The sequence below is a fragment of the Panulirus ornatus genome, chromosome 70 (assembly GCF_036320965.1).
Source record: "Panulirus ornatus isolate Po-2019 chromosome 70, ASM3632096v1, whole genome shotgun sequence".
Classification (NCBI taxonomy): Eukaryota; Metazoa; Arthropoda; class Malacostraca; order Decapoda; family Palinuridae; genus Panulirus; species Panulirus ornatus.
The window spans coordinates 12511874-12583962 of NC_092293.1; the positions used below are offsets into that span (position 1 = coordinate 12511874).

At 42.3% G+C, this 72089-nt stretch overlaps 1 long non-coding RNA gene and 1 other non-coding gene across 2 annotated transcripts; one reads left to right on the forward strand and one right to left on the reverse strand.

The window, feature by feature from the left end:
* Nucleotides 1-12773: 12773 nt before the first annotated feature.
* LOC139747731 (uncharacterized) lies at nucleotides 12774-14052 on the reverse strand. The gene is made up of 2 exons (XR_011712453.1): nucleotides 13872-14052; nucleotides 12774-13627 (listed from the first exon to the last, which is right to left on the reverse strand). It is a non-coding gene; the product is annotated as an uncharacterized lncRNA (long non-coding RNA).
* A 27611-nt stretch (nucleotides 14053-41663) lies between these two features.
* On the forward strand, nucleotides 41664-41736 carry TRNAK-CUU (transfer RNA lysine (anticodon CUU)). The gene has a single exon. It is a non-coding gene; the product is annotated as a tRNA-Lys (tRNA).
* The last annotated feature ends 30353 nt before the right edge of the window (nucleotides 41737-72089 follow it).

Sequence of the window (72089 nt, forward strand, 5' to 3'; positions counted from 1 at the left end):
GCTTTACTGTCAGTGTAGCTATAGTGTCATGGAGATTATATATTCATAGTGGTAGTATCGTCATTATGAACATATTGTCATTTTGGCTATCTTCTTATTTTCGTTACAGTACTATCGTGTATATATCGCCACCTTGGCTATATTAGCAATGTGATATTTTTTATAGGTGCTGTATTGTCATTTTTTTAATCATGCATATTTTGTCGTAAGTGATATATTATCATGATAAATATAATATTCCGGTGACTATATATTGACCTTGTGACTATATTGTTATTATGACTATAATCTCATGTTGGATATCTTGCCAAGATAACTACATTGTATTATCTACTCATAAATCTCTAAGTTCTGATAACCAAAAAATTTTAAGAGTAGATAGGGTAGAAACTGATGGAAGCCATTTCTAACATTCTTGCATGACCTGACTTCTCGCCGTCCCAAAACATATCCATCCCAGCTTGGATATTGTACTGCTGTGATCGTCAACTAATTTGAAAAGGAAGACATTGAATGGAGAAATTACTGAGGTAATCTCCAAAGATGATTACTGGTCTGAGAAACAAATTCAGAAAGCAGATTAAACGACTTAATCCATTCAGCTTTACGGAAAAGAAGTTTAAGAGATCCTATACACGTATATGAAGTTATTGTAATGGCATCCCTTTAAGCTTGATATTTTTACTTCCTGTAACTAGTTCCAACAATTAAAGCAATATTCAGCATTGTGATTTAAGTGACTGAATTTAGGATGCATTTGGATCTGTCAAAAATTGTATCTAGCAAATACTTCAACTTTCAACTGACCCATTCTATATTTTATTCATTTCATCTCAGTTTCATCATCTTCCTGTTACTGTTTAATATCAACAGTAGCCCGTCTACGTAGTTGGGGCTCTGAAGCAAAGGAAACTTTTTCTAGCCTAGGTTAGGTTAGCATCTGAACCAAACCTAAATCACCTTATCTTAGAAATATGTTCAGACAGTACCTTCTGAAAATATTTCTTAAGGTAAGGTCGTGGGGGTTAGTTTAGGTGCTAACTAAACCTTGGCTAGAAAAAGTTTGCTTTAAAGCCACAGCTACTTGAAAGGCCTACTTTAAGTGGTGATATTGGAATTCATTTGCTCCAGTGTGCTCCTCTGTCCGTTTGTTTTATGTCCATCTAAAGATTCATACGTTCAATTTTTGATGTAGATTGATTTCCCATCTTAGTTTCGTCTACGGAATTCTACATCTTCAGTTCAGCACACCATTGTGGTAATGAAGGGAAAGTCACCACATTCATAAGCCGAGTGCACGTAGCTTATCCCACCTCGTTAGAGAGAAAACTTACCTGTATTTGAATTAATGAACGGGCAAAGAGAAGACAAAATTCTAATACACATTTATTATACAACTATATAATTTATATCATATATATTATCACATTTCCTGCACTTTCCATCACAAATTTGCTGAGGTCATAGCCTTGAAGTTACCATTACCTTACAACCTTAAGGATGGTGGTCTACAACACCTCTAGATTGATGGAGAAAACGAAAAGTTTCGTTTTACTATTAAGACCACAGAAATACGGTAATTCCACTTCACTACCACTAACTACTAGTTATTTTACGTGTTGATTTTCACGGACAAGATTTTCATCCTCTGAGCGAAGCCATAGAATAATCGTCCTTATCTACTCTGAGCATTGGATAGCCTCCTGATGATCAAGATTGCTGTTTTGGTTGTCCGTTTCCCTTGTTACTGCTGCGCCTCACTGCACACCTTACATGAGTGCCTTCCACAGTATTAGGGACAGCTGCTGGGCCTCACTGTAGCTACTTCTGGGACGGTTGCCAATCTTCCTCGTATTCCCTCATGACCACAGCGCCAAACCGACTCCCGCCATCAGGCCGAAACGCACAAACATTTCTGACAAAATTGAGACAACCGCTTTCGCGTCAGTTTTGACACCAAGTGGATTTAAACGACAATTACGCTCAAGATGCTTGGTTTTTCGTTCATGGATTGAACAGAAGCAACCAACGATGGTTGCTACTGCCCAATCCATGAAGTCCCCCCCACCACGGAAAGGTAACCAAGCTTCGGGGGGGATGGGTGTTTACCCTGACGCCAACGGAGAAACTCAATACAATATTTTTATTATAACTTTCCTTAATCTTGAAAAAGGAATCAATGAGAGGGATGAATAGCCCCAGTCATATGAAGATTGGCTGACCGAGTCCTTGCGCAAGGTGATTTCTTTGAGGGTTGCTTTATGGAAGGCACGGTAGCGTCGGAAGAGTTTCATTTTTTCTTTGAAGACGAAGGAAATTATCCCCGTGAATTTATGTATTTTTTTGGGGGGGGGATAATGTTCCCATATTTTTTTCTTTCTTTGTTTTCAACGTCCCTACGTAGATATTATGTGTCATCCACTACTGGGAGAAAGCCAGACTTCCGCCAGATTAACGTTATCCTTGGCGAGGCGAAACTAAAGTTGTCTTGGTGTTGGTTCCTTAGTGATAACCCAAACACAAACACAAACACACCTCCAGTGTCCACTCTAGGGCCGTTTTCTCCTGCAGCACCAGCAGGAAGAAAGAACTCCGGTTCCTCACCAACTGAATCTTTTGGCACGGGGAACGTGTGTCATCTCGACACGCCTTTTAACGCCCGTACGTGGTGCGGAGTGCAGTCGGTCTGTAACGTAGGACATGTCATGTGTTATTGGTCCCAGTCGGTCTAGAACGCTGGGCCTGACATGTGTTGGGGGACCAAGTCGGTCTTGAATGGTGGGCCTGACTTGTGTTGGGGGACCAAGTCGGTCTTGAATGGTGGGCCTGACAGGTCTTGAGACCTGCCATGTCTCCCTGAAGGTGGGCCTGACAAGTGGGGTGGGCTGCATTTCCTCATGGATGGTGGGTCTGGTAGGGAGTGTGGGCTGCAATGCCACTTGAGTGGGCGAGGTCACTTGGTCAGCATCAGTGGGACGGTGAGGTTTCACTTTTGCACAGCGTCCGTTGACGGAGAGTGGTGTCACGTCGGCAAGAAGTGCCTTCTTGTAGGAGGCATAGCAGGAGTACTGGATGACGGCAATCCCGCGGTGGTTCTCGTAGGTCGTGTAGGACTGCATGTCGAAGCGAACGATGTCGCCGAGCTGCTTGAAGAATTCCCAGACGTTCGTCCTTGAGATTTTGTATGGAACGTTGACGACCCTGATGGTATACCTCTGCAGGACGGTTTTGAGAACCCCTTGCAACTGCTCGTTGGTGGGCACGATGACATGTATGTCGTCATCATCGCAGCCCAACTCATCTATATGTGGGAGTCGGGTCTCGTGTGGTGGACGGTCCAGCAAATCCTCCTCATCGTGGAAAGGCAGGTAGGCCTGGTCAAGGAGGGCGACCCAGAGCACCTGCTGCTGCTCGACCACCTCCACAACTGAGCTTTTTGCAAAAACTTCCATGTTGAAGATACTATGATTACGTTGTGCACTTTACGAAGTAACCTCGGTTATCCTTGTATGTCCACAAATATAGTGTCTAAATTGATATGGAAAAATATAGTAAGGTACCTCCATGCTCTGATATCCTACATAGAAATAAAAGCATAGTCGACTTCGGCTATTTTGAATGCAGAGACCATCTAAAATATTGTAGATGGGTTAATGGTTGTTACATGGTGACCAGGGGTACAGGTGGATGGGACAGACTGGATATAGTGAAGATCGATAGGTGGGACAGACAGGGTATAGTGAACATCCATAGATGGGACAGACTGGGTACAGTGAAGATTGATAGATGGGACAGACAGGGTATAGTGAATATCCATAGATGGGAGAGACAGGGTGTAGTGAAGATGCATACATGGGACTGACAGGGTACAGTGAAGATTCGTAGATGGGACAGACAGGGTATAGTGAAGATCCATAGATGGGACAGACAGGGTATAGTGAAGATTGATAGATGGGACAGGCTGGGTATAGTGAAGATCCATAGATGGGACAGATGGTATAGTGAAGATGTGCAGATGGGACACACATTATAATGGATTGATGGGACAGACAGGGTATAGTGAAGATCCATAGATAGGACAGGCTGGGTGCTGGGTATAGCGAAGATCCATAGATGGGACAGAGGTTATAGTGAAGATGTGTAGACAGGACACACATTACAATGAATTGATTGATGGGACAGACAGGGTATAGTGAAGATTGATAGATGGGACAGGCTGGGTATAGTGAAGATCCATAGTTGGGAGAGAGGGCATAGTGAAGATGTGTAGATGGGACACACATTATAATGAATTGATTGATGGGACAGACAGGGTATAGTGAAGATCGATAGACAGGACAGACAGGGTATAGAGAAGATCCATAGATGGGACAGGCTGGGTATAATGAAGATCGATAGATAGGACAGACAAGGTATCGTGAAGATCGATAGATGGGACAGACAGGGTATAGTGAAGATCGATAGATGATGGCAGACAGGGTATAGTGAAGATCGATAGATGGGGACAGACAGTGTATAATGAAAATAAATAGATGGGACAGATTGGTTATAGTGATCGATAGATGGGACAGACTGGGTATATTGGCGATCGATAGATGGAAATGTTGGCACAAACAAACAATGGCCAGGTGGTCCTGAGTAGCAGATCTCTGGTACTTGCAGGCCAGAACTTAATGATGGTGAGAGATAATGGTGTCTCCCTCTGTAGTGAACATGATGGTGAGAGATAATGATGTCTCCCTCTGTAGTGAATATGATATTGAGAGATAATGGTGTCTCCCTCTGTAATGAACATGATGGTGAGAGATAATGGTGTCTCCCTCTGTAGTAAACATGATGGTGAGAGATAATGGTGTCTCCCTCAATAGTGAACATGACGGTGAGAGATAATGGTGTCTCTCTCTGCAGTGAACATGATGGTGAGAGATAATGGTGCCTCTCTCTGTAGTGAACATGACGGTGAGAGATAATGGTGTCTATGATTCGGTACTTAGAACTCACATGAGATTAATCAGATATATGATTATGAGCAGAAAAAGATGTTATCTATGTGTGATATGTAAGAGGAGGAAAACTACTCCCACACATCACATTTTACACACATTTCCACAGGACAAAGAAAGGTAAGGGGTATTGTTGTGATGGAATTGGTAAGACATTCATAAATATAAACGTAGGATGGGATAAATCTAAGACAAGTAGATAACAAACAACCACATTTTTCTACAAACTCAACAAAGACAAAGGCGAATCTTTTAGATATCAAGAAGTACATACCATATTTCCCCAATACCTACAGTTTTGTAATTAAAGAAAAAAATATTCTTGAGCTTACTTATTGACGAGTCACTTATGCTAGTTAACTTTGTTTTCAAGCTCATTATTGTTAGAGTATTTCCCATCATCTCTTATCTGCATAATCACTTCATCAGGATCATTAGGCTTACGTGGACCAATTACAGGATATGTATGTAAATATGTTGCTTTAATGTTAAAGAATGAAATATGTCCTGGTTGATATGGCATGATTGTTGATGAAACCGTCCAGTTGATTTGGTCCCTAACATTGTGTTTAATGTTACCTATATATGTTATTGCTCATAGTTGTCTCAAGTCGTCCGTGCAATACTTCATCCTTGGGAAAAACAGGAAAAGACAAGTTTTAGATTATTTTCTTGTTTTTTTAAACTGAAAATTCACTGTAAAGTTTTCGTCAACAAACAGCTAGACAGCGCAAGGGTAATTAGTACCACCAGCTGTTGACAACGCGCACAATTAAAGCAGTCATTGCTCACGCGAGATTACTCCTGCTTTCCTGTCTTTCTTATATAGTCTTTGTATCGCTACACACACACACACACACACACACACACACACACACACACATATACACACACACCATCATTGATGTCATTATCTTTCCACTACAAGCTACATTACACTCTCCACAAGAGGTAATTCTGCCCAGTGTACACCCTCTACCGTATCCTGCCATCTTCACTATATTAATGTTTCATCTTCACAACACTAGTGCTTCAACTTCACTCTGTTAATCTATCATCTAGGATATTAAATCAATGAGGAAACGCTAGTCTACTATATTTTTGTGTGGCTTCACTATATTTTTGCAAGTGCTGGTCTATGAAAGTTTACTTCGTCAAGTAAATCACTCATCTCACCAGATCGCAGAAATGACTCACGTCCGCGCTGCCCATCGGTACCCTGGCAAGGAATCCTTCCTTGAATTTTTCGAGGCTCACATCCAGCAAACCGGGGCTGTTAAAGATTGTATAAGCCGAACTGAGCTATATTTGCGATACTGTGAATTCTGCGAAGGGTTCGGGTACGAGAAAGCTGCCGTCCTGAACGTCGGCAGAACACTGGGACGGTGGGGCATCAAGGCAGATCGCAGACTTGGAGGACGCAACGGCCGCCACCAGGAGTACGCCTACACCAGAATTGCCTGGTTGTCCGGCAGTGAGGGCCTGGCCCAGGGAGGAAAGCGGTGCCTTCCAGAATGCCAAAGGCCTTCCAGGAAGAGATCACGTCTGGATATCGAACCCGTGCACGAGAGAGTAGTGGTGAAGATCCAGACTCGGCATCAAGATGATGATGACCTGTGCAAAGGCGGACCCAGCGAGGAAACTGGTGTAGTTGACACAGGAGCAGCCGCCATCCCCATCAATGTTTCTTTGGCTCCCACCAAACAACGGGGCAAAGTGATGCCTACCACTGAATTGGTGACCTTGATCCCCTACTTCTATGGGGATGAATCAGGCTTGGTGGATCCCGACGTACTCGTACTGGTCGTCGATGAAGACCCTGATGTGTCCGTCACTGCGACTGGAGGATCAGCAGCACCTGCAGCAGCAGCCGACCCTAAAGCTGAAGCTGCCGTGTTGAAGATTAAAGTCCACACCACCAACATTCATCCCTGAAATTCCTTGAACCTTAAGTTCCCGTCCCTGAGATTGGAGAAGCTGCTCCTCCTCCAGCAGTCGACCCTGTTATACCCGGTCCTCAGAAGACACTTCCTATGGCAAAAGTTCTCATTCAGTTGCAAATTATTGACAAACTATTGCACGGATGAAGCGGTTATCATAAAGGATCAAATCGTTAGGAAAAGTTCCTAACATTTATGAGTCCCATCCATAGGGATGAAAAAAAAATAAGAAAAATACATCCATTCTGTTGGGTGCCATAAACATGGCACAAATGGACCCTAAGTCGAACTGCTGACCTCCTAGTGGTAGGGTCCGGGCAACTTTGAGGGAACATTAACCTTCAAAGGCTAACAGCAGTCGCACAAAAACAATAAAGATTAATCATTATTAGTCATTTACAATAATCATAGACGATGGTTATAGCCTCGCCCATTTATCATCTCATTTGCTGTGTACGAAATCATAGGCGACTCTGATTGCACCTACATCTATCAGTTTACCTATTTATTCAACCATCTATCTATCTGTCTATCGTCCGTGTTTGAAGATTTTCTGTATCATGTAAATCTCAGCCATTGAAATGTCCTGAGATCAATGTCGAAGAAGTGAACAAAAGAATTCTAGTTTGGACTGAAATACTTAGCCCCGTTTTTGCACATTTTCTCACCATTTATCCACCATTCATTCCTCGTAAGGATCTACAAGCTATCTTCAGAGCTGCATTACAAATATATGAAACATGTCACCAACTCACTGTTTTGTTCATATTTCTTGCTATATTACATCTGTCAGTTTCTAAATGCAATCATCGGATGATTATGGCTGTGTCTACACACTCCCGCCATCTGGCCAACCTTGTACATATGATCATTTAAACTCTGACATTTTAACAAATTGTTTCAAAACGACTCCATGAAACGCGAACTTAAAATTCATCCATTTAACTCCCTCATTCATTAACGAACATTTAAACATGATCATTTGAACGTAAATCTTCCAGCTGCATTATGTCAACAAAGTCCTTTTACATACGTCATTAGGTTAGGTTGGGTTAGGTTAGGTTAGGTTAGGTTAATTAACCTCGTCAATTAAACACTTTAATACTACCATGCAACAGTGAACTTTTACACACCGTCATATTGCAGCTGTTGTATGAAATGCTTCACATAACTAAAGAATTTAAAGTGAATTATTTTAACGATATTCTTGGAATTCTGCACTTTAATATGAACCTTTAAATTCTGACTGTAGAGGTACACATGACCTTTAAATTCCACCAGAGCAATGGGAGTTTGTACAATTAATTTAACTCTGCCACTGAACGCGAACTTTTAAATTTAGCTGGGCGGCCTCTTATTCCCTGGCTGCCATTCATACTTTGTCCTTTTAAACTGTGTGTTTATATCGCTCTCATTCACCCTTAATTTCGATCGTCTCTGATATTTCAGTCGTAAAATTTGTTCATGTTGCCATATTGCATTAGTTAAGGTTTATGGTTAAGCCTAAAGATTCTAGTGTTTACAGTGACGGAGCCACCTGTATGTTGTACCAGACAACCAGTAATGTATGGTGACTGACGTCTACAGTGACGAGGCCACCTGTATGTTGTACCAGACAACCAGTAATGTATGGTGACTGACGTCTACAGTGACGGAGACACCTGTATGTTGTACCAGACAACCAGTAATGTATGGTGACTGACATCTACAGTGACGGAGCCACCTGTATGTTGTACCAGACAACCAGTAATGTATGGTGACTGACGTCTACAGTGACGGAGGCCACCTGTATGTTGTACCAGACAACCAGTAATGTATGGTGACTGACGTCTACAGTGACGGAGCCACCTGTATGTTGTACCAGACAACCAGTAATGTATGGTGACTGACGTCTACAGTGACGGAGCCACCTGTATGTTGTACCAGACAACCAGTAATGTATGGTGACTGACGTCTACAGTGACGGAGCCACCTGTATGTTGTACCAGACAACCAGTAATGTATGGTGACTGACGTCTACAGTGACGGAGCCACCTGTATATCGGAACCGTTATGAATCATGATGGTATGGGAACCGTTATGATCATGATGGTATGGGAACCGTTGTGAATCATGATGGTATGGAACCGTTGTGAATCATGATGGTATGGGAACCGTTATGAATCATGATGGTATGGGAACCGTTATGAATCATGATGGTATGGGAACCGTTATGAATCATGATGGTATGGGAACCGTTATGAATCATGATGGTATGGGAACCGTTATGAATCATGATGGTATGGGAACCGTTATGAATCATGATGGTATGGAACCGTTATGAATCATGATGGTATGGGAACCGTTATGAATCATGATGGTATGGGAACCGTTATGAATCATGATGGTATGGGAACCGTTATGAATCATGATGGTATGGGAACCGTTATGAATCATGATGGTATGGGAACCGTTATGAATCATGATGGTATGGGAACCGTTATGAATCATGATGGTATGGGAACCGTTATGAATCATGATGGTATGGGAACCGTTATGAATCATGATGGTATGGGAACCGTTATGAATCATGATGGTATGGGAACCGTTATGAATCATGATGGTATGGGAACCGTTATGAATCATGATGGTATGGGAACCGTTATGAATCATGATGGTATGGGAACCGTTATGAATCATGATGGTATGGGAACCGTTGTGAATCATGATGGTATGGGAACCGTTATGAATCATGATGGTATGGGAACCGTTATGAATCATGATGGTATGGGAACCGTTATGAATCATGATGGTATGGGAACCGTTATGAATCATGATGGTATGGGAACCGTTATGAATCATGATGGTATGGGAACCGTTATGAATCATGATGGTATGGGAACCGTTATGAATCATGATGGTATGGGAACCGTTATGAATCATGATGGTATGGGAACCGTTATGAATCATGATGGTATGGGAACCGTTGTGAATCATGATGGTATGGGAACCGTTATGAATCATGATGGTATGGGAACCGTTATGAATCATGATGGTATGGGAACCGTTATGAATCATGATGGTATCGGAACCGTTGTGAATCATGATGGTATGGGAACCGTTATGAATCATGATGGTATGGGAACCGTTATGAATCATGATGGTATGGGAACCGTTATGAATCATGATGGTATGGGAACCGTTATGAATCATGATGGTATGGGAACCGTTATGAATCATGATGGTATGGGAACCGTTATGAATCATGATGGTATGGGAACCGTTATGAATCATGATGGTATGGGAACCGTTATGAATCATGATGGTATGGGAACCGTTATGAATCATGATGGTATGGGAACCGTTATGAATCATGATGGTATGGGAACCGTTATGAATCATGATGGTATGGGAACCGTTATGAATCATGATGGTATCGGAACCGTTATGAATCATGATGGTATGGGAACCGTTATGAATCATGATGGTATGGGAACCGTTATGAATCATGATGGTATGGGAACCGTTATGAATCATGATGGTATGGGAACCGTTATGAATCATGATGGTATGGGAACCGTTATGAATCATGATGGTATGGGAACCGTTATGAATCATGATGGTATGGGAACCGTTATGAATCATGATGGTATGGGAACCGTTATGAATCATGATGGTATGGGAACCGTTATGAATCATGATGGTATGGGAACCGTTATGAATCATGATGGTATGGGAACCGTTATGAATCATGATGGTATGGGAACCGTTATGAATCATGATGGTATGGGAACCGTTATGAATCATGATGGTATGGGAACCGTTATGAATCATGATGGTATGGGAACCGTTATGAATCATGATGGTATGGGAACCGTTATGAATCATGATGGTATGGGAACCGTTATGAATCATGATGGTATGGGAACCGTTATGAATCATGATGGTATGGGAACCGTTATGAATCATGATGGTATGGGAACCGTTATGAATCATGATGGTATGGGAACCGTTATGAATCATGATGGTATGGGAACCGTTATGAATCATGATGGTATGGGAACCGTTATGAATCATGATGGTATGGGAACCGTTATGAATCATGATGGTATGGGAACCGTTATGAATCATGATGGTATGGGAACCGTTATGAATCATGATGGTATGGGAACCGTTATGAATCATGATGGTATGGGAACCGTTATGAATCATGATGGTATGGGAACCGTTATGAATCATGATGGTATGGGAACCGTTATGAATCATGATGGTATGGGAACCGTTATGAATCATGATGGTATGGGAACCGTTATGAATCATGATGGTATGGGAACCGTTATGAATCATGATGGTATGGGAACCGTTATGAATCATGATGGTATGGGAACCGTTATGAATCATGATGGTATGGGAACCGTTATGAATCATGATGGTATGGGAACCGTTATGAATCATGATGGTATGGGAACCGTTATGAATCATGATGGTATGGGAACCGTTATGAATCATGATGGTATGGGAACCGTTATGAATCATGATGGTATGGGAACCGTTATGAATCATGATGGTATGGGAACCGTTATGAATCATGATGGTATGGGAACCGTTATGAATCATGATGGTATGGGAACCGTTATGAATCATGATGGTATGGGAACCGTTATGAATCATGATGGTATGGGAACCGTTATGAATCATGATGGTATGGGAACCGTTATGAATCATGATGGTATGGGAACCGTTATGAATCATGATGGTATGGGAACCGTTATGAATCATGATGGTATGGGAACCGTTATGAATCATGATGGTATGGGAACCGTTGTGAATCATGATGGTATGGGAACCGTTATGAATCATGATGGTATGGGAACCGTTGTGAATCTCGTACCTATGATTCATAGTGAGTGAACCCAGGTGCCTTGGTGTGGTAACATAGCTGTTCTGGTGAGGGTGGAGGTGACGGCTACGGACTTACCAGTGAATTATCATCCATGGCATTATTTTGGACGGGTTTAATGACGTTCAGTCACAACTGCCACACTTGTTTAGTGTTAATTCTCATTTATTTCACGATTTTGGGTTGTTTCCAGCCTATCTATTTTCCAGATTATATTGTTATAATGGCCACTACCTGGACACAGAGTGTCACAAAATGAAATAATTGCTTAGGGTTAAATTAAGAACAGAGAAACTTGGCAACTTGAGCTTGAACAGTTATGTGCTACCCTGCCGCCCGCAGTCATGTTGGCAACGCTGGTCAGTCGTGATGGCTTAGTCCCGGCGACTCCACTTCCCCCCTGGCCGTCTGGGGGCGCTCCAATCTGGACTTTTTTTCGCTCTGGATATTTCTTTTTGTCTCCTACTTGTTATCTTAAATAATCAACATAATGTAGATGTTCACCGCAATATAATGATACTGTGTACGCAGAGATATAAAACTGATACAGTATCGATTTAAATTTTAACGATAAAATTGGCGGTCAAAATAGCAACAACCAATGAGGTGTGCGTGTCAGGTAGGAGGGAAGTGGAGTGGGCCGGTTATGGTAGTAGTGTTGCCAAGATGACTGCGGTATAGCTATAGGTAATGATAGACTTTACGTTTGTCTTACACAACAACACAGAGCCGGGCCCCCGGGGAACTGAGTGAGTCTTTACCTTTCCAAGGTTTCTGGGAATCGAGACTAAACACTGGAGACTGAGTTTATATCCCTCATACATCAGTATTATAAGGATCCGTTATACTGCTTCCAGCAATTAGAGAGAGAGAGAGAGAGAGAGAGAGAGAGAGAGAGAGAGAGAGAGAGAGACTGATGGGGTTGTGTGATGTAGAATAACCATACAGGACGAACAGGAACATTAGTTTATTGCAGTAACATGACAAATTAACCTTAATTACATTTAATGTGACCTTCATCCCCCAGCCACGGCCATCAACAACTTGGTGAATCCTTGTGGCAACACAATGGACGAAGTTTGTGCAGACACTGGGGGCGGCGACGAAGGCTGTACCATACCTCGCGTGCAGTGTCCATGATGTCTTGTTGGTTCCTGGCCTCACTCACCCTCCATTCCCGGCTCATAATTGCCCACAGCTTCTCTGTAGGGATCATGTCACACCCTTCGTGGGCCAGTCCAAGACTTGGATTTCCATGTGGGCACTAGACCACCACACATTGCTCTACTGGTGTGTATTGAGCACTTATCCTGCACCAGCTGGATGACATTTGACTGTGGGACGCTCATGGTGCGAACAGGAGGATGAAGAACATCTAATATTTCACTGTATTGCTGGCTGTTACAGTGACCTTACCAGCTGGCCAGGCCCAGGTTTCCACCTCCATCCCCAACATGACCCTTGCACTCTGCCTCAGTGTTGAAGCTGGCAGATATGTTCAGAACTGTAACGGGTATTGTGAGGGCGCCTCCAGCACAGTCTTGAACCTGCCTCAACAGAGGAGAACATTTTTCATATGTCAACATGATAACGTCTTCCCAGTCACCTTCTCCCACTCCTAAATGTTGTAGGGCAGATCCCAGGCGCGCGTGCTTGCCTGTGTGCTTGGTTCAGTTGCTCTTCCTCAGCAGGAGTGTGGCAGTGTAGGTGTTGTTCCTGGAGACGGCGTCTGGTGGTGCCTGCATGACACTGCTGCGTCTGTGGCTGACGTGGACAGCTGACCTCATGGCTCTGTCCCGCACGACCTACCTACCCCAGCCGTTCATCCTGCTCACACGTCCTGCACAACCTGTCCCAGCCGTTCATCCTGCTCACACGTCCTGCACAACCTGTCCCATCCGTTCATCCTGCTCACACGTCCTGCACGACCTGCCCCATCCGTTCATCCTGCTCACACGTCCTGCACAACCTGCCCCATCCGTTCATCCTCCTCACACGTCCTGCACAACCTGCCCCATCCGTTCATCCTGCTCACACGTCCTGCACGACCTGCTCCAGCCGTTCATCGTCCTCACGCGTCCTGCACCGGGGTCGTCCACTTGGTGGTCTGGTGCGAGCCGACCTCTCCTACTGCCATCTTATCCACCTCGCTGCTCTCTGAGGAGGCCGTGTGGGGCAGCAGCAGTTCTGGCCACTGGTGTCCCAAGCAATGACTATATACACCATGATAGGAAAGCCACTGCTCCAACCAATACAAAAATGGATGACCAAAATACGTGTTGGCAACTTTGTGGGTCTCTCTCCCACGTCCTCTATAGTCATGACGCATAACCTTCATGGGTCACTAATATAAATCTTTATTAAATACAAACGGCAGTATATAGTTTCACTCATCCTGATGTTATGTAGTTGTCATGTTTATCTCACCTTCAGATTTTCTCCTAGTACACATATGGTCAATAACAGGAGTAAAGGTTCTTACACTTCCCTTCATTCAACTGACGTAGCAGAAATTTAACCTATTTGCTTTTCTTCCATTTTGCTTTATCATTTATCTGTTAATAATAGTATATACATTTTTATCATCCTGATGTTATGTAAGATATTTTGATCACAACTGTCTGTTCTCCGTGTATCATCTTGTATGTGGTTGCTCAGTAACATGATCATAATCATTTTTCGCTCATCCGCAATCTATGTATTGGATATTTCTTTCTATTTTCTCACAATTTCTCTTCTCTTTCAAATATTTCTTAATTATCTAATAGATCAACAACAGGTACACATTTATCTAATATAGTGCAAATAAGAGCATGTTAAACACACAGACCTTTCCAATCACCAGTATATAAATAGGATTTGCAGTCGCCATCTGCATGAATGATGCATAACAAAGATTAGCTTTGATGTATGATATAGCATTGCACATAAGCAGTGCAGACATATACACCTACACTGTAAGTTTCACAATCCTGCACCTACTGAACACCTTACAAAACAGGAAGATCTTGTTTCTGTTGGGAGGATGTCATCTGTCCAGTCACATAATTTCTTGATACAAAATGATAACTGCAGCAGACGTTGTAGCTTGTGTGTAACTTGTCTACACTCACATTCATAATATGAGGCACACAGTCTGCCACATGATACACCTGCACAAACAATGATCACAATAGGGAATTCTTCCAAATTAAGAGAAGTTTACAAATACTTGGCATGGCGCCCCTGCTCATGAACCATTGTCAACTCTATTATTGTTACGATTCATTAGGAATGAGTGAGAATGAGGGGGGGGGATAATCCTCATAAGTCAAAATCGTTATCATTGACAAGAAAACAAATGTAAACACTACACAGTAAATACGCATATAAAGCGTGTGAAAAATAGTGTATCGTGTAAGGGAAGAACGTCACAAAATAGTGTATCGTGTAAGGGAAGAACGTCACAAAATATACCACACTTATACATGCACAATTTACTTGTTTTTCATTATTTTTTCAAAGAAATAGTGAGCGTATATTTTTGTAAATGTTAAACAGTTATTTGTGAAATCAAGGCCATTGCTACGATGCAAAGGTAAGCAAGAAACAGTTGTTTACTTACGGGAAAAATGATCTGGTGACGGTTGATGGCAACGCTAAGTATAGGGCCCGGCAGTGGAAGCAGCGCATCCTCCGAAAACATTATGATGGCTTTACTTAGCAGATGTATGGTCATAATCATAGTCTATTTTTCTTAGTATTATACTTTCCTCGTTATTTTCACAATTAGATATTTTTTGTTTTATAACTGAATATCAGACGTGATCAATCATGTAGTTTTGTCCATTGTATTGCCAGAGCGGAGTTCGGACACATGGCAGTGCGAGATATCAGTTGTGGTTTATTGTTAACGACACACCTGAATAAACCGAGTCTAGTGTCTTGTAGATCAGGCAGGTACTGCCGCTCGTTACACATCACAATATCATCATCATCATCATCATCATATAAGGCTGCACCTCACTATTATTGACCTGATATATCTGTATGTTAACCTTACTTGTCAACAACAACATTAAACAACTCCTGCAGTTATGAAGAATGAGTGACATTTCCTATTTCTTGTGAGACATAAATCAAGTTTCATAAATCCCGTAGATTCAAGATGGATCGTCTTATTATAATAGGAAAATATTCCTTCATCTAATGCGACAAGAAAATGATATATGTTTCATTTAAGAGTTTAATGTCATCTTCAACGTAAGTCCATCCATGATGGACTGTAGAATTTCCATCGTTTGAGTGAGCCTATGTTGATAATACCTGCAGAAAACTAGGAGTGAGTTGTGCTTGTAATGTCCAGGTCAATCCAATGGTCCATTATGGCAAGGTCAACACAATGTGGTCAAGTGACTCATTACTGGATTCACATCTAAGCTTCACCAGCTAAGCTTATCCCAAGCCTTTCTCTCGTGTCCAGCCTAACTCTCATCCCATGACCCACCCACTCTCTCTCTCTCTCTCTCTCTCTCTCTCTCTCTCTCTCTCTCTCTCTCTCTCTCTCTCTCTCTCTCTCTCTCTCTCTCGTGCATCCAACTTAACCCTCAACCCAGGCTTCTTTCTCAAGACCAGCCTCTCTCTCATCTTAACAATATCGCTCTCATTCCAAGATTTTCTCACGTCCAGCCTCGCTCTCATCACCTGCCTCTTTCATTCTTGTAAACTTTCACTTTCAGCCCAAGTCTTCCTCCGGTGCCCAGCCTCTCTCTCTCTCTCTCTCACCATCTCTTTCTCATCCTCTCCCACATCCCACGTCTCTCTCCCGTGTCCACACTAATTCTCATCTCAAGCCTCTCTCTCCTGTCCTGCCTGACTCTCGTCCCAAGCCTCTCTCTCCTGTCCTGCCTGACTCTCGTCCCAAGCCTCTCTCTCCTGTCCTGCCTGACTCTCGTCCCAAGCCTCTCTCTCCTGTCCTGCCTGACTCTCGTCCCAAGCCTCTCTCTCTCGAGTCCACCTTGACTTTCATGACAATTATCTTTCTCCGTCACAGTGTCTCACCCTAAGCCTCTATTTCCTTCACAGCTTTTCTCACATCTTAAGCCTTTCTCTCGTGTCCAGCCTCTCTCACACAGTCTCCTCTCTCTCTCTCTCTCTCTCTCTCTCTCTCTCTCTCTCTCTCTCTCTCTCTCTCTCTCTCTCTCTCTCTCTCTCTCTCTCTATCTCTATCTCCAGTATGGAATAATTCAGTTAATCAGTTATCATAACGAAGTGTTATATCATGCTACCTTCTCAACCACTGATCTCTCCCTGGCCAGGTAACATACCAACATTGATTAACCCATGTCACCTGCTTTGTGAGAGTAAGTCAGTTTTATAATATCATTCATCAACATTAGGAATGATATAGTCATGGTAAGTCGGGAGGCTGGAGCTTAAGTTTATCCTTACTATTGTCTTTATAACAGAAAGTGAAGGGATGCATGTCCTTGGTGATGGCATGCATGACATATTCATGTTCATTCTACCTTGTGTCCAGCTTCTCTTATCATAAGATTACGTCTCATTCACAGCGTCATTCTCATCCCATGCTTCTCTCATTCATAACATTTTTTACATCCCAAGCCTCTAACGCCTGTCCTGCCATTCTCATATAAAGTCTCTTTTACATCCTCACTTTCCTGACAAACATATCTCATGTTCAGACTCCCTCATCTCAAGCCTCTCTCACTTCTAAAGCCTCTCTCTTGTACCACTTCTTTCATCCAAAGTCACTCCATCTTTCACAACCCAACCCTCATCCCAGGTCAGTCTCTCTGGTACAACCCTACACTCATCCCAAGCCTCTCTCTCTGGTACAACCCAACCCTCATCCCAGGTCTCTCTCTCTGGTACAACCCTACACTCATCCCAAGCCTCTCTCTCTGGTACAACCCAACCCTCATCCCAGGTCTCTCTCTCTGGTACAACCCAACCCTCATCCCAGGTCTCTCTCTCTGGTACAACCCAACCCTCATCCCAGGTCTCTCTCTCTGGTACAACCCAACCCTCATCCCAGGTCTCTCTCTCTGGTACAACCCAACCCTCATCCCAGGTCTCTCTCTCTGGTACAACCCAACCCTCATCCCAGGTCTCTCTCTCTGGTACAACCCAACCCTCATCCCAGGTCTCTCTCTCTGGTACAACCCAACCCTCATCCCAGGTCTCTCTCTCTGGTACAACCCAACCCTCATCCCAGGTCTCTCTCTCTGGTACAACCCAACCCTCATCCCAGGTCTCTCTCTCTGGTACAACCCAACCCTCATCCCAGGTCAGTCTCTCTGGTACAACCCTACACTCATCCCAAGCCTCTCTCTCTGGTACAACCCAACCCTCATCCCAGGTCTCTCTCTCTGGTACAACCCTACACTCATCCCAAGCCTCTCTCTCTGGTACAACCCAACCCTCATCCCAGGTCTCTCTCTCTGGTACAACCCAACCCTCATCCCAAGCCTCTCTCTCTGGTACAACCAGACCCTCATCCCAGGTCTCTCTCTCTGGTACAACCAGACCCTCATCCCAGGTCTCTCTCTCTGGTACAACCAGACCCTCATCCCAGGTCTCTCTCTCTGGTACAACCCAACCCTCATCCCAGGTCTCTCTCTCTGGTACAACCAGACCCTCATCCCAAGCCTCTCTCTCTGGTACAACAAGATCCTCATCCCAGGTCTCTCTCTCTGGTACAATCCAACACTCATCCTAAGCCTCTCTCTCTGGTACAACCCAACCCTCATCCCAGGTCTCTCTCTCTGGTACAACCCAACCCTCATCCCAGGTCTCTCTCTCTGGTACAACCCAACCCTCATCCCAGGTCTCTCTCTCTGGTACAACCCAACCCTCATCCCAGGTCTCTCTCTCTGGTACAACCCAACCCTCATCCCAGGTCTCTCTCTCTGGTACAACCCAACCCTCATCCCAGGTCTCTCTCTCTGGTACAACCCAACCCTCATCCCAGGTCTCTCTCTCTGGTACAACCCAACCCTCATCCCAGGTCTCTCTCTCTGGTACAACCCAACCCTCATCCCAGGTCTCTCTCTCTGGTATAACCCAACCCTCATCCCAAGCCTCTCTCTCTGGTACAACCAGATCCTCATCCCAAGCCTCTCTCTCTGGTACAACCAGATCCTCATCCCAGGCCTCTCTCTCTGGTACAACCAGATCCTCATCCCAGGCCTCTCTCTCTGGTACAACCCAACCCTCATCCCAAGCCTCTCTCTCTGGTACAACCCAAACCTCATCCTAAGCCTCTCTCTCCTTCAAAGCCTCACTCTCCGGCCAAACATCTTGTGTTCAGCCTCTCTCATCCCGAGACTTTCTCTCCTACAAAGCCTCACTCTCATCCCAGGCCTCCCTCTCCCTCCCTCTACACCAGCGGTATTTCAACATTTTCAGTGTTGCAGGTCCACATGAATTTGGGGAAGAATTAGAGAAATTATGGAACTCTTTATAATGTGTCTCATTTTCACAATGTTGCTTGAAATCTTACAATTGCAGGTGCCGGGCTACCACAATAACCGCCACCTGATTGCCACTCTCCTGGAGGAGGAGGAAGAAGCCGATGTTGTGATAGTAAACATCACATGATGTATCACTAATGGTCATAAGATCAAACATTATGGCTACACATCCCGACAATCACCAGACTGTGTGTGGCACAGCACGAAGGACGGAGTCGCCCGCCAGTCTTGTACGAAGCACAATACAATATCTCACTACTTCCTGCCGCTTTCAGTACTTTCTATCAGTCAAGATACTCACACTACGTACGTACGTACACTGTTCTAGTATCCTTTGTACATCTTCACTACTGGCATTTTGGACCTTATCAGAATGAGTCACATCAAATGGTTATCAAGGACACAGAACACATTACACTTGGCCACTGTCTTTGTCTTTCATACTCTATTTTTCATATTTGTTTGCCATTTCCCGCAAGAACAAGGTAGCGTCAGGAATAAGTGAATGAATCCTAGAGGGAAACTTAGCTGGTCTCCTTTCTCTATTACTTCATTTGAAAAGTAATACAGAAGGGGAAGATTTCCAACCCCCCCAGTTCCCAACCCTCAGTCGCCTTCCACGATATGCAGAAGATACGTATGCACACAAATAGACAGACAGACAGACAGACAGACAGACACACACACACACACACACACACACACACACACACACACACACACACACACACACGGAGTAGCGCCGAGAATGGATAATGGCAAGCAAGGTAAGATGTACATGTGTATATATATTCCTATGAGTCCACATAGAAAATGAAACACAGACAGACAGACAGACAGACAGACAGACACACACACACACACACACACACACACACACACACACACACACACACACACACGGAGTAGCGCCGAGAATGGATAATGGCAAGCAAGGTAAGATGTACATGTGAATATATATTCCTATGAGTCCACATGGAAAATGAAACACGATAAGTTTCCCAGTGCACTTTTGTGTAATAATCACATCATCAGGGGAGACACAAGAGAGAAATATAACAGTCAGTTGATATACATCGAAGAGACGTAGCTAGGACGCCATATGGTAAACATGTGATTGTCCAAGACAGACAACGAGTGTATCATAAACTTATCATTTTGCAAATTCTATCAACAATAAAGTTATCTAATTTGTATAGACCATCACTAATATTAAGATTATAATTCTTTGCGTATTTAATAAAAGAAGATTCAATGATAATTATCGTGGTAATAGAGTCAGAGTTAATAACTGAGATGGCATTACTCCAGTCAATACAATGATCATAGTTTTTAACATGATTAAACAAGGCATTTGATTCTTGTCCCGTTCTTATACTATATTCATGTTGCTTAAGTCTAACAGAGAGATCCTTACCAGTCTGCCCAACATAAAATTCATCACAATTTCCACATGGCACTTTATAGATGCAACCAAGAGAATTTTCTGGTGAATTCCTGATTAAGATATTCTGTATAGTATTATTGTTGCTAAAGGGAACATTTAAGGCAACATCTAAGATGCGGTCCATCATCTAGGGCCGAAAGCAACTCAACATTCGCCCCCAGCTAGATAGTGGCACGTACCAGGAATCACTTAATTAACTAAAGTAATACAACAACAACAACAACAACAACAAAGACAACAATAAAACAAATCAATGCATCCAAAAATCTTTAACAGAACAAAATTGTGCACATTTGTATAAAATAACAAGAAAAACATTGCTACGTAATAGAATTGTACACATTGGTATAGAATAACAAGAAGAAAAACATTATCAAATAGCAAAAAAAGTCCATAAATGTTACAGCAAAACAACATAGTCATAAAATCAATAACAAAAATACTTATCTAAATAAAGACAGGAAACAGTAGATACAGAACATGTTTTGTTATATAACAAAGAATTCTCAAAACAATGCACATCAAACACAAGAAGAAATTCTTAACGAAGACAAAATAAAACAATTTAGAAAGATGCACATTAACAACCCAGTCTGCAATTCAGTGAAATTCTCTATTTCTTTTTCAACAGAGGAATGTGGTACATTACACAGAGGTAGCCAGTACGATGGTGTTGGGAATGGCTTGGTAAACACCACTACTGCCTGCCTGTGGTCACTCCCTTCTGCATTACCACATGAAAATGGCCCAGGGTCATCCTCAACACTGCTCATCTGATTTAGTTCAAATACAAGCTATAAATCACTATACTACAACTACAGCAACGAAACTAAACTCACTACAAAGTTATTAACTATAGAATACAAACGAAATAACATTACAAACACGAAAAGTATTGAAAACACACACACAGCGGAGCAAAGTCATCTTGCAATTAACTTTTAAATCAAAATGTCGGTGTTGATGTAGTGACGTCACAACGAGGCCGCCAGTAAAACCAGGCGATTAGAAAACTTGTTCTTGTGTGACACACAACTTTGCCACGATACCTCCGCTCTACCTCAACCAATTAGAAAACTCGTTCTTGTGTGACACACAACTTTGCCACGATACCTCCGCTCTACCTCAACCAATTTCCAGGAAATTTTTTGAAGAAGCATATATTTTGTATTACATATGATTGTTGAATCATCAAAATGTGATGCATATACCCTTTAACTCTCTCTCTCTCTCTCTCTCTCTCTCTCTCTCTCTCTCTCTCTCTCTCTCTCTCTCTCTCTCTCTCTCTCTCTCTCTCTCACAGAGAGAGAGAAAAAAAGAGAGAGAGAGAGAGAGAGAGAGAGAGAGAGAGAGAGAGAGAGAGAGAGAGAGAGAGAGAGAGAGAGAGAGAGAGAGAGAGAGAGAGAGAGAGAGAGAGAGACTGCACAACCATATTGCCTCCATATGTACTGAGACTCACAACAGCGATACGCCTTACTTGTATATGGTTCATTCAGACCAGACGAGCTCAGCCCACCTGGACAGACGTGAGATGAGACGCGGAATATGACGGTAACGTTACCATGTCACGACAGCCACCGACCCACCGGTGGTGCACCACGGATCAGGCGATGCAGAGACGGGCAGCATGATGACGACCCTGGCTGCACCTGGACACTGGGGACGTCCAACATGATGACGACCCTGGCTGCACCTGGACACTGTGGACGTCCAACATGATGACGACCCTGGCTGCACCTGGACACTGTGGACGACGATGACGAAGGGAGACTCTTCAAGCAAACCTCATCATAAGTTTACAAGGACGATCTCTTTGTGTTTTGTGTCATCTACTAAGGAATATTTGTCAAGCGTTTGGTGTGTCCACAACTGTTTTATACCTTCGGAGTTGTATTTCTTCCTCTTGTGTATCACTAACATTGACTCTCGGGTCGCATGAGTTTCACTACAACGAAATTCGCAGACGTTACTAAAGGTGAGACGTAAGACCACGTCAGGTTGTCAACAGATGCGACAAATTGAATTAACTATCGTAAAATGGTACATTGGATTGTGTTTCCTGCTTGTTTAATTCTTGCTTTGTTTGCATTAACATTTGTCTATTGATTTATAGATTATGGCTGGAGGTAACCATTGTCAACTCTTCATAATTAATGATGGTCTGTGGTAGGTTTACTCCCTACACCCATCATCCTTCTTGGTCCCAAATCTATTTCAGGCCACCCAGACCACTGGTGCCTTGTGGATGTACCAATGTGACCCTATGTTCGTACAATTGTTCTTAAGCCCGTTTCTTAGGCAGTGTTACCTCTGTGTTTTGTGAAAATTGTCTCCTTACCAGCGAGTATTTTCAGAAAATGGTTTAATAGTCTATCTTGCAACTGCATCAGCTACTACAGATAATTAGAAAGTGTAAACATTCAGCGGTTCATGAATGCCAAGCGGTTGTTCAAGCCAGGCAAAATGTGTGGATGACCTTGACGTAGTAAGCAATGTGTTGATGAAGTTATGGCCAGTGGTGTGGCGAGGTAGGGTCTGGGCAGGCAGGACACGATTGAGTGATGTTTCGTATCGTCAAGCCTCATTCCTTCCCTTGTCTATGTTTTACTTTTGATGACATTCATAGAGAATGCAGCTAAGGAGTTACGTTTTCTATACACAACATAGATGCTATTCGTTTTTACAAAATCGTAGTTTACTTGCAAACGGTAAAATCACTCATATGTAGCTTTGCCAGGTTTCCTCCTAAATTTGTTCTCCATATTAGATTCATCATACGTCAACGTAACAACTTAAAACAGAGATGGTCACGAAGTACAAAGATTAAAAATGATGAAAGGCTTTGATAATCTCGATCTAACAAATTCCCTAAGGCTAGATCTTCTGATCTAAGTCGTATTAATGGATGCAGTCTGGTGGGAAAACATTCTACCTTCACTGAGGCCAAGTGTTATTTGCTCAACCTAATTGTTAACATACAGACTGATGATTCCCCTGCAACTTCCATGGTATACACACTGACCAACTTGGCAAGTGGTACACCGAGTACAACGCCACACCTCCTGACTCCTTCCCAACCCACATGATGAAGGTCATGGACAACTTGTATGACCGCTAAATAACATTACCTGGACCCAAGATGACATTAAAAATTATTGATAAATTCTATCTTGCTTGAGAGAACAAAATCTTTAATACTAAAGAATGATGGAAAGAAAGAGCAAGATAATATCTTGGTGGATAAAGTGTGTTGATCACCGCAGACAAAATTGAGGATACAACATAGAATAGAGAATTTGTCTCTGATGATGCTCTTGCCTCCTCTGACGTCCACATGTTATCCACATAAACACAGTACTTTACTACAGTACATACAGTAATATCAGTCGTAACAACACTATGTATGTAGTCGTGATTACCGTAACATGTGAGTGGCAAGATTGGATGACGTAACGTAACAATATCAGACTTCATCATTCTCAATAGTTTAGGTGGATCATGTAATATTTGGCGTTGCTTCATGTTTTATCAGATGATCAAATGATGGCTGGTCTAATGACCTTCACAAGTCAATGGTCATTAAATCCAACACAGCAAACAACCACTCAGGATGACCAGGAGGGAGCCACCTGGTGCAGACCAAGTGTACCAGCCTGGTGGAGAGGATCAACTGCTCCACCTCAGGATAAGAGCTGCTCAAGTTCTGTAGTGAGGGACACTCCAAGTGGCATGTGAAACTACCAGTCTTAGTTATAAACTACCGCCCGGCGGGCCGGTGGGTGGCTGTGGCCAACATGAACCCAGGGGCTACACACCGCCCACTGACCTGACCACCGGCCAGTGGGTGGCATTGGCCAACGTGAACCCAGGGGCTACACACACACACACACACACACCGCCCACTGACTTGACCACCGGCCGGTGGGTGGCTGTGGCCAACATGAACCCAGGGGCTACACACCGCCCACTGACCTGACCACCGGCCAGTGGGTGGCATTGGCCAACGTGAACCCAGGGGCTACACACACACACACACACACACCGCCCACTGACTTGACCACCGGCCGGTGGGTGGCTGTGGCCAACATGAACCCAGGGGCTACACACACACACACACACACACACACACACCGCCCACTGACCTGACCACCACCAATGTGACCTGACCACGTGTGGCATGTAGCTCGTCCTTGGACAACATTAATCAAATACCTAGACAGAATTCTTATGTTAGATAAAAGACATTTCTTGATAGTAAACATAAGAAATGATGACGAAAGATAAGGGACGCTATTAGAGTTAAATATTTTGTTAAAATATGAAATACTCTTCCTCAAACTAGCTCCCTGTACTATATTTTCTTTTACATACCCAGAAGAAAATATATTCTGTGGTTGATCACAATAAATGTTTATGTTTAACAGGTTTTCTATTTCTGATAGTATTTCACTGATTCAGGTTTAAAAACCTTGGGTCTGAACAACCATTATTATGCAACACAATACATATTTATCATAAATAAATCATTTATCACAACAACCATTATGTTTGTACCAGATTCTTTACGTCCTCAATCACGTTTGTTAATAAATAAAGAATTTTTCCGCCACATTTCAATACATAACATATATCTACACGTGTGTAAATATATGTATATGTTTTTATAAATTTTTCTTTGGCTTTTATAATCTAGGTGTAAGATATCCGTCTGAAGAAAATACTAGATAATATTCTAGGTTATGTGTGTGTGTGTGTGTGTGTGTGTGTGTGTGTGTGTGTGTGTGTGTGTGTGAGCGCACACACAGGATTGAAAACATATTTTACATTTACAAGGTTAAAAGACGGGGCAACACGAGTGTACAAATCCTTTCTCAAAAGACTCACGTGATAATGATTAAAGTAGTACACACACACACACACACACACACACACACACATACACACACACACACACACACACACACATACACACACACACACACACACACACACACACACACAGAGCGTCGCCTTTAATTTTTTATGTAGATTGATTTCCTATCTTAGTTTCGTCTACGGAATTCTACATCTTCAGTTCAGCACACCATTGTGGTAATGAAGGGAAAGTCACCACATTTACAAGCCGAGTGCACGTAGCTTATCCCACCTCGTTAGAGAGAAAACTTACCTGTATTTGAATTAATGAACGGGAACAGAGAAGACAAAATTTTATTACACATTTAGTATACAACTATATAATTTATATTATATAAATTACCACATTTCCTGCACTTTCCATCACAAATTTGCCGAGGTCATAACCTTGTAGTTACCATTACCTTACAACCTTAAGGATGGTGGTCTACAACACCTCTAGATTGATGGAGAAAACGAAAAGTTTCGTTTTACTATTAAGACCACAGAAATGCGGTAATTCCACATCACTACCACTAACTACTAGTTATTTTACTTGTTGATTTTCACGGCTAAGATTTTCATCCTCTGAGCGAAGCCATACAATAATCGTCCTTATCTACTCTGAGCATTGGATAGCCTCCTGATGATCAAGATTGCTGTTTTGGTTGTCCGTTTCCCTTGTTACTGCTGCGCCTCACTGCACACCTTACATGAGTGCCTTCCACAGTATTAGGGACAGCTGCTGGGCCTCACTGTAGCTACTTCTGGGACGGTTGCCAATCTTCCTCGTATTCCCTCATGACCACAGCGCCAAACCGACTCCCGCCATCAGGCCGAAACGCACAAACATTTCTGACAAAATTGAGACAACCGCTTTCGCGTCAGTTTTGACACCAAGTGAATTTATACGACAATTACGCTCAAGATGCTTGGTTTTTCGTTCATGGATTGAACAGAAGCAACCAACGATGGTTGCTACTGCCCAATCCATGAAGTCCCCCCCACCACGGAAAGGTAACCAAGCTTCGGGGGGGATGGGTGTTTACCCTGACGCCAACGGAGAAACTCAGTATTAGTGCAGAGATCTTTTCCTAGGTAAAGAAAGTGTAGCCGGACTCCGCCCTCATGAGGTTACTGCACGACAGCAAAGATCACCCTTTGGTAGGCTGTGCTATAGGCAGCACAGCTCCGTCAAAGATCTCACTCCATAAGTGAACTTATATAGATTCCTTTTTGAACATTTTGTCTTGTCTATAAGGAACTCATCAGTTCTTCTCCAGTGAAAGCAAAAAATCATCGAGAAATTCATTTGCTTCCTCAATATCAGGATCTTGTGGCTCTGTGTGGGGGACGGGGCTGGTGGGCTGTGTGTCTGGCTGTGTCTGGAGAGCGGGGCTGGTGGTCTCTGTGACTGGCTGTGTCTGGAGAACGGGGCTGGTGGTCTCTGTGACTGGCTGTGTCTGGGAAGCGGGGCTGGTGGTCTCTGTGACTGGCTGTGTCTGGGGAGCGGGGCTGGTGGTCTCTGTGACTTGCTGTGTCTGGGAAGCGGGGCTGGTGGTCTCTGTGGCTGGCTGTGTCTGGAGATCAGGGGAAGTCTTGGGTATAAATTTCAATATACTGTGAGCGATATCGTCTCTCAACCGATTCCTCTCGATCTTCTCTTGCACGGCCTTCATGATACGTTTGGGCGGCTTTCTCCATTTTCTTTGCATTTCAGTTGGTGATCCTGCGCCATCGAGCCACATGATACCAGGCGTGGGCTATGGATAGAGTTGTGCGCTGGAGGATGGATGTGCTGGAAATGAGATGTTTGAGGACAATGTGTGGTGTGAGGTGGTTTGATCGAGTGAGTAACGTAAGGGTAAGAGAGATGTGTGGAAATAAAAAGAGCGTGGTTGAGAGAGCAGAAGAGGGTGTTTTGAAGTGGTTTGGGCACATGGAGAGGATGAGTGAGGAAAGATTGACCAAGAGGATATATGTGTCGGAGGTGGAGGGAGCAAGGAGAAGAGGGAGACCAAATTGGAGGTGGAAAGATGGAGTGAAAAAGATTTTGTGTGATCGGGGCCTGAACATGCAGGAGGGTGAAAGGAGGGCAAGGAATAGAGTGAATACGAGCGATGTGGTATACCGGGGTTGACATGCTGTCAGTGGATTGAAGCAGGGCATGTGAAGCGTCTGGGGTAAACCATGGAAAGCTGTGTAGGTATGTATATTTGCGTGTGTGGACGTATGTATATACATGTGTATGGGGGGGGGGTTGGGCCATTTCTTTCGTCTGTTTCCTTGCGCTACCTCCCAAACGCGGGAGACAGCGACAAAGTATAAAAAAAAAAAAAATATATATATATATATATATATATATATATATATATATATATATATATATATATATATATATATATATCTTATATTTATATATAAACACAATAATGGACATACATAGGAAATATTCCATCTAATTTTTTTGTTTAAATTTTTTTCGTTTAGGTGTTATTTATCGGACTTTCTAAGCCTTTTTATTTCTGGTTGCTTACCCTAGCTTTTAAATTAATCATTTGATTTGATTGTTTAGCTGTTTATTTTGGCTTATTTAGATGTTGTTTTCAATATCACTAGCGTTTATCATGGTCAACGACATCTTCACTACATCATCACAATCATTTTGAGTATCAATGGTTTTTCTGTGGTTTAAGGTTATTTTCTTTACAACTTCACGGTCATATTGTTTTCATCATCGATGACGTTTATCTTGGTCAAAGACTATCTTCACTACATCGTTATAGTTATCTCATTTTCAATATCATTGGCCTCTATCTGGTTAAAAGCCATCTTCACTACTTCTTCATAATCATAATATTTTCCATATCACTAGAGTATTTTTTGGTCAAAGGCCATCCTCACTACATCCTTGTAGAAAGTCACTTTCACAGCACTGAACTCTATCTTAATGAAAATCTATCTTCACTACATCCTCAGAGTCATCTCGTTTTCAATATCAGTGGCGTTTATCTTGGTCTAGGCCATCTTCACTACATCCTCATAAATATCTTACTTTGGACATATCTTGCCTTTCAGATGGACTCCTGATATACCAACTTATATTCATATATATATTTATATATATATGTATATATATATATATATATATATATATATATATATATATATATATATATATATATATATATATATATATATATATATATGAATATATATATATATATATATCTGAATGTAAGTTGGTATATCAGGAAACCATCTGAAAGGTAAACCTTATATAAACTACATTGCACCTTACATGTAATTAGAATCATCAAACTTTACTATATTAGCTTTACTATATTTAGATATAAACAAGGTCTAACCGAGGTTACTTGGTTGAGCAAGACGTGAGAATATCATCAAATGGGCCTCCAGCCCTGGGTTGAAATTGTCGTTCTGACATATTTCGAGTTCAGTGCTGATACAGGACCATCGATTATAGGACTATCTTGTTAGTCTGTGTAGCTTCGCCTGACCCAATCCACGTCTTCAATGGCTTTCTGTTACTACAAACGGGATTACAAAGGAAAGGCTTCCTTTGTTAGTTTCATGAATACCTTCGTTCAAATGAAGGGAAAGACTATTACTATGAAGCGGTACCTTATCAGCAGGAAAGAGCTGCAGCAACGGTATGAAAGTTACTGCAAGATACATAACGAGCCCGTGGCTCGTATATATATATATATAATATATATATATATATAATCCCTGGGGATAGGGGAGAAAGAATACTTCCCACGTATTCCCTGCGTGTTGTAGAAGGCGACCAAAAGGGAAGGGGGTGGGGGAGACTGGAAATCCTCCTCTCTCGTTTTTTTCTTTTTTTCTTTTTAATTTTCCAAGAGAGGGAACAGAGAAGGGGGCCAGGTGAGGATATTCCCGCAAAGGCTTAGTCCTCTGTTCTTAACGCTACCTCGCTAACGCGGGAAATGGTGAATAGTATGAAAGAAAAAAAGATATATATAAAGCATGAATAAGTATGAAGTCTGTTGGGGATGAGAGAGCTTGGGAAGTGAGTCAGTTGTTGTTCGCTGATGATACAGCGCTGGTGGCTGATTCATGTGAGAAACTGCAGAAGCTGGTGACTGAGTTTGGTAAAGTGTGTGAAAGAAGAAAGTTAAGAGTAAATGTGAATAAGAGCAAGGTTATTAGGTACAGTAGGGTTGAGGTTCAAGTCAATTGGGAGGTGAGTTTGAATGGAGAAAAACTGGAGGAAGTGAAGTGTTTTAGATATCTGGGAGTGGATCTGGCAGCGGATGGAACCATGGAAGCGGAAGTGGATCATAGGGTGGGGGAGGGGGCGAAAATTCTGGGAGCCTTGAAGAATGTGTGGAAGTCGAGAACATTATCCCGGAAAGCAAAAATGGGTATGTTTGAAGGAATAGTGGTTCCAACAATGTTGTATGGTTGCGAGGCGTGGGCTATGGATAGAGTTGTGCGCAGGAGGATGGATGTGCTGGAAATGAGATGTTTGAGGACAATGTGTGGTGTGAGGTGGTTTGATGGAGTAAGTAACGTAAGGGTAAGAGAGATGTGTGGAAATAAAAAGAGCGTGGTTGAGAGAGCAGAAGAGGGTGTTTTGAAATGGTTTGGGCACATGGAGAGGATGAGTGAGGAAAGATTGACCAAGAGGATATATGTGTCGGAGGTGGAGGGAACAAGGAGAAGAGGGAGACCAAATTGGAGGTGGAAAGATGGAGTGAAAAAGATTTTGTGTGATCGGGGCCTGAACATGCAGGAGGGTGAAAGGAGGGCAAGGAATAGAGTGAATTGGAGCGATGTGGTATACCGGTGTTGACGTGCTGTCAGTGGATTTAATCAAGGCATGTGAAGCGTCTGGGGTAAACCATGGAAAGCTCTGTAGGTATGTATATTTGCGTGTGTGGACGTATGTATATACATGTGTATGGGGGTGGGTTGGGCCATTTCTTTCGTCTGTTTCCTTGCGCTACCTCGCAAACGCGGGAGACAGCGACAAAGAAAAAAAAAAATGAATAAATGTGGCGGGGTGGCGACGAGAATGAATAAAAGCAGTAAGTATGAAGTATGTACATGTGTATATATGTATATGTATGTGTATGTATGAATATGTATAGGTTGAAATGCATAGGTATGTATATGGGCGTTTCTGCACGTGTATGTGTATGTGGGAGGGTTGGCCCATTCTTTCGTGTGATTCCTTTCGCTGCCTCGCTAACGCGGGATACAGCGAGAAATTATAAGTAAATAAAGTATACAAGTAATGGGAGTGTGTGTTTGTGGTAGTAGTGGGTGGGTGTGTTAAGCGTGGAAAGGAAAGCCTGTTGAAGTACTTTTTTGTAGACGAGGTTTGAAAACGGGGTTTAACGGGCCTCGGTGCCTCTATATATGGTGGAATACGTGCTTGCCATTGGTTGACAATGATCTACCAATGAGAGGGCTGCATTTCATATAGTTTGTTAAGTTGTAAGGGTGAAATTCCTATGTATTGTTTGGGTAAAGTATCAGTAATTTGGTAATGTCGTCTTCGGTGGCGCTGGCGCGTTTTATGCACTAGCAGACACAAACTCCCTCCCTATTGGCTGAAGGAAAGCCATAAGCTCCGCCCACCCTGCCTCACTTGATCCGGATGAAGGTTGAAAGGCAATTTTTCACAATTACCTCTATGTATATAGGGAAAAAAGTGAAATATAATGGTGTCATAAGATAGAGCTTGCTGTGTTGTCTATGTTCCATGAGATACATCAAAGAAAAATGCACATTTCACAAAAAGCACACGATGATAGGCACAGAAGGTACAACTGCTACTTTTACGTCCACCTCGCCCAGTATATATAAGAATTTTCCTACGTATACATCTAGAGAGTCTCCAGACAGTAGACACGAGGGAGTCGCCATTCTCATACGCAACACACTCGATCATGAATACCTCGCCACTTCATGGCAGTTCGAACATTTTCTAGCAATTAAGATAAACACAATACATGGCTTCAATATCTTCTGCACTACATACTCTCGACCCAACACTACCATTCCACTCCATGATCTCTACACAGTATTCAATTACACACATATGCCAGTCTACCTTCTAGCTGACCTCAACGCCCAACACAGAACCTTCCACCACAACAGAAACAATTCTCATGGTGATGACTTATTCGCTTTATACTCTTACAAACGTCTTAACTTCCTAGGAGCTTACTTCCACACTGTCTTCACTGGCCAAGGACTGAAAGGCAGACCTGACCTTGTCTTCTCCAACAGAGCCAGTAATTATCTTCATAATTTCTTGTCTCCAGGACCACTGTGTGGTTCCGACCACATCCCTATCTTTCTTCATCTCTCGTCTAACCCTATCCTCGTCCCATCACCCTCACACTACCACTAAAAAAGAACAGACTGGGAGAGCTTCAAAGACACTCTCTCAAACTGCACTTACACCACAAACTACGAAAATCACCCAATAACACTAACAGACACAGAAATAGAACATATACACGAAAAAATCACACAGGCAGCTGACATTTCTATTCCCAAATCTTCATTTACTTCAAGATACTCCTTCTTCCCTTCTCCCAAAACAACAAGACTTCTCTCGTGCTACCGTCGACGCTTTGAGAAAAACAGGCATCGTTTGGGTCTAGTACAGTGGGATCTCACATCCCTACGAAACCACACACTCAACAGCCTTCTAGAAGACCACAATAGACACTGGAAATCTCTTATCACCACAACAGAACAACACCGGATCAAATCTCCTCAAGAGTTTTGGAACAGAATCCGAAAACTCAAAGGAATATCGAAAACAGACTTTAATGGGCTAAATGACGACAACACTCTACACCATAACCCACAATACATTGCCAACATTTTTCAAAAACACTGGGAAGTTATCTTTCACCCTCACCCCCTTCACCCTCTGGCGTACGAAAACACTCAAATTGTCACACAACACATGCAAAACAGACCCAGTCACTTCTACCCAGAACAGATCATATGCCTCCAATCGGTTTCACACGACCACCTTCTCACAACTCCCATAAGATCGAACGAGGTCAAATTCCTCCTCCTCAAATCGCTAAAAGTAGCCCCAGGTAATTCAGGCAATGGTTACCAGCTACTTACACATCTTCCTGACAACACTATTAGAGCCATCACCTTCCTCTTCAACGCGGCACTAGCCTCTGGCTATTTTCCCGCGGCCTTCAAAACTGCAACAACCACAATGATACCTAAACCCAACAAATCCAACAGAGACCCAATGAACTACAGACCCATCAGCCTACTTGAGTCCATTGGGAAGACATTTGAAAGAATCTTAAACAACAGACTTAGACAACACCTTACAAACAACAACCTACTCTCACACAAACAGTTTGACTTTCATCAACATCGCTCCACACAAGATGAACTCAACATCATTACGAACTACATAAGAAACAACACGCGGACACACAAAATGACCGCACTCATCACAAATGATGTTGAAAAAGCCTTTGACACCGTGTGGCACGATGGATTGAGGTACAAACTAAGCACCCAATTTCAACTCCCACGACCCACCATTAAACTTCTTTCTAACTATCATAGCAACAGAAAAACCCGAATCAAATACAGAAACACTTACTCAAACTACTTCTTCCTCAATGCCGGTGTATCTCAAGGCTCCGTGCTGGCCCCTACTCTTTACACACTCTACTCAAATGATCTTTCCAGTCCTATACACCTGGACTCCATCACTCTCCAATATGCAGATGATATTACTCAACTGATCAGAGCCGTAACCCTCACACACTTAATCAGCAGAACCCAACAGGAAATTGACCACGTTTGGCTTTGGGAGTTAAAATGGAGTATTAAATCAAATCCTGCCAAATTCAACATATCTTACTTTAACGTACGTCAGAGATACAACATAACTAATGTCTACCTACACTCCCGTATACACCGTCATTTAGCCATTCCCATCTCAAACACTAACACTGTCCTGGGCCTAAACTATGATGTATACCTGAGAATGAACCGACATATACAGTCTAGAGCTGCTATTGCGAGAGCGGAGCTCGTAAAATTGTATAGATTCAGAGAGGCGCAATTCAAAACCAAATTGCACCTCTACAAAGCATTAATACGACCTCTTATCACATACGCCTTTTTAGCTCTCGAACTCAGAGCCAAATCCAACATCTGTGCACTCCAAATACGTAATTCAGAACAAAGCTCTACGTTGGGTTTCTAACATCAAATGGCACGAGTTCATCAGAAACACAGAACTTCACGAGAGAGCACGAATCCCTCCTCTAAACATCTACTGGAGGAAATTGTTTGAAAGACAAGTAGAGCGATTTCAAATACATCATACTCACTGGATTGATTACTTCAACAATCTCCTAGGAATAGACCACCCAGGTAACATGTTTAATATACAACCTGGACAACATCCAGTGACCATATATTAAAAACTAAAAACCACTATAGATCTTGCTGCTAAGTCCGTGCGGGGAACGCCTTGGTAAAATCAGTGTCCATCTGCCAGAGATAAGATCCATCTCCTTCTATATCCCTTCAAAAAAATAATGATAATAATAGTAATAAAAGAAATGAAAAATACAAAAAAATAAAATAGAATAAGTTGATAAAGAAATAAACAGAAAAAAACTAAAATAAAACCTTGGCCTCCACTCATCATCTCCGCCCTGCTTATCCTATTTTTCCTATGCAAGCTGGGTTAAGCCCTGGCTCTTTTCCTCCCTCTAAACCTCACTTCCTCTAACAATTCTCCCGCCCTTCCTTGGAAGGGACTTTTCTATCATCATCATCATCAGATGGGAGGCAGGTTTGGGACGAGACTCAGGCCGAAGAGGAGAGAAAAGCTTGGGACGAGAGTCAAGCAGGAGAAGAGAGAGAGAGGCTTGGGACGAGAGTCAGGCAGGACAGGAGAGAGAGGCTTGGGACGAGAGTCAGGCAGGACAGGAGAGAGAGGCTTGGGACGAGAGTCAGGTCGGAGAGGAGAGAGAGGCTTGGGACGAGAGTCAGGCAGGACAGGAGAGAGAGGCTTGGGACGAGAGTCAGGTCGGAGAGGAGAGAGAGGCTTGGGACGAGAGTCAGGCTGGACAGGAGAGAGGGGCTTAGGAAGAGAGTCAGGTCGGAGAGGAGAGAGAGGCTTGGGACGAGAGTCAGGCAGGACAGGAGAGAGGGGCTTAGGAAGAGAGTCAGGTCGGAGAGGAGAGAGAGGCTTGGGACGAGAGTCAGGCTGGACAGGAGAGAGAGGTTTGGAAGAGAGTCAGGCAGGACAGGAGATACAGGCTTGGGAAGAGAGTCAGGTCGGATGGGAGAGAGACGTTTGGGACGAGAGTCAGGCAGGAGAGGAGAGGTACCACGTCAGTCTCTCGTTCCCATACACAAGTCATCAAGTCTAGTCTCTCCTTTGCCACTCCAAACCTCCAGCCTGACCCAACAACACTGTGGTCTGCATGATGGAAGCACACATGAAATGTTCACAAGAATTTCCTTCTCTACACTTGCCTCCAGAACTTTCTTTTATGCTTGTAGGTCCAAATGTTTTCGCCAGGCCTTAGCACAGACACCATTGAGATCACCATCTGGTCAAATGTATACTGTAAACACATAATGACAAAGAAAAACATACTTACGGTTACGTACATACATGCACGTATAACCTTAATGGTCAGGTCAAAGGTCAGACCGTCATAATACCTGAAGGTCGCGCCGTCATGTTCAGCCACACAAATCTTTCAGAGCTTCATGCCTGAGTACGATACCACATTACCAGCTTCCAATATTATACTACCTTTCCCGCCACACCACACAACAGCCTCACCTTAATGTCATGCAACATCAACATTTATATTTGGTCTCTGACGACAACCCCGCCACCACCAGCAGACCCATGCAGGCCCCCATGTCACTTACGTCACTACAGTTTCCAGGCACCACGTGGCATTTTAGTGGCTGTTAATTACCACTCCTCTGACCCAGGCAGCTTTCTTACCTTCCTGTCTCACCCAGACGTTGTCTGCTGGCTCTCACTCCACAAACATACAACCTCTCCTTCCCAGACATAACACATCACAACACCTTACTCCCACCACTTTGATCTTTTTCTTGGTGACAATATATTTCTCTGCGGAGAGCGTTACGCGCTTGCCCTGCCTTTGGCAAAATCTCGTTAGATGAACTCTTAAGGCAGAACTCCTCTCTCTCTCTCTCTCTCTCTCTCTCTCTCTCTCTCTCTCTCTCTCTCTCTCTCTCTCTCTCTCTCTCTCTCTCTCTCTCTCTCTCCCAGCCAGCCACTATGAATGTAGATTGCGTGACTGAGTGAGAGCGATGAAGTTCTTGCCATATGACGGCGAGCCACTCTGCACCCCACACACCCACCCACCCAATGCATATCAACTTGCTTGTCGAGAGAGAGAGAGAGAGAGAGAGAGAGAGAGAGAGAGAGAGAGAGAGACTACCTACGAGTATTTACGATCACAAATAATACTGAAAACAAAGGCCCCGCTGGGAATCGAACCCAGACCAACTGTTTATGAGGCAGATGTGCTAACCACTACACCACGGAGCCACTTGTCAGTGGACTCAAAGAATCTGGTACAAACATAATGGTAATGGTTTCTGATAGATATGTATTGTGTTGCATTATGATGGTTGTTCATAACCAAGTTCTTTAAGCCTGAATCCTTAAGATTATATAAAAAATAATAAAAACGTGTTAGAAACACAAGCATTTATGATTAAAAAGAACAGAATGAATTATCACGTGGGTATCTAAGAAATAAATGCAATACAAGAAGTTAGTTTAAGGCAGAAGTATTTCATAATTCAACAAAATGTTTACCTCTATGTGCCTTTTCTTTCGTCATCATTTCTTATGTTTACTATCAAGAAATGTCTTTTATCTAACATAAAAATTCTGTATAGGTATTTGATTAATGTTCTCCAACGACGCGTTGTATAACTCTTCGTTAGTGAAGTTCATTTCGTGTTATGGATCATGCATTACAAAGTTGTGTCTATCCACACAAGTGTTACACGTCCCAGGTAAAGATATATTCTAGAGATAGTGTATATCTAACATATATATGTGTTTTATAGATATTCATAAAAAGTTTTCCTGAGGGACAATACCTAAGACTTTCGTATTAAAGTTGATCAGTTGTAAGTGATCAAGCATTACAAAGGTGTGTCCATTGCCACAGGTGCTAGTGATCCCGGGCGGGTCAAGGTATTTCACCATCTTTGTTTCCTCAACACTTCTAGTTATATATGTTTCATCCTTGATGTGATCATTACAATGAGTATTCATGGTTTGTAATTCTCTTCATCCTTATCATAGCATTAATCAGTTGAAGTGCAGAATACTTATAGGAAACTGACTACTGTATTCTGTTTGAGACATAATGCTATGAAAGGTGTTACCGGACTCCACTTGTCAGTGGTTATGGTTCACATTCTGGCTTCATGACCTTTAAGTGATAGCCCTTAAATCCAACAACATATATACATCCTGTTATACAACTGATGTTACTGTCTGACGTATGTATGGTGCGGCTTGATGACCTTACCTGCTGATGGTCAAACATGTTATCATGTTGCAAATATCGTGATTTGTATGTTTTACCGAATGGTAGAGATTCTGGTTTAATGATATTTCTTGCTAATAGCAAGTAAATTCAACAACAGATATACATACTTACGTGTTACAGAGGCCATATGATAAGGGCCCGAGCCAGGCAAGGACCTGACGAATCTGTAAACAAGAAATTCCCTGTTAGGCAAGTTGAAAACGGCTGTGTAGAAGCGAGGACCCGTAATAGAAAGAATAACTACAACTGTGATAACAACAACAACAACAACAACAACAACAACAACAACAAAACTGTTACGTGAAGACCTAGCTAATGTGACACAAATCATAACTGCTAAGAGAAGACTTGTTGAACATAACAATAACATAACTGTACAGAAAATAATAGTTTCTGAGAACATGTCAAGTGCAGACCTGGTGACTCTCACAACAGATAATCATTATTCAGCAACGGATAACAATTGTATACAGTAACTTACAAACATTGTTTCTCATGACAGAAGATGATCCAGCCTTTACACACGACAAACTACAGACAGCACTGAGCTCCGGCACGTTGAACTCTCCACTAACTACCAGGAACCCTCCTCCTCCTTCTGACGATCCCGAGAACATTGTGTGTTGACCACCCGACACCCACCCACCCCACACCTCCTGTATACGTAAGGCTGGTCAACAGTAGACGGTCTCCTCCCAACACCGGTCACGACGACTCTTACCTGAGTGAGGAAGGCTGCCACCGTAGCCAGTGAGGTGGTACAGGGTGTGTGTCTTCACCTGTTGCTTATGTTTCCCAGGTGTGGTCGGGCAGGCAGGCAGGGGAGGTGGCCTGGGTAAACAGCCTTAGTTAGGTATTTGTTCTTGACTCCAGCCAAATCTTGCCACCGCCGGACCAGCGGTGTACCAGGTGACACCTTCCCAGGTGTGGGGTCCTGGTTATAGCTCTCCCGGCTTGGCTGGATAGGCAGTGACGTCTTCCATGTGTGGGTGATGAGGAGTTTGTATGTGCTTGATCTAACGTATCATATTGAGAATGGAGTAATGATGATACACAGAGACAGCCAGCCGGTTACAACTATTATTGATCACCAAGGAATATATGTATTTTCTCAGTAGATATCTATAATCAAATATTAATCATCTAATCATTCCATAGCTATAATAAGCGTATCCACTGATGTTTCTGAAGACCCAGGGTGCAGAATTGTATGAAAGTTAGTCAGTTAGGACAAGCATAGCGTACCTAAGAATTTGTTTTGATGTAACATTTACTTCTTAACATGTCATTTCTTTTTTCTTATATATAGAAGGTGTAAATAATTAACCCAGTGTGTAGCTCCAGGACTTCTTCCTATCTTTAAGCAACAGAAGACGATAAAGACTTGCATGTAAACAGACCAGTTCTCACCTGACTCCAGGTAGACATCAAAGTCAACCCCTGGTCGACCTCCCAGTTAATCTTCTGGTCAACTAAAAGATATGTTATGGTAGATACATGGCTGGATATAGACTCTATCACACCAATTATTGATCACCATGGAATGTATCACATAATTTAGCATTTTATTATGGGATATATACTGAAAATGAAATGATATATATAGGCTGATCCTTCGATACCGCTAATATGCGTATACCATAACTTTTCTGGAGGCCAGGGTGGGTGGGTGCAGATATGTGTGACAAGTCAAACCGTTGTTAGCACTTGTACTACCACGTAAGAATTGGTTGTGTAAATCACGTCTACTTCTCAACATGTGTTGATGAATACATCGTTGAAGAAGGTCAAAAACAAACCTACCCAAAGTATAACTGCAGACGTTATACTTGGTTGTGAATACTGACAAGAGAAGAATAGATACGGGTTGTACATAAACAGTTGGTGTCATCATAGGTATAGACATTATCCTTCAGAAATATTAAATTACTTTCAAGATTTACTTCGTAAAAGGTTTTATGGTACGAGGGAAACCTACTGGTCTTAAATCATTATGGTACGAGGGTAACCTACTGGTCTTAAATCATTATGGTACGAGGGAAACCTACTGGTCTTAAATCATTATAGTACGAGGGAAACCTACTGGTGTTAAATCATTATGGTACGAGGGAAACCTACTGGTCTTAAATCATTATGGTACGAGGGAAACCTACTAGTCTTAAATCATTATGGTACGAGGGAAACCTACTGGTCTTAAATCATTATGGTACGAGGGTAACCTACTGGTCTTAAATCATTATGGTACGAGGGAAACCTACTGGTCTTAAATCATACTGCTACTAATTTCTTGAAATGAAGACTTACAGAACTGTATTTATAATGTCGTTTTGATCAATCTTTCAGATTCGTTTTGTATTACTTTTATCAGTAACTGATAAACTATATTGATTCTTATGATATTTATGCTTTTGATAAAAACCATTGAATGAATTCTACAGATTAGTTTATATGAACCAAAATATCCATATTATAGACAAAATCAAATGTTATTCGTGTTTTTCTACGTCAACAGTTCCGTGATATAATCAATGATGTACCTATGTAAGGGTCTAGGGCCAGGTATATATAGTGTATGTGGTATTAGAATTATCATCAACACCTAAAGGAGTTAAAGACTATTGGCGTGGTAGTTGTAATTTGATGTTCATGTGCCTATTGACCCTGGCAGTTGATGGGCCTAAATCCTCACTAACCAGCCAACCAACTAACCGTTATGATACATATTTTACTTGATCAACACATCAGGCTTGGCCCCACCACCTACTACCCTTCTCCAGACACACTTGCTGCCTCCTAACCATTAGTGTCTTACTCTCACAACATCAGACAGAGAGGAGAGTGTCTCAAGACACACTTGCTGCCTCCTAACCATTAGTGTCTTACTCTCACAACATCAGACAGAGAGGAGAGTGTCTCAAGACACACTTGCTGCCTCCTAACCATTAGTGTCTTACTCTCACAACATCAGACAGAGAGGAGAGTGTCTCAAGACACACTTGCTGCCTCCTAACCATTAGTGTCTTACTCTCACAACATCAGACAGAGAGGAGGGTGTCTCCAGACACACTTGCTGCCTCCTAACCATTAGTGTCTTACTCGCACAACATCAGACAGAGAGGAGGGTGTCTCCAGACACACTTGCTGCCTCCTAACCATTAGTATCTTACTCTCACAACATCAAACAGAGAGGAAAGTGTCTCCAGACACACTTGCTGCCTCCTAACCATTAGTATCTTACTCTCACAACATCAGACAGAGAGGAAAGTGTCTCCAGACACACTTGCTGCCTCCTAACCATTAGTGTCTTACTCTCACAACATCAGACAGAGAGGAGGGTGTCTCCAGACACACTTGCTGCCTCCTAACCATTATTGTCTTACTCTCACAACATCAGACAGAGAGGAGAGTTTCTCCAGACACACTTGCTGCCTCCTAACCATTAGTGTCTTACTCTCACAACATCAGACAGAGAGGAGGGTGTCTCCAGACACACTTGCTGCCTCCTAACCATTAGTATCTTACTCTCACAACATCAGACAGAGAGGAAAGTGTCTCCAGACACACTTGCTGCCTCCTAACCATTAGTATCTTACTCGCACAACATCAGACAGAGAGGAGGGTGTCTCCAGACACACTTGCTGCCTCCTAACCATTAGTATCTTACTCTCACAACATCAGACAGGGAGGAAAGTGTCTCCAGACACACTTGCTGCCTCCTAACCATTAGTGTCTTACTCTCACAACATCAGACAGAGAGGAGGGTGTCTCCAGACACACTTGCTGCCTCCTAACCATTAGTGTCTTACTCTCACAACATCAGACAGAGAGGAGAGTGTCTCCAGACACACTTGCTGCCTCCTAGCCATTAGTGTCTTACTCTCACAACATCAGACAGAGAGGAGAGTGTCTCCAGACACACTTGCTGCCTCCTAACCATTAGTATCTTACTCTCACAACATCAGACAGAGAGGAGGGTGTCTCCAGACACACTTGCTGCCTCCTAACCATTTGTGTCTTACTCTCACAACATCAGACAGAGAGGAAAGTGTCTCCAGACACACTTGCTGCCTCCTAACCATTAGCGTCTTACTCTCACAACATCAGACAGAGAGGAGAGTGTCTCCAGACAAACTTGCTGCCTCCTAACCATTATTGTCTTACTCTCACAACATCAGACAGAGAGGATGTTATGCCTCTTATTTAACCTGACACATCAGCCGGGGTCTCAGGACGTTGATAAGGTCATAGTCGGATCCCCTTATGTATCTATCATGTGACCTTAGGTCAGTTATTGAACGTTATCGCTGATAATACAGCGTTGTTAGGCGGTTAATGATGGTGGTTATTAACCTCGCTTAGACACACATATACACTCGAACAAGGTTGTATATAAGCCCGGCTAGCTCAGTCGGTAGAGCACGAGACTCTTAATCTCGGGGTCGTGGGTTCGAGCCCCACGTTGGGCGGTAACAGTTTTCTATGATGCAACATGAAACAGCCTTTGAGCATACCCTCCACCGCTCGTCTAGATCAACCAATCTGCTAAACACAAGACATCTGAAGAGTTATTAAGTACTGAAAGACAAACAACAATTCTGTTTGAAACAGTCAGTGATGATGCACGGGAGGCTGAAGGAAATGTGTCACTGTTCACTGCTGAACATTGTACATTACGTGTTGTTCATCATCTCAGTAAGCTTTGCAAAGCAAGATTTGCAAACAGTAAAGAATGCAAGAATTTCAGGTTAAAAAGGTGGAAGTGTAGTGCAGTTGTGAGCAATGTGTTTGCCCCGCATTTTAACAGCAACTTGAAAAGTGATATGGGCAGTAAGAAGTTTAGCTTCTTAACTGATGAGAGTAATGACATTACGGTAACGAAACTATTGGGTATCGCTGTCCAGTTCTATTCTGAAAGTAAGTATAAGATTGTAATGACTTTCTTGGACCTTGTTGAGCTGACTGACTGTAATGCTAATGGGATATGTGATCCCATCAAGAAGTCTTTTAAAAATAATGGGTTGGAGTTACAAAACCTTATTGCAATTAGCCCCGACAATGCTTCTGTGATGACAGGTGTTAACAGTGGAGTGTATGATACACTCAAGTTAGAAGTTCCTCATGTGATCTTGATCAAGTGTGTGTGTGTCATTCTCTACTGCTAGTTGTCTCGTGCTGCAGCAGAGTATCTCCCTAGGAACCTGGATTTTATCATCAGAGAAACCTATAATTGATTCTCCTACTCTGCCAGTGATGGTCAACCTCCAATGAAATCTATACAGCTAAGCCAGACTCGATGGCTGTCAACTGAATCAGCAGTTGTCATAATACTGCAGCAGTGGGTTGAACTGATGACTCACATTGAAATAGCAAGAAATGATGAAAGGTGTTACACATATCAGAATCTCTATCAGATGTTTTGTGACAAGAAAAACTATTCCTTCCTGATATTCCTGAAGTATATTCTTGGAGAAGTCCAGTGCGTAAATGAGAAATTTAAACCTGAGGCACTGGATCCAAGCAAACTGCTAAGTGACCTTATTCAACTTATTGGTTCCATAAGTTCCAAGGTTCTCATCCCAGGCAGAAATTAAAGGAAGGAGGTTCAGTAGAGAACTACTTAGACCCACGTGCGTCCTTGAGGAACGAGTTTGAAAAGGAGATGGCACAATGTAAGCTTCCTGATGAAAAGGATATCCGAGGAAGATACATACAGATTGTAGTGGAGTTGGTGAAACAGCTTCGTCAACGTTTGCCAGATAATGTCCAAGTGTTACAGTCAGTGTCATCACTGAGTACAAGTGAATGTCTGCAACCCATAAAGCCTGGAATACTGGAATTAGCAAAGATGTTTACTGATAACGAAGAAATTCTTACACGCATTGAGTTCCAGTTGAGGAAGCTTCATCATGTATTGTGGAAGCAGAACACTGTGACCCTGGCACTCTGGACTGAAACAGCCTCGTACAAGGATACAACTGGAGGAAAGCTTTAGTTATATGAACATCGTGAAGTGAAAGCTTCGAAATTGATTATCAAAAGCTTAAATGCAATACTAACTATCAAGTATGGACTAAGATGAAATGGAAACTGTTGTTATGATTATGAACTGCCTGAGGAAGTACTGAAAAACACTGGATTATTGAAAAGATACTAGTTATCACAACCACAACCTGGACCCTCACATAGACCACCACAACCCCAGGTCACCGAGGACGAAGAGACTGCGAATTGGTAATTAGCAGATCTGGAATAATGGTGAGTATTTTAGTGTTAAAGCAGTCAGTCGTATCTGTCATTAATCATTTGGCACGTCAAAGAGCAGAAATAATTCGAAGAGCATTTTTTCGCTGTCATTTTAGCAAGTTTAACGCTTTTCTAGCGCTTTTCGGGAGAGAATCTAGCGCCATATAAAATTTGGGTCATCAACTTTGGTGGTCAAAAGGTTTCAGTAGGTCGTTGGTGGTCAGTCAGGAGGGGTGTTCGCGTTGTTCTGGTTATCCGATGTGTTTTATCTTGATCACGGAGTGGGGGGACAGAGAGAAATGATAACCTAACTTGATGAATATGAGAAGTTTCCTGGGCTCTGGCATCCCCAAAATGGATCGTACCACAATAAAACCGTCAAGTATGGTCGCTGGGTTAGCACTGCACGGGGTATCTGGCAATTATTTCACATGATCGTAAGAAAAATGAAAGAATTAATAAACATCACTTTTCTTTTGTCTTATTTTTTTTTCATATTTGACATATTTCATTCATTGATTTCAATCAGATTCGGTAAAAGTTGTGATGATTCAACATTGTGTTTGTAAAACGTCCACTGTGGATCTTCCTCCGTTCCTGAAATACTAAGATAACGACCTTGTGGACGACGACCACAACACGTCAACACCCCAGTCACAACCCCACGTGGTCACGCTGGCCTCAACCAGTCACAACCCCACGTGGTCACGCTGGCCTCAACCAGTCACAACTCCACGTGGTCACGCTAGCCTCTACCGGTCACAACCCCACGTGGTCATGCTGTCCTCAACCAGTCACAGCCCCACGTGGTCACGCTGGCCTCAACCAGTCACAACTCCACGTGGTCACGCTAGCCTCTACCGATCACAAGCCCCACGTGGTCACACTGGCCTGAATCAGTCACAACCCCACGTGGTCACGCTAGCCTCTACCGGTCACAAGCCCCACGTGGTCACGTTGGCCTCATCCAGTCACAACCTCACGTGGTCACCCTGGCCTCAACCGGTCACAACCTCACGTGGTCACGCTACCCTCAACCAGTCACAGTCCCACGTGGTCACCCTGGCCTGGCTTCAACCAGTCACAAGCCCCACGTGGTCACGCTGCCCTTAACCAGTCACAGCCCCACGTGGTCATGCTGTCCTCAAACAGTCACAAGCCCCACGTGGTCACGTTGGCCTCAACCAGTCACAAGCCCCACGTGGTCATGCTGCCCACACCCAGTCACAAGCCCCACGTGGTCACGCTGGCCTCAATCAGTCGCAAGCCCCACGTGGTCACGCTAGCCTCAACCAGTCACAACCCCACGTGGTCACGCTGGCTTCAACCAGTCACAACCCCACGTGGTCTCGCTGGCCTTAACCAGTCACAACCCTACGGGGTCACGCTAGCCTCAGCCAGTTACAACCCAACGTGGTCACGCTGGCTTCAATCAGTCACAACCCCACGTGGTCTCGCTGGCCTCAACCAGTCACAACCCCACGTGGTCATGCTGTCCTCAACCAGTCACAAGCCCCACGTGGTCACGCTGGCCTCAACCAGTCACAACCCTACGGGGTCACCCTGGCTTCAACTAGTCAAAACCCTACGTGGTCACCCTGGCCTCAACCAGTCACAACCCCACGTGGTCACGCTGCCCTCAACCAGTCACAACCCCACGTGGTCATGCTGCCCACAACCAGTCACAAGCCCCACGTGGTCACGCTGGCCTCAACCAGTAACAAGCCCCAAGTGGTCACGCTAGCCTCAACCAGTCACAACCCCACGTGGTCACGTTGGTCTCAACCTGTCACAAGCCCCATGTGATCACGCATGCCCACAACCAGTCACAACCCCACGTGGTCACGCTGGCCTTAACCAGTCACAACCCTACGTGGTCACGCTGGCCTCAACCAGTCACAACCCCACGTGGTCACACTGGCCTGAACCAGTCATGACCCAACTTGGTCACGCTGGCCTCAACCAGTCACAAGCCGCACGTGGTCACGCTGGCTTCAACCAGTCACAAGCCCCACGTGGTCACGTTGGCCTCAATCACTCTATATCAACTGTCACCTGCCACCAATTATTGTATCAGATGGGCAATGCCTGGAAGACGACAGCGATGTGCTTTCAGAGTATATTTTCACAGAAACTACATAGTAAAAATAATTTTGTAGTTATAGCTTTAGAATAATTGAAAAAAGACAAAGTTACATGAAGCATAAAAACGGCCTTAGAAAAGGAGAGTTGCAAGTGTAGCAGCAGCAGGTGTTGGTCAAGATGTTATAACCGGCAGGTCATGATGCGGCCCATCATCTACAAGTGGTACACACACCATCCCTAGACCACACTTACACTACACTTGACCCAGCCTTGTGGCACCCGCGCCAGCCAGGTACTCACTGGCAGTCAACATTATATCATGACAACAAACTTGGACCTACAACTAAACACAACTTATAAATAATAACCCAGCTGGCTAGATTGACAACCATCATGGCGGTCCGCCAGTCATCTGTATATCTCAATCTTTCCTTCATTTATTCTCCAACTTTTTCATGTCATATCCCAACTCCTCTGTTCATCAACATCTTTACGTCATCTCATAGAAAGGGATATTTACACAGTAAGAGTGTATGTGGCACTCAATCTCTCTTGGTATTTCTTCACACAAGTCTCTTTTCCAAGTTCACTTCCTCTCGCCACCTCTTCTCCCCGACATTGTTTCCTCTTTCGAAAACCTCTTCAGATCTTCACTGTCGTCTCCACTGTCGCCTCCAGCAGCCCCTATCAGCACATTTACATCCAAAAGTCTTTCTTTTACACGCCTTTCAATTAACATGTAATCCAGTCATGCCCACTGGCCATCTCTCCTACTCACATACGTATATTTATGTATATCACATTTTACAAACCAGGTATTCCCAATCACCAGTCCTTTACACACACACAACACAAGTTGTTCACCATTTCCATGCACCTCAGTTATACCTTCCACTGCCACATTACTTACCTTCACATTTAAATCACCATCACTAATACCTGGTCTCTTACATCATAACTGCTGACACACTCACTCACTTGTTCCCAAAATACTTGCCTCTGTTCTTGACTCTAACTCGTTACCTCGCTAAGTGCCATTTGACCTGACCTAATGGGGCAGGACAAGGGTCATTATCTTCACTACTCTCTGGACACCACTGGTTCTTGGCCTCAGCCACTACACTCTCCACTTCAATACTATCTCACTAAACTCTTAAAATCACTGATCTTTGACCCAACGCTTTCAGATAATGTCAAAATCCTAATTCATCGTCAAGATCTTCACTATAACGTTGGATGAACATACTGAATGTTGGAGACTCGAACCCATGACCTTGATCTTTGAGACTCAGGCTCGGTGATAATGCACACCATACCTGCCAGTGAATTGCAATACTTAGTCACCTAAATCTTAAGACCACACATGTACATACCGAACTCTAGATAAAAAAATTGTCAACGGAAGATGTTTCATGTATCTGGTTTTAAAACTGATAAGATCAGGAAATAAGATTTAATCATTATCATTATCGGACGATTATAATGCCCAACAACACACGTTAGGTACACAATATATTTCCTACTAACCTACATGTGAAATGACAATCCATACCATATCTAACTTCCCACTTGATAACCAGCATACCGTATCCTTCAGTACCAGATATCATATTATACTTAATGATTATAGTAATCATAATGACCATAATAATGATATTAATGATAGTAACAATTATCATAATAGTGATAATGATAATTATAATGATAATAATGATACATGATAATAATGATGATAATGATAATGATAATAACAATAATAATAATATGGTTGCGAGGCGTGGGCTATAGATAGAGTTGTGCGGAGGAGGGTGGATGTGCCGGAAATGAGATGTTTGAAGACAATATGTGGTGTGAGGTGGTTTGATCGAGTAAGTAATGTGAGGGTAAGAGAGATGTGTGGTAATAAAAATAGTGTGGTTGAAAGAGCAGAAGAGAGTGTTTTGAAATGGTTTGGTCACATGGAAAGAATGAGTGAGGAAAGATTGACAAAGAGAACATATGTGTTAGAGGTGGAGGGAACGAGAAGTGGGAGACCAAATTGGAGGTGGAAAGATGGAGTGAAAAACATTTTGAGCGATCGGGGCCTGAACATGCAGAAGAGTAAAAGGCGTGCAAGGATTAGAGTAAATTGGAACGAAGTGGTATACCGGGGTCGACGTGCTGTCAATGGATTGAACCAGGGCATTTGAAGCGTCTGGGATTAACCATAGAAAGTTTTCTAGAGCCTGGATGTGGAAAGGGAGCAGTGGTTTCGGTGTATTATACATGACATCTAGAGTCTGAGTGTGAAGGAATGTATATATATATATATATATATATATATATATATATATATATATATATATATGCGTGTGTAGACGTGTACGTATATACATGTGTATGTGGGTGGGTCGGGCCATTCTTTCGTCTGTTTCCTTGCGCTACCTTGCTAACGCGGGAGACATCGACGAAGTATGATGAATAATGAATAGATAAGTCATGATAATATATGATAATGATAAGATTGATGATAATAATGATAATAATGATTACAATAATAATAATAATAATAATGATGATAATAATAATGATGATAATAATGATGATAATAATAATAATAATAATGATGATAATGATGATATTGAAAATGATAGTAATAATAATCATAATGATAATAATAGCAATGACAAAACAGAAATAAAGATAGAAATAATAACAATGATGATAATAATGATAATGATAATAATAATGAATAATAATAATAAAATGATAATAATAATAATAATAATAATAATAATAATAATAATAATAATAATAATAATAATAATAATAATAATAATAATAATAATAATAGTAACAATAATAATGATAACAATAATGATAGTAATAATAAATGATGCAATTATGATAGATAGAACTGTACTATTATAATAATGAAATGATAAAATTGATGATGATAATAATAGTAATACGAATGATGTAATTATGATAAATAGTACTGTACTTTAATAATGATGAAATAATGAAATTGATGATAATGATTATAGCAATAATAATGATGTAATTATAATAAATAGTACTGTACTATAATGATAATGAAATGATAAAATTGATGATAATAATAACAATGATAATGATGATGTAATTATAATAAATAGTACTGTACTAAAATAATAATGAAATAATAAAATTGATGATAATGATAATAGCAATAACAATGACGTAATTACGATAAATAGTACTGTACTATAATGATAATGAAATAATAAAATTGATATTATCATCAATTTCATTATTTCATTATTATTATAGTGCAGTACTATTTATTATAATTACATCATTATCATTACTATCATTATTATCATCAATTGTATTATTTCATTATCATTATAGTACAGTACTATTTATCATAATTACATAATTATTATTACAATTATTATCATCAATTTTATTATCTCATTATTATTATTATAGCACAGTACTATTTATCATAATTACATTATTATTATTAGTATTAGTATTATTAGCGAAGATATGTGTCATCGTCGCTTAACGAAACAGTACAGTCTCACGAAAACATTTTATCTTCAAAGGAGTCCATCATGTCCCTGCTACTGAGTGCAAAGCAACCTTGAAGCTGCAGGAACCCTTAGATAAGGGGTCCAAATGTCGTATGAAAACAGTAGTAGTAATACATATATTCCTTTTGGTGTGGAGGAATGGATAGACGTATTTACCACTACCACAAGTTGCTAATAAACATATGCTTAACATCAAGACAAAGACGATATGAATCCATCAACGTTGTGATGCCAGACACAGAGAGAGTGGTCAGCTCCTGATAAGGTTGGAGACCTGGTGAGTGCTGGCATATTGACCATGACGTAACTGGGAACTGTAGTGGACACTCAGGGTGGCGGAGGCTCCTCCCTGGCGTCTGATGTCCATTATACTCTAACTCGAGTATACCTAATAGTAGTTACATGTTTGATACTGAATTGATTATCATCTCACCTGAATGACAAGTACACACTTGAGTTCCGTAAACCAACTTAAGAGCATGATATATATTGCATAAAACTATCAAAATCCCAATCACTGAGCAAACAGGGAAGACATCAGAGTGATATATGAAATTATTAAAACAACATTTGCCGTCCTACACTTCCATACCCCACAACACTAGGGCTACACTGGCCGACCAGGGTCACCTCCCCCGTGTCAACACACACTGAAGGTACACTGGCCGTACAGTGTCCACACAAGGACACCTGAACGCCGCCCAGTAGTCGATCAAGAGCAAGTTTAGGTGGATATATAAATTTACCCACTAAAGAAATTTGCAAATAACGTGAAACGTGAGTCCACGTTTGTTTAAAACGAATTGACCGATTTACCACATACAAGGAACTGACACACATCAACAGTGTCTCAACTGAGTGATGAGAAAAATCAACGGATTATAACCTGAATCAGCAGCAGGAAAAAATCATCATCACATTCTCACTGATCCATCAGTGAGTTAATGAGTCACTAACACCCAGAACACGTCTTACTAATGCTGGATATATCTCCATATATATCAAGTCCAGGTTCTAAGACATTATGGGGTGTTGTACCGCCAGATGTTTATTATAAACTTATGATAGACTACTCCGTTGTGCCATACTGGAACCATTCTTTGGTTTTCGTTATCATTTTAACAGAAGTCTGCTGTGTGATTACTTATTGTTCTTCCTTACGTTGTTTATAAGGCTGCACCATCACCCAATACTATATTTTGCTTATCTTCCTATACTTCCTCGCATCCTTCATGCGCCCTTCTTCATTTAACTTCCATTCGCTATCACGTGGTCTTAATCACAACTACATCATGTATGTAAATACCTCCAAGTATCATTCAGTCGTCTTGGTCACTGGGTCCTCTCCCATCCCTTGAGCAAACCCAATGTAAGAATACTTTTGTTCATAAGGAAACTGGACATATTTCATTTGCCACCAAGAAAAGAGGCGGCGGCTTGAATGGAGCAATTATCAGCAACGTAATTGTTGTGCCTAGCATATTTACCAGACCATGTTTGGTCCACATCAACAATATCACATATTACAGAAACACTTATGTCGTGATAACTGTTGTGCACTGAGCGATTACCTTACCCAGAGGGCGGGGCCATTGTACTTCATATGTGTATCTGAAATGTTTGGTATACACTGTCTTGATGGCCTGTAGAGTATTGTCATTGAAAGGGAATATATGAAAGTATTGCCTAATAATTTCTACATGATTCCAAGTAGAAGGACCTGGTTAATGGACATTTTAATGGTTGCAGTGACAGTTCATTGATTATATGTTAAAATAAACGTTTAAGTTTCTACTGACAGTGCTTTTAGTGGCCGGCTAGATTAACAGATACTATACGTAGAGAGAGAGAGAGAGAGAGAGAGAGAGAGAGAGAGAGAGAGAGAGAGAGAGAGAGAGAGAGAGAGAGAGAGAGAGAGAGAGAGAGAGAGAGAGAGAGAGAGAGAGGAACCATGCAAGGAATATCATAGAGACCAACAGATACAGACCACATACCGTCAGCATGTGTGGAGGCAGCCACCAAGCCTTGCGAGGGAACATAACACAAGGCACGTCCACAGTTGACGATACCATCGCTCTTTTAAGGAGGAAACTCCATTCCAACTTAAGAAGTTGTCGTAAACTATTGTGAAGATGGCTTGGCTATATTTGACTAGGATATCCAAGTAAAGGAAACACTGTCGTATGCAAACAGCAGCCATGTGAACTCCCACAGATGTTGTTTGTGGAATGATGCTTGTGAATATCTATAGTGACACATACATCACACATATCTACGATCATATATTGTTACATTTTGCATGGCTCTTTATGTTAACACATTATGAAGCCTTTAGAGTTGGAGAGTATCATTCCAGTAAGCACTGCTCTTTATCCTGTATTAACAATGACCCTCGAAGCTGGCAGTCGTTCACAGAATCATCATAAATTCATTAAATCATATATAATCCTCTGATAATATCTTAATTGTTACATATCATCCCATTCTACTTTCCTCTTCTTTTCTCCTCCACATCAGACACATATATCCTCTTTGTCAACCTCTCCTCTCTCATTCTCTCGGTATGTTCAGATCACCTCTGCGCACCCATCTTCAGCTCCGTCAACCATACCTCTCTTATTGCCACAGATGACAGAAGAGGGTGAATGTGTTGGAAGTAGAATATTGGGGACAATATGTAGTGTGAGGAGGGTTATTCAAACAAGAAATTTTAGGGTAAGAGAGAGGTGAGGTAGTAAGAGGAGTATGTATGAGAGCTGAGGGATGTATGCTAAAATGGTGAGGACATAAGGAGAGGATGACAATATGGGTATACATTTCTGAAGTAAACATAACTTGAAAAACAGGTAAACCAAGTAGATGGAAGGATGGGGTGAAAGGGGCTTTGGGTGTACTGGGCCCGAACATGCAGGTGGGTGAGAGGCGTGCAAAGGAGAGAGCGATTTGGAGTGATGTCGAAGGGCCAAATCAGGGCGTATAAAGTGGTCGAGGGAAACCACGTAAGGGTATATAGGGCGAGGTCGCACTTAGAGGGTTATGGTTTTGGTGCATTATACTTGGCAGGTAGATAGTAGATGCGAGTGAATGAGGCCATTTCCTTCGTTTGTTTCCGGTGCTGCCTTGTCAATACACAATTAAACAGCTATAGTGACATCATACACCTCTACCGCAGACCCACCTTCAGCTGAAATCACTCACCCTTCCTTCTTCCTACTTGCACTCACGCATTTCATAAATCTTCCTTGGTTCTATCAGCTTTCTACAGAATATCTCTTTCAACCCTATCATATGCTTTCTCTAGATCTATAAACGCCACATACAAATCCTTCTGTTTCTTTAAGTATTTCTCGTACACATTCGTGAAAGCAGCACTCAATCCAGACATTCTCTATTTCTCCTGGAGCCACATTTTCCCTTCCCAGTCTGAAGCTCTAAGCATGCCACCATCCTCTCAGTATATACTCGCTGATAGAACTTGCAGGTACGCGCAGCAAGCTTGTACCTCTGCAATTCAAATATTCACTTTTGTTCCCCTTGCCTTAATACAGTAACACTAGATAGGATTCTCACAATCCTCATGTGCTGCTACAGCGTGAGCCGTATATACATTAAGCCTCCTAACCAATGAACAATCCCGTCTCCTTTGTTGAAAACTCAACCGCAGTATCATCCACTACGGCCGCCTTGGAACAGTCTTGCGTAAGGCTTTCACTACCTCTTCCCTCTTCGCCAAGCCAATTGTCATGACTCTCTCTTCTCATATTCCTCCAAAGGAAGGAAAGAAAAGGAAGGCGGGAAAAATCTGCCATCCTGTCATCAAACACATTCAGCACTTCCTTAGATAAGTAACTCCGCCTCCTCTTCACCTCATCACTACCTGTTACCCAGTTTGCCCCTTCACCGATGTTCCCATTAGTTATACTAGTAATTTCCTTTTCCCTGAAGTTTGCTGATACCTGCTCACACTAACACTTATTTTCTCTTTTTCTCAGCACTGCATATTCCTCCTGACGTCTTGCCCTTTCTCTTTACATCAAACAATCACTTTCACTCCTCTCCTTAGATAACGCCCATACAACTCTCTTTTTTCTTTAATAAGCAACTTTACTTCATCACAGCACTCCATACCGTTTCTCACCTGCCCACCTCCCACCTTTTGTATGCCACATATTTTGCACATGCCAGAACTGTTTCCCTGAATACATACCTCCCGTTCCTTATCCACTCCCCTAGCTTCGTTTACTCTCACATTTTGCTATTCTGCACTCAGTCTCCCCGGGCGTGTCTTCGTACGTCTCTTGTCCAAGCTCACTTACTTTCATCACCCTATTCTCACTCATATCATTTCCTCTTTTCCGAAAGCCTCTACACATCTTCACCCTTACCTCGACCACTTAATGATCAGACATCCCACCAGCTGCCTCTCTCAGCACATCCACATCCATTTTTACACTACATTTCAGGATGAGTCTAATAGCCAGCCAGGAAGTTGAAGAGAAAGAAAAATGTTATGCCTTATGATACGGGTTCTTACTTAATGATCAGCTGTTTATAGTCGCCAAGTCGAAGTATACTTATATGAGTATATATACTTACTCCTTTACTTATCTACATCTTACATACATACATACATACATACAAATCTCCAACAACCAGGATCGAACCCGGCGCCCTTGTGTAAGAGGAGGGAATGCTACCACTAGGCTATGGGCCTGGTAAAATAGGAAATAACGTTATTCGAATACTATGTACTCGAATACCCTTCGTCTCACTTTGGTGAGCAACGGGGTCTACACCGGTCATTTCCCAACAGGCGCACATAGCCAGCAGATGGCATTTTACCGAACCTAATTATAGATTGAGAGGTTTATTATTTTCTTAAGCGAAAAGTCCTTGTTTCCAAGTTCTGGAGAAATTAAAGTACATTTCAATGTAAACATGAAGTAAAAAGTATAGAAATTTAACGTTTTCCCCGACGCCGTCTCCAATCAGTACTGTTTACTATCTGCTTGGGACTCCGCGATGACCTTCAAGTCTCGAACCAGGCGGGGGCGTGGGTACTGGTCAATGAAGTAAAGAGTATAGAAATTCAACGTTTTCCCCGATGTCGCCTCTCCACTCTGCTATCTGTTTGGGACTTCGCGATGACCTTCAAGTGTCGGATCAAAGAAAGCAGACTGGGGCGCTGGAATTGGTCAATATCAGTGGCGAGATGGACAAGCTGGCACAGGCGGTGTCGGACTCCGTCGTCCTTCTGATCCTCAGCCAATTGGGCAATGAGTTACCCGAAGGAGTAGACGTCGTTAGCGGGAGCAACTGGCTCTCCCTCAATGATTTCGGGGGCTATCCAGGGACATTGCGCTGGGTCACCTGTTATAGGAGGCACGTCACCAGCGTAACTGCTCAGACCGTAGTCGATGATATGGAAGACTGGGCCATGGTGGCGGGTCTGGGTTACGGTAACATTATTCATCTTGAAGTCAAGATGAATGACCCCCTTATCATGAATTTCTTGAAGTCTCTTCCCAATGGAGATGAGAGACTCAATAACCTCCTGGCCGCTGCAGTTTTCTAAGTAGCTGACGTAGTTTTGACCAGTGTAGGACATCAGGAGTCTTGCTGGATGGAAAGCCAGACCCTTGACCAATGGGGCCCCTCCAGCGCCGGACAGGTAGATCTGAATGTCAGCTTCGCGAAGGAGAGCGTACCTCGCGTCGTTTTTCTTCATGGTTTTAAGGACACTATATTCATAATTGAAGCGAACGAGCTGAACTGATCCATTGCCGCCCTCGCCAATATCGGAAACGATTCGAATCCACCTTAACTGGTCCTCGCTGAGGATGTAGTCCTGAAGGTCTGCCTCCAAGCTGAGATCGGCCACGTCTAGGGAAGGGTAGGCAGTTGGTGAGCTGGTGGGTTGGGCCGCGACTGGAGGGAGGGATTCAGTTGATGGATGTGTGGGTTGTGCCACGAGTGGAGGGAGGGATGCAATTGGTGGGTTTGTGGGTTGGGCCACGACTGGAAGGGGGGATGTAGTTGGTGGGGGTGTGGGTTGGGCCACGAGTGGAGGGGGGGATGCAGTTGGTGGGTGGATGAGTTGGGCCTCGACTGCAGTTGCTGGTGGGGTGGGTTGTTGCACGGTGTTGGGGGAGTCTACAACGTCCCCACAGGTGACTAGTATTTGTATCCCGCGAGCTGCAAGTCTCTCCCGCAGAGCGGCAGCATTGCGGGCAGCAACAAGGCGGTTCACTCTCGCCTGCCGCTCGTCCACCACATGCTCCTGACGAGTGCGACGGCGTTCCCGACGAACGGTGTGCCGGCCACGCCACGCAATAGCCTGTTGACGCTCCCAGTGGCTCGCTCTTCTTCGGGTTTCGACGATTCGAGTAACTCGGTCCATAGGAGGGGTATATGTTATTGTCCTTTGATGAGATTTGACTAGACCCATCAATTTCATATACGTGTTGAGCCAAAAACATGGGACTCATTCTCACGTGAGCCTCGACCAGAACAACAAACGCAGTCAACGACCCATGTCATCACAGCCTCGGTCGTCACAATTCTGCCGACCTAGTCATGATTTCCTCCAGTCAGACATCAGGCTGACCTTCACCCGCTCGCGCCCAACACCACCAAGCAGGTGTTCATATCATAGGAACGCTAGACACACTTCAGCGGAATGTCGAGCATTAGCTAGACAGACGTCACCTAACACAGGTTCATCATGTCATTATCAACAATGACAATCTCTTGCTCATGACAAGACTCCATCACATAAGGAACTCTTAAGACGTTTTCGTTCTTCGCCATTTTCTCACATTACAAGTTTCGATTTAGTGGGTTCTTTCCAGGATAAGACAATCACAATCTTTCTAGACACCAGCACGGAAGCATATGTCATTCATTATGATTTTATTCAACCATTAATGGGGCGCACTCAACTTGTTCAATGCTCGGTCTTTTACCCATCCCTTCAAAGTATCTCAAATGAAAATCTCGACGTAAGGGGCACTATTAAAATGAACATTCGCATATGCGACTCGGTCATTACCGTCACCCCTTACATTGTTCGTGGTGTAACGTTTCCTGCTAACTTGTTACTAGGACGCCACTCTATGTGTGGCACAACATAAGATCTGTCCTATTTATCATGTGGTTTGTGTTGATAATACGTTCCTGCCATTGTCAGAGAAGAGTTCTCACTCAGTCAGAGTCATTAATACATCTGCTCCCACGTCCTGCTTCACGAAGGCTAATACCCACCCCTTTTATTTTTCTACTCATTGCCCTGGTAAACTTCAAACAAATATGACTCTGCATAGTAACACATTAACGAAGGTTCCACTCTCACTTTCTCGAACATGGATGACTGATCATGGACTGAGACATAGTCAGGGTGATCTCGTACTAAGAGTAGTTGCTGAACCTTCATCACTAACTGTTAAAGGACTATCGATGGATGCCTCTATGCATGAGACCGCAGATGGAGAGGTCACCATATACATTGCCAATACGGGACCCACTCCTGTCCGTCTCTGTAGAGGGAACAAGCTTGTGGAATTCTCCGTTTTGAAGTCCGGAATTCAAGACGAGGAGTTGCATGAGTTTAATATCCGTCTAGTCTCACATTCCATTAACCCACCACCACTTACTCCTCCTACCCCAGACTCAGCAGTGCACGGCTCGAGTCAGCTCCCCACCATCACCCCTGACATGATATCCAAGGTAGGATTAACCAAACATGTTGACCAATTAACAGACCTACTTAACCAGTATAGGTCTACTATTGCCTTATCGGGAGAACCACTCGGTAGAACTCATTTGGATGTTCACATTATTAACTTAGAGAAAAACACACGTCCCATTTACGTCCCAGCCTATCGCTTGCCACACGCGAACAGAGACATAGCAAGCAAACTTGTTCAGGACATGTTGAAAGATAAGGTCATAGAAGAATCACGGTCACCATGGAATTCACCACTTCTGATCGTTCCGAAAAAGGACGGAACTTTTAGACCCGGTCATAGATTTTAGAAAACTCAACAACAAGGTCACTTTGAAAGATGGTTTCCCATTACCAGTGGTATCAGAGCTTCTTCATAGCCTCGGTAACAATAAGGTATTTTCAACTTTGGATTTATTGAGCGGATTTTGGCAGATTCCCTTGTCAGAGGAAAGCCGCCCCCTGACTGTGTTCAGTACGCCAGATGGTCATTGGCAGTTCATATGCATCATGGCCTTCGGTCTTCATTCCTCACCGGTGATCACCTTCTCAAGGTTAATGACTAACATCTGTCATCACATGTTGGGCCAAGATGTATTGGTTTATCTTGATGATATAATTGTCATGTCTCCAGATATTGCTTCTCATTGCAAAATTCTTGAGAGAGTATTTCTGCGACTTAAGGATGCAAACCTAAAAGTCAAGTTATCCAAATGTTCCTTTCTACAGACAAGAATTAATTACGTAGGTCACACCCTTGACGAAAACGGTATTCAACCTAATGCAGATAAAGTAAAAACAATTGTGGAATGGCCAGTCCCTTCCACAACAGACAAGGTCAAATCCTCCCTTGGTTTAGCAGGATATTATCGAAGATTTATCGCTAATTTCGCGGAGATCGTCCACCCACTCACTTCACTTCTGAAACAGGGAGTTACATTCCAGTGGTCTACAGCGCAAGACAATGCGTTTAACTTACTCAAGCGACACTTGATAGAAGCACCTATCCTTCGATTTCCCTACTTTGAGAAACCCTTCATTTTGCACACAGATGCTTGTAAACAGGGTCTTGGAGCTGTACTTATGCAGGAGTCAAATAGGGGTAGACTTTTCCCATAGCTTATGCGAGCCGTACATGTTCGACGACGGAATCGAAATACTCAATAACAGAATTGGAAGGCCTTGCAGATGTTTGGGCACTCAAACATTTTAAGGAATACATATATGGTTACCCTATTACAGTTTATACAGATCACAGAGCACTGTTAGGTATTTTTCAAAGACAAGATCCTACAGGAAAGTTTCAGAGGTGGTTTTTAACTATACAAGAATTTGACCCAGATTTTCGCTTTGTTTCGGGTTCATCCAATGTAGTTGCAGACGCACTCTCCCGCAGAGTGGGTACAGTCACTGTAGGTAATAGCCCCGTAGATTTTGATGTAGAAAGGTTGACACGACATCAACGAGATGACCCAGTCTAGGGTCCTGTCATAGAATACCTAGAGGGTTTAAGATATTCATTGGATGCTAAAACAGTTGTTCCAGTCAGAGAATTGTATTTAGAGCAGGGAGTCGTGTGCAGGGACGCGAAATTAGGAGTACCCGCCCGTGTTGTTAAGTAAACAATAATTCCAACAACATTAGTACAGGATTTCTTGAAGTTAGCACATGATTCAACCCAGGCCGCACACCCAGGCGCAGATAAATGCTATAAGCAAACTCGTTTGAGGTATTTCTGGCCAAGAATGCAGAAAAACATTAAGGATTATATTTTGAGGTGCCAAACATGTAACACATACAAGGGAAGTCCCACTACCCCGTAGACTGTGTTGAAATACCCTTTACCTTCATACCCATGGGAAAGAGTTCATATGGACATAGGAGGTTTTCCTAGGTCCATGGCAGGATACAGATACATTTTAGTAATTACTGATGCCTTCACGAGATATTGTGAATTAGTCCCAGTTCAAAATAAAGACGCAGCCACGGTCGCTAAGGCGTTCAAAAAATGTATCTTAGACAGACATAATGCTCCTAAGATTTTGGTTACAGATAATGGTGGGGAATTTAATAACTCATTATTAGAAGAAATCTGTAAATTGTATAACATAAATAAATGTAACATAATGGCACATCATCCAGCCTCGAATGGCCTGGCTGAAAGGTTGAACCGTAAGATCCTCCAGTGTCTTCCCACCAACATTAATTTTGATCATGATGAATGGAGTGAGTACCTGTCTGATGTCCGATATTCATTAGATTCAGCTTATCATAAGTCAATTGGAGACACACCCTTCCACGCCTTACACGGTTTTGATAGCGTTGCCGCATGACATAATAGCGTCCCCTCCTTCATGTCCAGCGGTCCAGAAATCAGTTGTAGAGGAAAAATATCGCACAACTCAATTGATTCATCAAAGAATCAAGGAAAATCTAGGTAAAGCTACTGCAACCTTCACGAACCAGGCTGATAAATCCGCGAAACCATCAAAGGTGACTCCCGGACTCTTGGTAATGGTGCAAGAATTTAACACTAGAAGTGATGTTCCTGAACTTGACCCAAAATTTTCTGGTCCCTATAGAGTCTTAGCTCATTAAAGGGACATAAGTTTAGGGTTCGACATCTAAATACAGTTGACGTTCGTGAAGAACATGAGGACCACTTGAAAGTTTTACAGTATTCTGAACATGATCATCCCGGTACCACAACAGACAACACTCCTCAAACCCCAAACAATGTCACCCAACCAACTTCTACCACTGTTCAGTCTGTCCCCACACCAGAACCGACCACCCTCACAACACCACCACACACACATCAGTATTCATTAAGACCTCACCTTTAAGAAGTTGCTAAGTTTATCATTTTCCAGGTTCTTCCTTCTCATGTCCTTATGGTGTCTTCCTGTATATGACACCATGGCAGTACCAGGCGCCCTTCTCACGACTCCCCGCCAGGTCCGCCTCGTGAGGGACACAGTCTCAGTTAAGCTGGGCCTGGAGGGTCTACCCTACACTTACGATAATCTAGTGAAACTAATGGAGGCCGTACCTCGCTTACGGTCTACCTTACTCAAGTTTTACACCAGTGCGTCCATCAGAAACTCTAGTGTTGCTCCTCCTCCAACTTTGTTAAACCAGTGGACCTAGAAATGCACATTATTTCACTGACTTATTGGAAGATGTTAACAATCTGGTAAGCCAAGTTGTCACACCATCATGTTTTCCCTTCTCGGAACTCACACGTATCATTAAACAAGCAATGACGAAATTCGGTTGCACCCCAGCTCTCCCTCTGCATCACGTGACCAGTTATTACTCCTTACTAACGGTTGACGTGATCCTCGAAGCGGTCATTATCCACATACCATTCACTGACTCCAATACTTACAGCCTTGTGAACGTAATACCATTCCCTTTTAATTATACAAAAGAGTTGCAGAAGACTATCATCCTTGCTGATAACATGAACTTTCTCTTATATAATATTAATTCCTCATTGATTGCACATCTCTCCTTGCATGATTTAGCATTGTGCCATAAACCATTGCTTGACAACTTGATTTGCCCCCACCCAATACCTTGGTTTTTCATGATTTACAAACAAACTCATGTGAGTACCAACTACTTTTAGGGCATCAACAAAATGTTCTTCATTCCTGTTCCTTTAAGGAAATTACTGTTAACTGAACCTTGGATTGAAAGTATGGACAAATATCACGTCCTGTTTTTTCCAGAACCACAAAATGTTCTCATTCATTGCCCACCCAATCATCCCAAATCTTATTTGTTTCTGGGACACATTCAGTTAGGATAACAATGTACTGTTATCAGTTCAAGTTTCAAATTGTTCGGCACTCATGATCATATTTTGGGCCAGATTGATAGAGCTATCCCGAGTATAGAACGAATCCCCCAAAACATCAACTTATCCATCATTAATGAAGTAAATATCCAACACCTTCCATCTATGGTTCAAGAAGATTTAGATTCTGCAATAGATGTTTTGGCTTTTGTACCTTTTAAGTACACTTCTCATATTTCTGGATTTTCAATTATTTCATTGTCTATTGCACTCATATTATTATTCATAGTATTCATCTTATATTGTCGTCTACGACATAGGGTGTCTAATATAGAATTCCCTACAGCCACATTGGAGGTTCAGAAGGTAGTCGCAGCAGCACTTCCTTATTTAAGGAGGAATCTAACTCCAGAATAATATGTATTGAATGAGTTGCTTGAATTTTTTTTTGCATACTGATTTTGTTTATAACATATATATATATTTTTAATCCTCTAACAATTATAGAGTGTGTTATCTATGTTATCAAGAATACTAGTTGATATAGGAGTAACTCTTGTTAATAACTATAATTTGCTTATTTCTGTACTCAGTATTATTTCATAAATAACCATAACTTTTCATGGCTCGCAGGAGCTTGAGCCAGGTTGTGGCCGAGCAAAATGTAAGACTCACGCACACTACCATTAATTTTTCATTAACTATTTGTTATTATCATTTTACTGTGAGTTACATAGAGTTAGATGCATGTTGCCACGGGCTCACTGTTCCCACGGGCTACTGTTAATCAGGATGTTTGAACACGTAAGAGCTGATCTGTTATTTGAACACGTTGTTCAATGGGTGTTGACGGACTCCCATATAACCCCTGCCAGTGTGACCTGAGGGGACACACTGGCCACCATCGTCACACTGTTCACTAGAGTGTGTCGTAGTGTGTTATAAGACTATAGCCCAGAGTACTACAGATGGACGTACATATTCTTTTGTAATAAATCTACAAAGGCCGCCTGATCTTCATTGACTACCATCCACGAAGAAGACCTGTATTCATTCCTGTCAACGACGCAACCTTACAATTATGTGACGGAGTGGAGTAACTATGTTGAAAAATGGTCTGCACTTCCATTGATTATATTGATGTGATCAGGATAAACAGAATTACACACCATAAATATCGAGTGTTGGGATGGAATCAGATACCAAACATAAGTAACTAGAAGGCATAAGGAATCCTAGATTGTGAAATACCTTGACTTAGGATCAGTATCGCCTCCTGTGGAAATACAAAGGAATTCCAACATCAGCAGATGACTGGGTCCTTCCCAGGCTGTTTATGAAGACATCAGTAAGTGACACATTAGTGTGGTGGTCAACGTTACAAGACATACAGATAATTACAAGGAAATAACCAACAAGTTGTCATTATGGAGGCGCCAAGTCCTGGACTTGATCAAACCAACTGTGACACTACGTCTCTACAATACTGCTCTCAACCACTCTACTTGGCAGATAATGTGGACAATACTGCTCTCAACCACTCTACTTGGCAGATAATGTGGACAATACTGCTCTCAACCACTCTACTTGGCAGATAATGTGGACAATACTGCTCTCAACCACTCTACTTGGCAGATAATGTGGACAATACTGCTCTCAACCACTCTACTTGGCAGATAATGTGGACAATACTGCTCTCAACCACTCTACTTGGCAGATAATGTGGACAATACTGCTCTCAACCACTCTACTTGGCAGATAATGTGGACAATACTGCTCTCAACCACTCTACTTGGCAGATAATGTGGACAATACTGCTCTCAACCACTCTACTTGGCAGATAATGTGGACAATACTGCTCTCAACCACTCTACTTGGCAGATAATGTGGACAATACTGTTGAAGAAAAGAAGGAACACAACTTTGTAATACTTGATCAGTTACAAGTGATCAACTTTAATACAAAACTCTAAAGCATCGTCCCACACGAGAACTTTTAAAGATATTTATAGAAGACATAATATCTATGTTAGATAGAACGTATTTCTTAAAAATATATCTTTATCCGAGAAGTGTACCACCTGTATGGAGAGACACAGTTATGTAAAACATGATCTATTGTATGAAATGAACTTTAATAACAAAGATTTATACAACGTCTTCTGAAGAACCATCAACAAATACTTACACCAAATTTCAATATCAGATACAAAACATTTTTGCTGGAAATAAACGTAAGAAATGATATTGGGATAAAGGGACGTCAAAATATGTATTGCTTATGTTAGGGCGAACTCGGTAGTTGGTGAAGCCACGACACAGAACCAGAGCAGTTATTTTGTACACTGAATATCATCTGCCATGTTTACACTTATGTTAATAATAGTCGAATCATATATATAACCCGGGATTATCATTAACCATTAAAACGAGTTTGGGATGATACAATCTCATTTATACGTATTTCCTGGGCCAGTCTGGTGGACGGTAGCAGATTGAGGTGAGTTTGGCCAATTCTGTCTACATATGTCGTGTTCTTAATTTTATAAAGAATTCAACAGAAGCTGAAGCCATAACAGAGGCCTGACTCTCGTCCCAAGCCTCTCTCTCCTGTCCTGCCTGACTCTCGTCCCAAGCCTCTCTCTCCTGTCCAGCCTGACTCTCGTCCCAAGCCTCTCTCTCCTGTCCTGCCTGACTCTCGTCCCAAGCCTCTCTCTCCTGTCCTGCCTGACTCTCGTCCCAAGCCTCTCTCTCCTGTCCTGCCTGACTCTCGTCCCAAGCCTCTCTCTCCTGTCCTGCCTGACTCTCGTCCCAAGCCTCTCTCTCCTGTCCTGCCTGACACTCGTCCCAATCCTCTCTCTCCTGTCCTGCCTGACTCTCGTCCCAAGCCTCTCTCTCCTGTCCTGCCTGACTCTCGTCCCAAGCCTCTCTCTCCTGTCCTGCCTGACACTCGTCCCAAACCTCTCTCTCCTATCCTGCCTGACTCTCGGTATTGTGGCACTGTTGGATACAGTGGTATTGTGGCACTGTTGGTTACAGTGATGTTGTAGCACTGTTGGTTAGAGTGGTATTGTGGCACTGTTGGTTACAGTGGTATTGTGGCACTGTTGGTTACAGTGATGTTGTGGCACGGTTGGTTACAGTGGTATTGTGGCACTGTTGGTTATAGTGATGTTGTGGCACTGTTGGTTATAGTGGTATTGTGGCACTGTTGACTACAGTAGTATTATAGCACTGTTGTGTACAGGGGTACTGTGGCACTGTTGGTTACAGTGGTATTGTGGCACTGTTGGTTACAGTGATGTTGTAGCACTGTTGGTTACAGTGATGTTGTGGCACTGTTGGTTACAGAGGTATTGTGGCACTGTTGGTTACAGTGGTATTGTGGCACTGTTGGTTACAGTGGTATTGTGGCACTGTTGGCTACAGTGGTATTGTGGCACTATTGGCTAAAGTGATGTTGTGGCACTGTTGGTTACAGTGATGTTGTCGCACTGTTAGTTACAGTGATATTGTGGCACTGTTGGTTACAGAGGTATTGTGGCACTGTTGGTTACAGTAGTATTATGGCTTGTTCTTTACAGTGGTGTTGTGGCACTGTTGGTTACAGTGATGTTGTGGCACTGTTTATTATAGTGGTATTGTGGCACTGTTGGTTACAGTGATGTTGTGGCACTGTTAGTTACAGTGGTATTGTGGCACTGTTGGCTACAGTGGTATTGTGGCACTGTTGGTTACAGTAGTATTATGGCCTGTTCTTTACAGTGGTGTTGTGGCACTGTTGGTTACAGTACTCTTGAGGCACTGTTTGTTACAGTGATGTTGTGGCACTGTTGGTTACAGTGATGTTGTGGCACTGTTGGTTGCAGTGATGTTGTGGCACTGTTGGTTACAGTGATGTTGTGGCACTGTTGGTTACAGTGATATTGTGGCACTGTTGGCTACAGTGGTATTTTGGCACTGTTGGTTACAGTGGTATTGTGGCACTGTTGGTTACAGCGGTATTGTGGCACTGTTGGTTACAGTGGTATTGTGGCACTGTTGGTTACAGTGGTACTGTGGCACTGTTATTTGGAGTGGTATTGTGGCACTGTTGGTTATAATGATGTTGTGGCACTGTTGGTTATAGTGGTATTGTGGCACTGTTGGTTACAGTGATGTTGTGGCATTGTTAATTACAGTGGTATCGCGGCACTGTTGGTTACAGAGGTATTTTGGCACTATTGGTTACAGTGGTATTGTGGCTCTGTTGGTTACAGTAGTATTATGGCCTGTTGTTTACAGTGGTGATGTGGCACTGTTGGTTACAGTGCTATTGTGGCACTGTTTGTGACAGTGATGTTGTGGCACTGTTGGTTACAGTAGTATTATGGCCTGTTGTTTACAGTGGTGTTGTGGCACTGTTGGTTACAGTGCTATTTTGGCACTGTTTGTGACAGTGATGTTGTGGCTCTGTTGGTTAAAGTGTTGTGGCACTGTTGGTTACATTGATGTTGTGGCACTGTTGGTTACAGTAGCATTGTGGCACTGTTGGTTACAGTGGTATTGTGGCACTGTTGGTTACAGTGGTATTGTGGCACTGTTGGTTACAGTGGTATTGTGGCACTGTTGGTTACTGTGGTATTGTGGAACTCTTGGTTACAATGGTATTGTGACACTGCTTGTTACAGTGATGATGTGGCACAGTTGGTTACAGTGCTATAGTGGCACTGTTAGTTATAGTGATGTTGTGGCACTGTTGATTACAGTGGTATTCCGGCACTGTTGGTTACAGTGATGTTGTGGCACTGTTGGTTACAGTGATGTTGTGGCACTGTTGGTTACAGTGATTTTGTGGCACTGTTGGTTACAGTGATGTTGTGGCAGTGTTGGTTACAATGGTATTAGGGCACTGTTGGTTACAGTGGTGTTGTGGCAGTGTTGGTTACAGTGGTATTGTGGCACTGTTGGCTACAGTGGTATTGTGGCACTGTTGGCTAAAGTGATGTTGTGGCACTGTTGGTTACAGTGATGATGTGGCACCGTCGGTTACAGTGGTATTGTGGCACTGTTGGTTAGAGTGGTATTGAGGCACTGTTGGTTAGAGTGGTATTGTGGCACTGTTGGTTACAGTGATATTGTCGCACTGTTGGTTACAGTGATGTTGTGGCGCTGTTGGTTACAGTGATGTTGTGGCACTGTTGGTTACAGTGGTATTGGGGCACTGTTGGTTACAGTGATGTTGTGGCACTGTTTATTATAGTGGTATTGTGGCACTGTTGGTTACAGTGATGTTGTGGCACTGTTGGTTACAGTGGTATTGTGGCACTGTTGGTTACAGTGGTATTGTGGCACTGTTGGTTACAGTGGTATTGTGGCACTGTTGGTTACAGTAGTATTGTGGCACTGTTGGTTACAGTGGTATTGTGGCACTGTTGGTTACAGTGGTATTGTGGCACTGTTGGTTACAGAAGCAACTGATTTCTTTTGCTGGTAGTCCACTTCAATATTTCAGATATTTTCCTGTATTGTCTTTTTATTTCTCAGAGGTTGGGAAGTAGAACTGAAGAAGCGACCATTCAATATGACGCTACTGAACATAACATTCGTTTCCACTGAAGTGACTGGAAATAAACATAAGATGAAGACAATACGAATTTCAGGGAAAACCAGTAAACAGGTCACTTCTGCCCCACACACGCCTGACCTAAGATGGTCTCTCCCGCCAGGTAGGGTCAGGAGGCGATCCATCTTGACACTTCAGAGAGTTTCCTTATGTGTTTCCAGGCCAGCAGTTATGTACCAGGAAATGAGAAGACAACTTGATATAGGCCTCCGTCTGGAACGTAATTTTTTCATTTCGAATCATGGATCCACTTGCAGTCATCAGTGTGAGAGTGATTCGTGAGAAATGGTCTTACGAGGGATTATCATCACGCCTCGGCCAGAGTGACTTGGGATAAATAAAATGAAACTCTACCAGCAGAATTATTCTCACGCCTGCCTACATCATCACTATGCACGTGACTGCTGTAAAATATTCTAATTCCGTCAATATATGTTTAGGCATATCTTTCAGTAATAATATTTTGCCTCTGATACTTAGGAAGTAAATATGTAATCTATCCAAGTGTGTGTGTGTGTGTGTGAGACCCCGGTTAGCCTGTTAGAGTTAATGTGTCCTCAAGAGTTCACCAGACCCGCCACCTGGAGGCTAGGTCAGGGGATCGACTTCGGGTCCTCATCATCCACTCCACACTACCTTCTTCCAGTGCATGGAACACATCGTTGGAGATATAGATTATCCCAATTGTCTCTATTGTTGTCCTGGTGAGATTTGTCCTCAGATGGGGCTTGTCACATGTTTTGGGCTGCGTGGTGACTGGGTCATGAGGAAGTGGTTCAGCTTGTGACGAATTCCGTCAATGCAGAAATGATCTCATCTATATCTTTAATATGGCCTAGAGCGGCCTGGCGAGTTACGTTGATTACAGACTCTGGAGCCTCCTGTTCCGTTGCGCTGAGTATGTCGTCGTGAAGGAGGTACCCCAAGTCACCCAAGTCTGGTGTTATGGGAGTAACGGCGCTACTGTTCGTGGTCTTCAAGACGTGGTACCTGTCGTCTGCCGGCAATTTAGTAAGAGCAGATGGATGGTATGAGGCAAGGCCAAAATCTATCAAGCTGACCTCGGGCGGGAGTGAGAGATCGTGTGGGATGGTGACCACGATGTTTCCCGTGTGTAGGTCATTGTGGTAGACACCAATGGCGTGTAGCTCTTTGACACGGAGGCAGACCTGAAGTCCGATGAGGCCTAGGTACTTGTCGGGAAGCTCGCGATCCAGGAGCAGGTCTCCGAGGGTGTCGGAACCAACGAAGGTTGTGAGAAGAGCTGGAGGATCGTCAGAGGTGGCCAGCAGTCGAGGGGCTCCTCCGGCTCCACTGGCTTTTTCCAGAAAGTAGGCCTCCAGCTCATACATCACCGGAGGTGCAACACTGAAAGTCTTTCCGACTTTAAGGACGGTGTCAGCACCGTCCCATTTCACACGATAAGCCGTTCCGAAAGCACCTTCTCCAAGAAGTTCCCCAGTTGCAATAAGATGTTCCACATCCAATCGGGAGAGATCCTTCCTGTAGCACATCTTGGAGATGAATGAGCCTAGAGCCCAGGAACGTGCTATATATATCCTCGGAAATCCAAGTTTATTGGGATTGTAGTGAAGATACGTATATAAATTTAGGTTTATTGGGATTGTAGTGAAGATACGCATATAAATTTAGGTTTATTGGGATTGTAGTGAAGATACGTATATAAATTTAGGTTTACTGGGATTGTAGTGAAGATACGTATATAGATTTAGGTTTATTGGGATTGTAGTGAAGATACGCATATAAATTTAGGTTTATTGGGATTGTAGTGAAGATACGTATATAAGTGTAGTGAAGATTCATTTTTCGAAGGTATAGTGAAAATACGTTTGTCGAGGTCGAAATGGTTGCAGGGTCACTGAGGAGTGTAGTGAAGGTGTATTTGTCGAGGGTCTGATGAAGAGCGTTTATTGAGATTGTAGTGAAGATACGTATATAGGTTTAGGTTCATTGAGATTGTAGTGAAGATACGTATATAAATTTAGGTTTATTGGGATTGTAATGAAGATCCGTATATAGATTTAGGTCTATTGGGATTGTAGCGAAGATACGTATATAGATTTAGGTTTATTGGGATTCTAGTGAAAATATGTATATAAGTGTAGTGAAGATTCATTTTTCGAAGGTATGGTGAAAATACGTTTGTCGAGGTCAAAATGGTTTAAGGGTTACTGAGGAGTGTAGTGAAGGTGTATTTGTCGAGGGTCTGATGAAGAAGCGTTTGAGGGTGAAACAAATTTAGATTTATTGAGATTGTAGTGAAGATACGTATTTCGAGATTGTAGTGAAAATATGTATTAATTTAAGTTTACTGAAAGTATAGTGTATCATTCTTTGTCATATTGATTCGTTGTGGGTGTAGTAAAGATGCGCTTCGAGGATGAATTGAATTCAGATTTACTTAGGACGTAATCATAACTACATTTGTCTATAATGCAATTAAGATACATTTGTTTAAGGTATAGTCAAGATGCATTTGTCAAGAGAGTAGTTAAGATGTATTTGTCAGCGGTGAAATGAATTTAGGTTTCTTGAGGGTGCAGTGAAGTTACATTTAAATTTAGTGAGGGTGCGGTAGAAATATGTTATTCAATGAGGAAGTATTCTTAGGATCATTCATTGAGCATTGAAGGTACATTTGCTGAGGATGAAGTGGTGATGCATTTGTCGAGAAGGAAATAAATTTCTGTTTATCAAGAGTGTAGTAAAGGTGCTTTTGTCATGGACTTAGAGAAGATCTGTTTCTTGAAAGTGAAAATGTGTAGTGAAGAGCTTTTGGCGTGTGTGTAATAAGGTTGAGTTTATTGATGGTGAGATAAACTTAGATCTACGTAGGGTGTAGTGAAGACTCAAGATCCAGTTTATACCCATCTCTCTATCGAAAACTTTTCACAACTCTCGTCTCTGTTACGGTTCTGTAATTCCACCTCTTGCCTCAATCAATATACTTGGTATAACTGTAACATCCACTCTTTCTTGGAAACCATACATTACTGGAATAGCTAAGTCTGCTTCTAATAACCTGGGTGTCGTCTTTAGATGTCGTTACTTCTTTTCTGAACAGTTTCTCCGTCTACACAAGGGTTTCTTGATTCGTCTTTGTATGGAGTACTGCTGTCATATATATATATATATATATATATATATATATATATATATATATATATATATATATATATATATATATATATATATATATATATATATATATATATATATATATATATATATATATATATATATATATATATATATATATATATATATATATATATATATATATATATATATATATATATATATATATATATATATATATATATATATATATATATATATATATATATATATATATAAATATATATATATATATATATATATATATATATATATATATATATATATATATATATATATATATATATATATGTGTGTGTGTGTGTGTGTGTGTGTGTGTGTGTGCAGATATCAATAAAATGGCAGGAGTGGATTATACGTACAAAAAGGTGCTTATTAAAGAAAGATAAAATGCTGAATAGTGGTGAAAACCTTTGTATTTATCACATTGAGAAAGTAGTAAATTAAACTACATCTAGAGGGCAATAAGTTTTCAAGTAATAATGAAATTTGTTCTTCATCAAAATCAAACAGAAAATAAAAAAAAAATCATACAAGCCTAATACGTTTGTGTTGCTTATCCAGGCCCATTTTTACTAAGTAATGTTGGGACGACTCCACCCACTTTAATCACTTGAGTACATAGAATATATTATCGTCGATGTTAAAGAGTTTTCCCTTTTGATGTTATCCTTAAAATAAAGGTTAAGGAAAGTGAGATAGAGCTTAACGTTAAAGTTAGGATAGCTAAGGCATCCTTGATCATATAATCACTAGTCAGGTGTTAATATAGGTTAGGTTAGGTTCAGTATCCTTCATCAGGTCACCATTACCAAGCTGTTGTTATGTTGGGTCAGGCAACTTTAACCCAACTTTCAGTATTATTTACTCTTAAATCTTTAAGTTCTAATAACCCAAAATTTTTAGAGTAGATAGGGTAGAAACTGATGGAAGCCATTTCTAACATTCTTGCATAACCTGACCTCTCGCCTTCCCAAAACATAAACATCCCAGCTTGAATATTGTACTGCTGTGGTCGTCAACTAATTTGAAAAGGAAGACATTGAATGGAGATTTTATTGTAGTTATCTCCAAAAATGATTACTGGTCTGAGAAACAAATTCAGAGAGCAGATTAAACGACTTAAATCCATTCAGCTTTAGGGAAAAGAAGTTTAAGAGATCCTATACAGGTATATAAACTTATTATAATGGCATCCCTTTAAGCTTGATATTTTTACTTCCTGTAACTAGTTCCAACAATTAAAACAATATTCAGCATTGTGATTTAAATGATTGACATTAGCATGCATTTGGATCTGTCAAAAATTGTATTTAGCAAATACTTCAACTTTCAACTGACCCATTCTATATCTTCATTCATGTCATCTCAGTTTTATCACCTTTCTGTTACTGTTTAATATCAACAGTAGCCCGTCTACGTAGTTGGGGCTCTGAAGCAAAGGAAACTTTTTCTAGCCTAGGTTAGGGTAGCATCTAAACCAAACCTAAATGACCTTACCTTAGAAATATGTTCAGACAGTACCTTCTGAAAATATTTCTTAAGGTAAGGTCGTGGGGATTAGTTTAGGTGCTAACTAAACCTTGGCTAGAAAAAGTTTGCTTTAAAGCCACAACTAGTTGAAAGGCCTACTTTAAGTGGTGATATTGGAATTCATTTGCTCCAGTGTGCCCCTCCGTCCGTTTGTTTTATGTTCATCTAAAGATACATACATTCAATTTTTGATGTAGATTGATTTCCTATCTTAGTTTCGTCTACGGAATTCTACATCTTCAGTTCAGCACACCATTGTGGTAATGAAGGGAAAGTCACCACATTTACAAGCCGAGTGCACGTAGCTTATCCCACCTCGTTAGAGAGAAAACTTACCTGTATTTGAATTAATGAACGGGAACAGAGAAGAGAAAATTTTAATACACATTTATTATACAACTATATAATTTATATTATATACATTACTACATTTCCTGCACTTTCCATCACATATTTGCTGAGGTCATACCCTTGAAGTTACCATTAACTTACAACCTTAAGGATGGTGGGCTACAGCACCTCTAGATTGATGGAGAAAACGAAAAGTTTCGTTTTACTATTAAGACCACAGAAATGCGGTAATTCCACTTCAATACCACTAACTACTAGTTATTTTACTTGTTGATTTTCACGGCTAAGATTTTCATCCTCTGAGCGAAGCCATACAATAATCGTCCTTATCTACTCTGAGCATTGGATATCCTCCTGATGATCAAGATTGCTGTTTTGGTTGTCCGTTTCCCTTGTTACTGGTGCGCCTCACTGCACACCTTACATGAGTGCCTTCCACAGTATTAGGGACAGCTGCTGGGCCTCACTGTAGCTACTTCTGGGACGGTTGCCAATCTTCCTCGTATTCTCTCATGACCACAGCGCCAAACCGACTCCCGCCATCAGGCCGAAACGCACAAACATTTCTGACAAAATTGAGACAACCGCTTTGGCGTCAGTTTTGACACCAAGTGAATTCATACGACAATTACGTTCAAGATGCTTGGTTTTTCGTTCATGGATTGAACAGAAGCAACCAACGATGGTTGCTACTGCCCAATCCATGAAGTCCCCCCCACCACGGAAAGGTAACCAAGCTTCGGGGGGGATGGGTG